This window comes from Onthophagus taurus, chromosome 3 (assembly GCF_036711975.1).
Source record: "Onthophagus taurus isolate NC chromosome 3, IU_Otau_3.0, whole genome shotgun sequence".
In the NCBI taxonomy this organism is placed as follows: Eukaryota; Metazoa; Arthropoda; class Insecta; order Coleoptera; family Scarabaeidae; genus Onthophagus; species Onthophagus taurus.
In genome coordinates this window covers 8817062-8881778 of record NC_091968.1, presented here as the reverse complement: position 1 = coordinate 8881778, position 64717 = coordinate 8817062, and the positions used below count along the sequence as shown (strand labels likewise).

Genomic DNA, 64717 nt, shown 5'->3' with positions numbered 1-64717 from the left:
GTTTAGGAAGCAGAAACAATAACAAATTTATTGTAAACATTCTGTCCACACCAAGAAAACTCATTTTAATCTCCCATCACCGTGTTGCCACAACAAGAAACTTTCCGTCTACGTAAGGTTAGTGTATTTTTCAGTATTTGAATATGATGTGGTGCGATGATGATTTGATTGAAAGTTCGTAAATGTTGGATTAGGCCGACTCTTTTAGAAAGAAATACACAGACTATAATAATATCATATATTATATCATGTGCCTTATGATGTAACGATCTTTGTATATCTCAATTAAATGTATAATATTTTCGGTAGACCACTGGAAAGACATATTTTCTGCAAACATGTTTCGGAAACAAGTTACAACGTGTCCACACTGCGGCCGAAACAAAAATGTTTACACATGTTTCTAAATTTCCTAATGATATTTATCGCTAAATACGGAAACAAGCAACTTGTAGGAACATTAGTTTTTGCAAACTTTGAGATACAAGTTCCAGGTATAAGCAACATAAACACAATGTTCTTTTGTGTTCTTTTCGGTGTGTACGTAGATTTAGTAACATCAAGTTTCCAACAAATCAATAAATAAAGTATTAAAAAAATTAAATAAAATTAAATTATGTTACAAAACGAAACACGTGTTGTTAATATCTTAATTGAGTAGTTTAATTGTTAAAAAAAATATGTCGTAGAAATTTTGCCATGAACAAAGTCTATTATTACGATTATACCAATTATACGCAACATAAGTTTTTTTTATGATATCGAAAAATGAGTAATGAGTATTGTGCTAACAAAATTTTATGTTTTGAGTTAAAGTTATGTGGGGTTTGGTATTTACCATTCCCCTTTCTGGACAAAATTGAAAAAGAACTTATCGCATACTACATGCGTAAAAGCATAAAAATTACTTCAAATTTGTTAACTGTTATCACCAATAAAACATTTAATTCAATAAGAGATGTTATATCCCATCTATTAATTGAAAGATTTTATCATTCAAAAGGATTCTTTATAAACGAGTCCTACGAATTTGTTTACAAGTTCTCTTTTAGATGGCGCTACCAGTAAACTCAATCGAGTTGTGTATAAATGAAGTTGAACTTCTATAAATAATATAATTCATAAAAAAACGAAGTTTATTTAAATAAAATAATTATTTTTGGTATTAATAATAACCTAATAATCAAGAAAAATTATCATTTTCTTTGTTTAACATCATCATCAAGAGATGACGCTACTAGAAAACTTAAATGAGATATGTATAAATGAAGTTGAATTTCTATAAATAATTTAATTCATATTAAAACCAAGTTTATTTAAATAAGATAATTCGTTTTAGTAATAATAATAACCTAATATCCAAAAATTATCCTTTTCTATGTTTAACATCATCATCAAGAGATGGCGCTACGAGAAAGTTTGAAGCAATTATATATAAATTAAGTTGAACTTCTATAAATAATTTAATTCACAACAAACTCTAACGAATATAATGCGAACTCTAACAATGGATGTTCTGCTTAGCCTATTTCCTTTGCATTTGTATATAGAGAAAGTGGCTATTTACAGATTTAAGCAATAAACTGTTCCGACATACCCTATCAATGGGCTGCGGAAGACATTATAAGCACAGATACTGTGCTATCAATGCGGCCAAATTTGGTGGTATCACTATCAGTAATTAATGTTCGATATCAGATTGTACTGCCTGAACGGCAGTCTTGGAGGAGAAAGGATTTTGAACAAAAAGTTATATGAAAGACCCCCTTAATTTTTGCTTTCGCATCAATTTAGAAACACCTGTGTATTCAACAAAAAGATAATAAAAAATAACACATTCTTAGGAATAAGAAAATATAACATATATAGGTATAATAACTATTACACATAATGGAACATTTAAAGATTAACCTTTCTGCACTTTTCTGCAGCAAAGTTCTTTATTTCATTATCACATTTCAAATCTTTGGCCAAATCACTATTTATTATTGCCATAATTGTTAAATAATTTAATGTTTCATTTGACATGGTTGTTCTATATTTATTTTCTATATAAGACATTCTAACAAAATTATCGCTCCGACTCGCAGCTCGTCATTGGTAACGTTAAAAAAAATTTTAAGGTTGTGTAAGAATTACGAAAAACATCGACCAGTTTCTTGTTAAACATCAATTTGAATATATCACTGCAAGACTTATACAATTGGTCTACAATTGCGACTTTAGTTGAGTTAATTCATTTAATAAATCTTCGTCAATATCATCGGAATAATAAGCGATGACATCTTGCGCATTTTCCAGGTCAATTTTCCCTCTATTTTTGTCTTGTATGTATGTAGTTTTACGTGGGGGTAAGTTTCTTCACAGCACTTAGGTCGATGATCGCATTGGCTGCTATGCCTATAGCAGTTAATTTGGCTTGAGCAATCGTGCAATACGATCCTAACGAAGTGGAAATGTGCAGCTAGGGATCGTGCGTGAAAATTTCCGCTCCGGAACCTCCAGCCTTCTTTGATCCATCAGTGTAGATGGTCAGCGTTTTGCCCGAGCTTGAGTTGCTCTGGGGTATCGTTTCAATACCAAAGTGTGGCTTGCCTAAGAAAGCAAGTGTAATGTAGTCTGTGCGCGCTTTAAGGAGGGGTTGTTTACGAACAGCTTCACTCCAGAGCTTGCTCCGGACTATTCCCATTTTAACAACCTGCTTATCATTTTCTGATCGCAATCGAAGCAACGCCATCAAGGCCACCTCCCTGATAAAAATATCTAGGGGCAGAACGTTCAACATAGTCTCCATCGCATTCGTAGGTGTAGATCCCATAGCGCCTGTGATTAGCAGACAGGCCAGTCGTTGCAATTGATGCAGCAATTTAGCTTTATATCCATGTTTTAGTGCTGAGCACCAAACTATGGCTCCGTGAGCTACCGTGGGTCTTATCACAGAAGTGTAGATTTAGTCCCTAAGTATTACCAATAGAATTCTTTTGAAAAAACTTTCTTATAATATTCCCAATGGTTTAATTAACTGGATTTCTTCGTATATATACGGTAGATTACAAGCCGTTGCCATTAATAATTATTGCTCAACATTCAGATATATTACTTCCCTTGTAGCCCAGAGCAGCCATCTGGGACCTATTTCTGCTTTACATCAACGACATTCATACCTGCTTTTACCACTCAAAATTTCTTCTGTATGCCGACGACAGCAAGATATTTGCTCGCTTGAAGACTGTACAAAGTTGCAAAGCGACTTGGACAGACTACAAGCATATTGTACAATTAATAATCTTTATATTAATTATGACAAGTGCAGCAAGATTACTTTCACACGTAAACGCTATCCTACCGCTTTTGATTACTTGCTTGGTTCTAACACACTCAAACAATCCGAATGCGTTAGCGATCTTGGCGTTCTTTTCGACTAGAAAACTTATTTTCTCCGCTCACATTGATTCTATTATTAACAAGGCCTCCCGGATGCTCGGCTTTTTATGTCGTACATGCCGACCCTTCACTGATCTATCCTGTATTCGTTCACTTCATTTCGCCTATGTGTCTTCAGTACTTAACTATGCATCTACAGTTTGGAACCCCCAATATCGCATTTACATTGATCGCTTGGAGTAAGTACAAAAGCGTTTTCTTAGGTACCTTGCACACAAATTTTTCTTATCTTACTGCGACTACGTCGAGCGATGCATAGTTTTCAGCATCCCGCAAGCTTTCCTCCAGGCGCAATATAAATGATTTTTCTCTACAAACTTGTTAACGTTATTGTTGACTGTTCCACGATACTCTCTGAGATACTGGCTTGACCAGTCTGCATCCTAAACACACTTAAATAAATAAATAAATAAATAGCCATTCGGCAGTGGGTCAGTACATTCGTTGTTTTTTTGGTTTTGCAACTAATGTGTGATGTCCAAGTTAGTCCTTTGTCCAAGATAACACCCAGATATTTCACCTCTGAAGCAAAGGTTAATGGATTATTACAGAAATTGGGTGGCGTTAAGTGTCCCAGTTTCTCCTGTTTAGTGAAGAGAAAATTGTCAGGTTCACCACTTAACAAGATAGCCACGTCATCGGCGTAACAAACTGTGAAGAGATATTTATTGTTTAACTTACGAATGAGATCATCAACGATTAAGCACCAGAGAAGCGATGAGAGTGACAGCTCTCTGTACTGTGTGACCTGTCGCCTTAGCCTGAACAACTCTGCTTGCTAGCATTGTTTTTATCCAGCCCGCGATGACCAATGGCACTCTTCGAGATTCCAGTACCAGGTTAATGCTACTAAAGGTGGTTTTGTCAAACGCTCCCTCTATGTCGAGGAAAGTTCCCACAATAGACTCTTTCGAATCAAGTGTTTGCTCGATGCGCCCCACTACCATGTGTAGGGCGCTATCCACAGATTTACCTTTAATATAAGCATGTTGGTGCAAGTGCAAAGGAAACGCTTTAAGTACATTTTCTCTAATGTAATGTTCACATAGTCTTTCAAGTGTCTTTAAAAGAAATGATGAGAGACCCACTCTACCAACTCATTCTGTACAACCTGGTTGGCTATCTGTCAGTCGTGGCTGGTACGAGAGTTGTTAAATTCCACGTGGTGTAGAAGCGTTGAAAAGAACCTGGAAAATGAACATCCATTAGTAAATGCAACGATTCTTGTGGATCCTTGGCAAAACTGCCATCAGACATTTTTGGAATATCACAACAGTGATTTAAGCCGCGAGATAGTATTTTGTTTAAGAGTGTGGCCTCAGCAGCACTTTTCACCTCTTCACAAAAACCTCCCAGGCTTGTCGTTTCTTCTATCGTAGTAAACGTTCGAACTGTGACTAGTGTGTTTTGAACAAAGTCCAGTCAGAATTCAGTCTAGTTTGTTTTGCTTTATTGAAAGCTTTTCTGCAAGTGACCCTCAGTGAATGTAGATCAGGAATCCACCCTTCCTCTCTCCTCCACAATTCTCTCAGGACATGCACTGTGGAAGGCTTGAGTTAGTGTGTCACCCACGAGGTTTGAATATTTCCAGGGAGGGCATCTGGAAAATCTCGCAATTGCTCATTTAGACAGCTTGCAAAAATGCTCAAGTCAGTCCGCTTTGGATCCCCGACCCTCTTTTTCAAGAGCATAATTGGTCCTAAATCAAAAGTGATCCATCTATGGTCAGACATAGACGCCTCCTGGCAGACACACCAGTTGCTAATCTTTTGAGATACGTTCGCTGATGACAAGGTCAAATCAATAATCGTCTGACACCTAACATTGACGAACGTAGGTTCATAGCGTTGGTTGGTTATTTCCAAGTCATTACTCGTAATAAATTCAAGCAAGGTCTTACCTCTAAAGTTTCCTTCGTCACATCCCCAGGCAATAGAATAAGCGTTGGTGTCGCAGCCTACAATGAGTAGATGAGAGATATTTTTGTCTTGCAAATCCATTACAAATTTAAACCTGTTACTAAATACTTTATAGGCATTATCTCTTTTATTTAACTCCATGATCAACTTGTCTAAAACTACAATTAGTGTTTCCCGATTAAATTTTTCAATTCCACGCAATAAGATCTTTTATGTATATCACTGTAGTCTTTTTCTACATCTGTATCCAATTTTTTCGCCACCTTTTTAATTCTCTTAATCTTTCATCTGATTGCTCCCATATGTGGCTAACGAATATTACTAATGAACTAATTAATTTCATACCTTCATTATGTATGGGTTTGCAACTTTTCGCCAATTGCATTAAATCTCTCTAAATAATTTCCGCCCAAAATATCGTTAAAATTGCGGTTTCTAGCTTTTTTAAATTATTATGTAATATTTTGAGCTTCTTTTCGAACATCGAGCTTTTCATTTGTATTCTCACTAAATCTTTTTAGTATTGCCATAACTATCTTTTAACACTCTGACATCACCATAATGGCAAGACCAGCTACAGTGATACAATAAAGTCTACATACAACCCGAAAATGATAATATTTCAGTTCCCGAAATGTAATTCAATGAAATTTGTTAACAAAATATGTAAGAAGTCCACATTATTTCCATATTTTACATAAAAACTATATAAGTTATTATTAATCAAGGGGAACACAAAACATAATCATATCTTTAACTCAAAAAAGTCTACATACAGTCCTAAAAAAAAGTCTATCAGTGTCCGTTATAGCTCAATGAAAAGTCTAGTGTTAGCCTAGTGTTAATCTAAATATAGTTCTAGGTCTAGTGTTAGTTCATGTTCATGATACTTTCTAGTGCTTTAGTGTTAGTTCTAGTTTTACACTGGCACTATCACTAAAACTAAATCAAGACCTAGAGCTAGAATAATTCTTGTTTAGCCGTCAATGAGAGACCTGCGGCTAAATCCGAATGTTTCTAGTTCTAGATCTAGTGTTAGTTCTAGTTTTGCACTATCACTAGAACTAACACAAGACCTAGAACTAGAATAATTCGGGTTTAGCCGTCTTGAGAGACGTGCGGCTAAATCCGAATGTTTCTAGTTCTAGATCTAGTGTTAGTTCTAGTTTTGCACTATCACTAGAACTAACTCAAGACCTAGAACTAGAATAATTCGGGTTTAGCAGTCTTGAGAGACGTGCGACTAAGCCCGAATGTTTCTAGTTCTAGGTCTATTGTTAGTTATAGAGACAGTTGTAAGTAGCGCTAGTTAGCATAAGATATCACTATGTTGAATATTTTTATTGAACTAAAACTAGAACTGACACTAGACCTAAACCCGAATCACTATAATGAATCACTACAACTAACACAAGATCTAGAACTAGAATAATTCGGGTTTAGCCGTCTTGAGAGACGTGCGGCTAAATCCGAATGTTTCTAGTTCTAGATCTAGTGTTAGTTCTAGTTTTGTACTATCACTAGAACTAACACAAGACCTAGAACAAGAATAATTCGGGTTTAGCCGTCTTGAGAGACGTGCGGCTAAATCCGAATGTTTCTAGTTCTAGATCTAGTGTTAGTTCTAGTTTTGTACTATCACTAGAACTAACACAAGACCTAGAACTAGAATAATTCGGGTTTAGCCGTCTTGAGAGACGTGCGGCTAAATCCGAATGTTTCTAGTTCTAGATCTAGTGTTAGTTCTAGTTTTGTACTATCACTAGAACTAACACAAGACCTAGAACAAGAATAATTCGGGTTTAGCCGTCTTGAGAGACGTGCAACTAAATCTACTGCTGTAGCCTTCACTTCGCAGCACAAGTCGAGCTGTTTGGACTTTGTATTAAAATAAAATAGACTTCTAATATCCTTCGTTTAAAAAATTCCTTGAATTAAATTTCAGGAGGTAAGAAATTATCATTTTCTGGGGTGTGTGTAAACATTATTGTATCACTGTAGCTTCGCTCAAACTTTTTCTTGAAAATTTAAGTTTTTCTTCATTATTTAAGAGTTCCAATCTATGGGAAGAAGCAGAAGAGGACGCATATACAGTGTGTTCATTAATTATCGTACCCGACGTCATTGTAGCATGTATGCAACCAATATCACAGTATTGGTATTGCGATACGCGATTTGCATCAATAGATGGCGCTAAACGCTTGAATCAAAATTTATTTATTTGTCGTTAGATGACACTATCCAATTCTATCTTTGTTAAATCAAAATTTCTTTTAATTCATGTATCTCATAATCAAAGAAAATTATTAATTTTAGTAAATTAAAAAAAAATTGTTCAAAATTTCTGAAAAAAAATTCCTAAAAACCCAATTCTTGACTTGCTTATTTTATGGATACTTCATAGGGTTCTTTATGGGTACTTTATTGGTACTTTATGGGATTTTTACCGTCCCAATAACACGAGAAAAGTCGTCTTCTTTCCTCTCTTTTATCGTCGTTTTCGTCCGCTCCTCTTCTTTCAACCTACACAACCAACGATTGTGGTTCTTTTGCGCTCTTAAATTCGAATAAAAACGTACACTCGTATTAAATTTATTATTCGTTTCGTAAAACCAGTTTTCCTCGAATAACATAGTAGAAGTGAATCCTAAAATGAGCACGAGGGCGTAAAATGCGTTGAAAAATCGTCGAGGAACTTTCGAGACCGTCAACTTGAGTTGATTTTTCGAACCAATTTTACTTGGAAGCTTCATAATAAACTGGTTAATTTATTATTTGATTCCTTTAAAAAATATATTTTTCGTTTACGGTTTAATATTTAATTAAATTGCGATTGAAATGAAAGTAGAGGGGAGTTTTAGTTTTATTTGAAATGAATGAAACATTTTTATGTCTTTGTCTTTTATATCTTTTCCAAGATCGAGGTGAATAATAATAAAAGTTTAAGTTTTATTAAGATCTTTTAACTTTATTATCTACTGTTTGTTTTCGAAAAATTACAACTTTAAATCTTCATTTAATCTCACTATCTTTAGTTTTATCTTTAATGCTGAAAGTTTTATAAAGATTAATAATTTATTTTTGATTTGGTCGTTTCAACTTTAAATAACCATGACTTATTGTAAATTAATTACCAAATTAAAAATCAATTGGAAACAATAAATAATGCTTTACAAAACGTGTTAAGACACAATTATCTCTATTGATTGTTATTAGATATCTATAAAGAATAGAAATCGATTATTACCTGCACAATTTTTAGGTTCTATTGTGTCTTGATTTAACTTTAATTACTTCTTACCCCGGTTAAAATCACAAACATTTTTACTTTTTAAATCTAAATCCAAGAATTTCATTTCTTAACTTACGTCTAATCAAAACTCAAATTTGCTTTTAAAATCACTCATTTTTCGAACATTAAACAAATTTAAATGTTATTAAACTACTTCCGAAAACTTCACAATTAAGTTAAACAAATTGTGCTAAAAAAAATAAATAAGTTGAAACATTATATTGATTTACAATAAATTCTACAGACATGGTTCACTAAACCACCACAAAATTTATTTTACGAACTCACCCCAATTTATAAATTTACGATTTCAAATTTTATTATTTTATCAATTTGTCGCTAATAAACAACACGTGTAAATTTATTTGTTTTTATTACTGCATCGTTAATTTAACACAAAATTAAAACTGCAACAGTTATTTTAAACACAAATTTAATTATAGATCACTCCTCAATAGTTCATTCATCACTTATTTTTTTAATAAAACCAGATAAATCGCTTTTGTTATCGTCGAAACGAGAACGCTTCGAGAACAAGAAAGTTGTTTTATTAAAGAAAAATTAGTTCGCTTTTAAATTATTTTTATCTGGAATACACAAGTTAATTAATTAAGATAAAACTCGGACTCGAATGGAACAAATGATATTAAACAATTAGTAACTATAATTAAGTGTTTGTTGTGTTATCGAGGTCTTTTTCCCCGGCTTAAGCAGATGCGTTGTGTTTGAATAAAATCTAGGAAAAGGTTATTGACTCATTAATCGAGTAAAATTCTTGCCAAAAGAATTTTATTGATTATATAACTTTATCGGATTCTTATCGATATTTGAGAAACTCCTTGAAATTCGAATTTTTTCGTTGAAAAGTAAACTTGGTGAAATAACAAAGATGATTCTTTGAAACGTCAGCGGATTCAACGTGCGAAACTTGATACGATAAGAAACATTTAATTCAATTTTGATTATGAAGTTCGCCCGCAATAGACAATTTACATTATTATTATTATTATTGCTGCCGGGCTGAGGAGAGCGGCCCCTCTCGTTACCGCGACCTATAAGATCTATTGTAACTTTAGCCCTCCAAAGGTTTAGGGCAAATGTAGGTCCTTAATGACCCTTAGTATTGTCCTGAGGTCTTGAACCTTTATGTCGGTAGGTGACAGGGGAGTTTTACCGAAGACGTTATGCGTTAGACGGCTTTTGGCGACGCAATTGCACAGTATATGTTCAGCAGTTTCTGACTCGTCGTTGCATAGTCGACAAGTTTGATCCTCAGCTTGTCTAATGTGGAAGAGGTGGTATTTTAGAGGCACATGGCCGGTCAGGTAGCCTGAGAGCGTTCTTAGATCCCCTTTGCTGAGGCATAAAACATCTTTGGTTTTGTTTTGCGACGGAATTATCATACTCTTCGCTTGTCTGTGACCTGGAAGTTCTTTCCAGCGTAAGGCTATCTTTGAAGCCTCCCAGTTGTTGATTGTTTGTTTTAGGTGGCTTTTTTGTAGTCCACATCCAGGTTGGGGTCCAATGAAGGGCGTGTTTGCTGCCTCTTTGGCCAGCTTGTCGGCCTTCTCATTGCCCTCAATGTTGCTGTGACCTGGAACCCACCATAGGGTAACATCATTGCCCCTAGCGAGTTCTTTCAGGTTGTTGGTACACTCTCTGATCAGTGCGGAGCCACACGTGTAGGCCTGAATTGCCTTTAAGGCGGCCCGACTGTCTGTGAAAATGTTTATGGATGCACCTTTTTGTCCTTTCTGTAGGTTCAAAGCGGTGCAGAAGTTTATAGCAAGAACTTCTGCTTGGAAAATTGTTAAGTCCGAGCTGAGGGGCAATTTGATGTGGCTATTTGGTCCACTGATGCCCATGCCTACTCCAGATCTTACTGTCTTTGAAGCATCGGTGTACCAGGCTAGGGCTCCTCTTTTTAGTTGAGGCCCTCCCTTCGCCCAATCATCCCTGCTACTAAATATGACTTTATACGGTTGATTATATTCCGTCGGTATGAGGTCCGTTTTAATTTCAATCAGGTGATTTAGACATGGGTCCTTGAGGATCTCGAGGTGTCCTCTGAGGTTACCCTGCATCAACTTGAGTGAAGAAACTGTTTTCAGTGATAAGGCACTTAAGGCTGCCTCCTTTTGTATATATATGTGGAGCGGTGTGAGACCGAGGGGCTTAGATAGGGCTTCCAAAGCAGCCGTCGGACAGGATCTCATTGCACCCGTTATGTTAAGACATGCTAACCGCTGGATTTGTGCCAGCTGTTGTTGAGCTGTCTTATGTTTTGTTTTTGGCCACCAAACCAATGAGGCGTCGGCGACCATGGGTCTGATTATTGCTACGTAAGCCCAATGAGCCATTCGTGGTTTGAGACCCCAGTTTCTTCCTAGGAGCCTGCGGCATATCTGGTTTGCCATGATGGCCTTTTTCCTCACCTTATCTAAGTGTGAGTTCCAGTTTAGTTTACTGTCAAGTATTACCCCTAGGTATTTAGTTTCTGTTTTGAGGTTAATAGTTCTGCTTTCAATGGATGCTTTTATTTGTAGCTTCCTTCTCCGAATGAAAGGGACTGTTTCGATTTTATTGGGATTGATGCTGAGCCCATTGCTTCTGCACGAAGTACTGGTGAGTAGTAGGGCTTTCTGCATTAGCTGAGTTATGATTGAATTATATTTACCTCGGATTGTGATTACCAGGTCATCAGCATACCCTTGTATCTTAAATCCGTTTTTAGTTAGGGTGTTCATCAAGTCATCAACTACCAGGCACCATAATAGAGGTGATAGCACTCCCCCTTGGGGAAATCCTCTTAGCGCCTTATAGTCAGCGACTCGCCTCCCAGACTGGCTGTGATCTGTCGACTTTTCAATATGGCTATACACCACTTGATTGTCGACGGATGTATGTCTTTTACGTTTAGAGCCTTCTCTATGGATTCATATGAGGTGTTATCAAACGCACCCTCTATATCTATGAAAGCACAAAGGGCTATCTCTTTGGTTGCAATTGCCTCCTCTAAGGTGCTAGTCAAAGCATGGAGAGCGGTAATTGTTGATTTTGCTTTCTGGTAAGCATGTTGGCTAGGGTGGAGTGGATTTGTGACAAGCACTCCATTCCTTAGGTATTGATCGATTACCTTTTCCATCCCTTTGAGGAGAAATGAAGTTAGGCTAATTGGTCTGTACGCCTTGGGGTCCGCGTTTGAACGCCTACCACCTTTAGGTATGAAGACCACCTTTACTTTCCTCCATAGAGTGGGTATATAGCTAAAGCTGTTGCTAGCTATATATAGGGATATTATAATTGGGAGAAGGTCTTCTAAGCCTTTTTGCAGAAAGATAGGCAGAATTCCGTCTCCTCCAGGCGATTTTAGGGGCTTGAAATTCGAGATAGCCCACCTTACTCTGTTGGGTGTCAAAATATTCCCAGCTGTGCTGCGAACCCTACCTGATGGACGGGTTATGTCCATTACTTCAGGGTCGGCATCTGCATGGGGGCAGACTTTTGAGGAAGGAAAGTGTGTACTCAGTAGGAGCTCCAACAATTCTTTAGCATCCTCTGTATATTTACCATCTTGTTTGCATAGGTGGCCTAGATCAGTGTTGTGATCTTTTGCCAAGATCTTATGCAGACGAGCAACTGTAGGCGTATTGTCTATGCCTTCACAGAAGCTGCGCCAGGTTTTTCTTTTGGCTTTGCGGATAGCCAAGTTATATTCCGTTAGGGCTTTTCTATAGAGATCCCATGTTTGCTCGAGTTTGGAATTCCTGACTTTATTATATAGTCTTCTAATCATCACTCGCTGGTTTTCAAGGTCCTTATTCCACCAAGGCACATTGGATTATGCTCTTTTGTGTTTTATTGGACAGCTTGATTCATACGCACTATGTATGAGATTGTTTAGTTGAAAAGAGGCTATTTCGAGATCCTCTCTGCTTTCAATCTTTGTTTTGATTTCATCAACCTCTTCGCTGATGTGTCTACAAAAAGAGCACCAATCAGTGAGTGAGGGGATTCTGAATTCTGTTTGTTTTGTCATGTCTGCTACAATGACAAAGCGAATATGCTTGTGATCCGCTAAAGTGATTTCACGTGAAACATGCCAGTTTGCGATTTGCGAACTGAGGCGAGGTGTGGCTAGGCTTATGTCTAGCACCTCTTGTCGACTCTTGGTAACAAAAGTCGGTTCGTTATCTCTGTTGAGGATACCTAAATTTGTACATTTACTCTTAAACCACCGAGATCGCTTGCGGGCGAGGCGCTACATCTTCCAAAACTGACGATTTTGTATTGATATATCAAATTTAGCGCCTCGCCCGCAAGCGACCTCGGCGATTTGAGGCGAAATCGTGCTTTGTATATCTTTGTAAAGATGCACAATCTATTATAAGAAGACATTTACTCTGAAACCGAAGAGGTCGCTTGCAGGCGAGGCGCTACATCTTCTAAAACTGACGATTTTGTATTGATATATCAAACCCAATGCATCGCTCACAAGCGATCTCGGTGATTTGAGGCGAAATCGTTCTTTATATATCTTTGTAAAGATACAAAGTCTATTATAAGAAGACATTTATTCTCAAACCGTCGAGGCCGCTTGCGGGCGAGGCGCTAAATCTTCCAAAACTGACGATTTTGTATTGATATATCAAATCTAGTACCTCGCTCGCAAGTAACTTCAAACCATGCGATAAAAACATCTTACGATTATCAATAATAAGACCTAAACCTTTAACCGAATTCGTTAGTTTTAACAGTACTCCAAGGATCTTAATATTAATATCATCCTTATTAACAAATAAACTACCCTTTTTAGTAAATAAAATACATTGAGTTTTGTCAGGGTTGACAAAAAGGGCATGTCTCTTAATTTCTATACATAAGTGATTTAAATCCTCCGTTACTTTATCACAAGCTTCAGATCGCTAACCAGGCAGGAAATCTAGAGACAGTTGGGAACCATCAGCATAAAGATGATAATAACAATACTCTAACTTTGAGGAATAAATTGATGGTATAGATTGTAAATAAAATAGGACCAAGGATAGATCCCTGCGGAGCACAAGCAACCAATTCAATAGAATCAGAATACTCTCACCCCACCTTAACCGCCTACGTTCTTTCAAACAGATAACTCTTAAACAAAGAAACAGCACACTCAGACACACCAACAAGTTTAAGAAAAGCCAGAAAAGGTCGTGATTCAAGATATCAAATGTTTTACTAAAGTCAAGCAACACAAGCACAGTAGATCTATCAGCATTAAGAGCTCTATATATATTATCAGTTAAGTCAAGAAGCGCTGAGGCATAGCTATACTGACTACTAAAACCAGATTGTTTATCAAGTACTTAGTATATTATAAGTATCTAAAGAGGATCTTAGTTGCTCCGCCATAATTTGCTCACTAGACACTTTAGAGAAAACCGGAAGGATGGTAATAGGTCCAAAATCTTTAAATTCTTTAACTGATTTCGTTTTAGAAATAGGAGTGACCAGACCACATTTCAATGCCTTAGGCTAAACCGACATTATCAGACAAAAGTTGAAAATATGAAAGAGAACATTCAAAATACGAGGACAATACAACCCAACCATATCTAGAAAAATATTATCCGAGCCAACACTAGTAGACTTCAACAAAAGCAGATACCGCTCAATAGAATCCACTTCCTTGAAGGTAAAAGGAGTACTGTCAGGATTTAATTGATTGGTATGATAGAAAGTCAGGCTTAATAACTACTTCAGCAACAGATTTAGAAAAAAAAGTTGACACTATCAGGGCCAGGTAAATCAATGATATAAGACCTAACAAAATTAAATTTTCTCAAAGTCTTCCACATCAAACTAGGACCTTCCAACATGCTCCGTTTAATAAAAGCTCTTTTCTCACGACGAATGGCACCCGTAACAAAATTACGTAACTGCTTATAATACTGAAAATGTGCAGGATTTCTCGTTCTCCTTTAACGCCTTAAAGCAGACTCTCGAAGAGATCATCTTCTTATGTTGGCAGTAATCCACGGCAAAGAGTTCCTCTTTCCAGTCCTAATAACGAGGGGTGCATGGACATCAAACAAGGAAATTATAACTTCATTAAAATAATTAACCTTGTCATCAATAGAAGAAAGGTCAAACACCGCCTCTCAGTTTATAATGTCTTAATCCCTGTTAAACTCGTCCATGACAATACCTCTCATAATGCGGAATCTTACAATCTTAAATACAACCCCCGCCCTTTGTAATGATAGCTCACAAAAAATCAACAGATTGTCAGAGAAGCCAAGATCAATTGTATCACAATTAACAACAAGCAGACTAGCAGACAAAAAGATCAAATCAAAAAGGGATACAGTAGTACCCGAGAACCTTGTGGGTAACTCAACTACCTCACGCAAGTCAAACATCTCAAATGTACTTCTAAGAGATACAGAAGATGGATCTTTGTAAAGATACAAAATCTATTACAGTGAAATTCTCCTAACTGGCATCACTAAGGGAGCGGAAGAAAACTTCGAGTTATGGAAAATTCGAGTTAGAGAAACACATTTGAAGCCTAGTCAAACGGTTGAGTTTACGAAAATTATTCGACTTAGAGGATAATTTGAGATATAGAAGTTCGAGTTAGGGGAATTTCACTGTATAAGAAGACATTTACCCCCAAACAGCCGAGGTCACTTGCGGGCGAGGCGCTATATTTTCCAAAATTTTCCATTATGTATTGATATATCAAATCCAGCGCATCGCCCGCAAGCAACCTGGGCTATTTAAGGCGAAATCGTTTGTTGTATATCGTAGTAAATATAAAAAGACTATTATAGGAAGACATTTACCCTCAAATCTCCGAGGTCATTTGCGGGCGAGGCGCTGGATTTGATTTATCTTTACAAAAACCTCAGTTTTGGAAGATTTAGTGCCTCGCCAGCAAGCGACCTCGGCGATTCAAAATCGTTCCTTGTATATCACAGTAAATATAAAAAGACTATTGTAGGAAGACATTTACCCTCAAACCGACAAGGTCGCTTGTGGGCGGGGCGATAAATCTTCCAAACCTGACGATTTTGTATTGATATATCAAATCCAGTACCTCACCCGTAAGCAACCTCGGCGATTTGAGCGATTTGACTTCACCGAGGGCGCTTGCGGGCGAGGCGCTACATTTTAGAAAACTGACCATTTTGTATTGATATATCAAATCCAGCGCATCGCCCGCAAGCAACCTAGGCTATTTGAGGCGAAATCGTTTGGTGTATATCGTAGTAAATATAAAAAGACTATTATAGGAAGACATTTACCCTCAAATCTCCGAGGTCACTTGCGGCCGAGGCGCTAAATCTTCCGAACCTGACGATTTTGTATTGATATATCAAATCCAGCACCTCGCCCGCAAGCAACCTCGGCGATTTGAGCGATTTGACTTCGCCGAGGTCGCTTGCGGGCGAGGCGCTGGATTTGATGTATCTTTACAAAAACGTCAGTTTTGGAAGATTTAGCGCCTCGCCCGCAAGCGACCTCGGCGATTTGAGGCGAAATCGTTCCTTGTATATCATAGTAAATATAAAAAGACTATTGCAGGAAGACATTTACCCTCTAACCGACGAGGTCGAATACGGGCGAGGAGCTAAATCTTTCAAAACTGACGATTTTGTATTGATATATCAAATCCAGCGCCTCGCCTGCGAGCGACCTCGGCGATTTGTGGCGAATATCTTTATATTGATACAAAGTCTATTAGTATAAGAAGACATTTACCCTCAAACCGCCGAGGTCGCTTGCGTGCGAGGCGCTGTATTTGATATTTCAATACAAAATCGTCAATTTTGTAGGATTTAGCACCTCGCCCGCAAGCGACCTCGGCGGTTTGAGGATAAATGTCTTCTTATAACAGACTTTGTGTGTTTACAAAGATATACAAGGAACGATTTCGCCTCAAATCGCCGAGGTTGCTTTCGGGCGAGATGCTAAGTTTCATGTCAATATAAAATCGTTAGTTTCCGAAGATTTTTTCGCCTCTCCCGCAAGCGACCTCGACGATGTTAGATAACATTGTGGAAGATGAAGTAAATGTACAGTACCTACTTGCATAAGAAACCGTTTAGTCCAACTCCTTAAAATTTTGTTACAAAAACCATCAATTTCAGCATTTTGGAGATTTTAACTTGATAAAAAAAAATGATATTATCCAGGTTAAATCTTATTATGAATTATGTATTTAGGATTCCTTATAAATAATTTTTATCATTAATAATTTTCCCCATCGGGTTTAATTTATGAGTTATGATGAATTTTTATGATGAAAGCAGTGCATCTTAATACTTTAAACGTTTCCTCTATACCTCAACAATGGTAATATCTAAAGCAACCAAAAATATGTAAACGTATATTTTTTTTTCTTACGTCGGAGAAAAGAATGTACTAGACAGAAATTTGTTTTAGACCAAACGATGAATTTTCAGCCGTATTTGTGGGAGCATATTTTTGCTTATTTTATCTATACGACGATGCATATTTTCAATATTTTATTTTGCAACAAGTTTCAATTTGATATAAAGTTACCGTAAACTTAAAGTTCTGTGAAGAAAAGTATGGTAACAATGGTAATTCCCTATTCGGTTATCGGCCGGTGGATCCCCATTCTACCGGATGACATACATATTTTCCGTAAAAAATTTAGAACGTTGGATGTTCTTCGCATGTTTAAGTATTATTTATTTAGATTTCAAGTGATTAGAAAAGAGTAAGTAGGAGTAAAAATTTATTTGAAACTGTAGTAGTAGTAATGTCGTCTATGTTAGGAAACTTATCCCAATAGGTACTTGCAAAGATGTTCAATTTGTAGAAGATGTAGCGCATTAATTTGCGCTGATATACCTCTGTATAAATCGCGCAACAAAAAATTGATATCGTTCCTAGAATTATACACAGAGTACAAAGTACCATCAGAAAATACTCTTCGTACAAAATATGTTAAGGAATTTTACAAAAATACCATAGACCTCATACAGAAATGCATCAACGGTTGCTTTTTGTGGATTTCAATCGACGAAATAATAGCTGTAACAGGAAGATATGTGGCAAATGTCATTATTGGTATTTTGGATCATGATGAGTTGATCGCTAAACAACAATTATTGCAAGGCTTTTCGATGATTTTATTAAGATTTTGGGTGAGACTTTCAACAGAGACATGATTGACAAGGAGTTGCAAGAAAATGGATACAACCCGTGTTAACCATTTAATTGGAAAGAATGCAGAAAAAGTAATAAACATAAATGGAGACGTTATTATCCCCTTGTTTGACCCACCCCACCTGATTAAAGGGATAAGAAACAATCTCCTAAACAAAAACTTGATGTGGGAGGAAAATCCGATAAAATATACCGCCCAGTAGGCGCATATTATATCTGCATATAAAATTGATGCTGCCAGTGGCCATCTGCGGGCATTGAAAAAAGTTACAGACCAACATGTTTTGCCAGATAAGCTGAAAAAAATGAAAATTTCATGTTGCACACAAGTTCTAAGCCATACAATGGTAGCCACAATTGCGATAATGGCACGTAATAGTAAGTATTAGGTAATCAAAGAAATATAGTTATTTAATTAATTACGTTAAATTCCCAGGTGAAATGAGTTTGGATGGGCGAAGAGTGATGGAGAAGAGTGTTGAAGAAACGGCCAATATCAAAAATTTTTTGATAATTTGATTCTTTAAATGGATCAAATACTTTTAATAAGGAAGGCAAGCCATTGAAAGCGGCAGTATCAGCAAAAACTGGACATGAGAAATTTTGGAGAAAATCTATAAGTTCACTGGAAAACATGTATTTTGTGGACAAAAATTCTGTAAAAGTAATTCCACCCACACTAAAAAATCAGGACTCCAATTTTTCTTGGCACGGCGATTCAACCAGGATGCACTCGAAATTTTTTTTGGGCATATTTGCCAGCACCGAGGTCGAAATATTAATCCAAACGCTAGACAATTTAGCGAATCATTTAGATCATTATTAGTGCGCAAGGTAGTAAATAATCATTCCTTGGGAGGGAATTGTGAAGCAGGTAGCGATGTAAATTTATTAACTTTAAAAACGTTTTTTACGAAAAATGAAGATATTAATCAGCCATTTGAGTCACTAAATTTACTTCAAAATACCATCAGTATAGACAAAATTCAACGAGGAATGGATATATCTATATTTGGATATGTGGCTGGCTATGTTGCCAAAAAAGCCACAGCTTAATTTAAGTGTCAGTTCTGTAAACTACATATTTTGGAAAACAATCCACAAAAAAATTATAAAGCAAACAAACTGATATTTCGCAAAAAATCATTTTTATCAACTTTAATAAAATGCTATGAAATTGCATTAAATATACTGCATAATCATTTCGTCAGAGGTACTAATATTTCAAAATTTATTATTAAAAGTATTTCAGATAATGTTACATTTTCTTTTCTGTGTGATCATCGCGAAAAAATAATTTACTATATTTTAAATATATTTATTAAATTATTAATTTACCACTTTTGTAAATGTGTAAACAAAGTACTTGCTAAAAAAGATTCTCGTTCATCAGACGGTATTATATTTGAAAATGCCATAAAAATAGCAAAAAAACAAGAAAATTCTAAGTTAATGTCTTTTATTTTCGTTAATTCCTGTTTTGAAATCAATCTCCTCGTCACAATAAGTGAGTTATTTAAATACATATTATTACGTATTTAAATAACTCGCTTATTGTGAAGTGGCGATTGAAATAATTACGTTAAAATTGAAAGTAAAATAAATTCTAATTCGAATATCGCGGGGTTTGTGTCACTAGTTTTAGTCCATTTCACTAGGTGGCGCTTTTGAGGAGGAGGCAGTTTATACCGACGTGATGACCTTCTATAATAAATATATTATATTATATTTTTTATGCGTCGACCTTTGATTATATATAATCAAAGGCGTCGACCAATGTGAAAATAGTATATTAAAAAACAAGTTTCGTAAGACACGCTTGAAATGCACGAATTCAAGTTGAGAAACGAGTGTTTTATGCTATTGTTTGTAATTTGCGTTTTTATCCTTTTTTTAACAAAAATAAAATAAATTTTGACAATGTAGGGAAATAGGTATGTAGCAGTTGGTAACACCGTAACACTTGAAAATAGAAGTTTGAATTGACAGTTAGAAATTGTTGGAAATTGTATTCACCTGAAAAAATGTTTCATGTACACCTCTCAAAATAAGAAAAATTGTCCTTAGTGTCCTCATCATTGTGGACCTTGTATTAGATGCTATGTACTCAAACGGGTGCTGTAATGAGACTCCTTACAGCATCCGATGCTGTAATGAGATTTTAGTAACATTTTATGGAACCAGTTCAAGTTGGTGACATTGGGTCATTAATTTTTCTAGTTGTAATGTGACAATGTTTGTCTATGGATGTTTAAACACGTTCTTAGCATCGAATACAAGGTCCACAATGATGAGGACATTGAACTCTGAGCAATTTCTCTTATTTTGGGAGGTGTACATGAAACATTTTTGTCAGGTGAATAAATTTTGTGTTTTGACAGTTTCTAATTGTCAATTCAAATTTCTATTTTCAAGTGTTACGGTGTTACCAACTGCTACATACCTATTTCCCTACATTGTCAAAATTTATTTTATTTTTGAGAAAAAAAAAGGATAAAAACGCGAATTACAAAAAATAGCATAAAAAATACGTTTCATAAGACTTAAAGCACTCATTCATTAAAAAACTCGTGGCTTCGCCACTCGTTTTTCAATTTGAATTCGTGCACTTCAAACGTGTCTTACGAAACTTGTTTTTTAATATACTATTTTGTAGTTCGCGACGGTAATGAAAGCTATAACAGTACTCAAACGGGTGCTGTAATGAGACTCCTTACAGCATCCGATGCTGTAATGAGATTTTAGTAACATTTTATGGAACCAGTTCAAGTTGGTGACATTGGGTCATTAATTTTTCTAGTTGTCAATGTGACAATTTTTGTCTATGGATGTTTAAACATGTTCTTAGCATCGAATACAAGGTCCACAATGATGAGGACATTGAACTCTGACCAATTTCTCTTATTTTGGGAGGTGTACATGAAACATTTTTGTCAGGTGAATACATTTTGTGTTTTGACAGTTTCTAATTGTCAATTCAAATTTCTATTTCCAAGTGTTACGGTGTTACCAACTGCTACATACCTATTTCCCTACATTGTCAAAATTTATTTTATTTTTGAGAAAAAAAAACGATAAAAACGCGAATTACAAAAAAAATCGGAAAAAACACGTTTCATAAGACTTAAAGCACCCATTCATTAAAAAACTCGTGGCTTCGCCACTCGTTTTTCAATTTGAATTCGTGCACTTCAAACGTGTCTTACGAAACTAGTTTTTTAATATACTATTTTGTAATTCGCGACGGTAATGAAAGCTATAACAGTACTCAAACGGGTGCTGTAATGAGACTCCTTACAGCATCCGATGCTGTAATGAGATTTTAGTAACATTTTATGGAACCAGTTCAAGTTGGTGACATTGGGTCATTAATTTTTCTAGTTGTCAATGTGACAATGTTTGTCTATGGATGTTTAAACACGTTCTTAGCATCGAATACAAGGTCCACAATGATGAGGACATTGAACTCTGAGCAAATTCTCTTATTTTGGGAGGTGTACATGAAACATTTTTGTCAGGTGGATACATTTTGTGTTTTGACAGTTTCTAATTGTCAATTCAAATTTCTATTTTCAAGTGTTACGGTGTTACCAACTGCTACATACCTATTTCCCTACATTGTCAAAATTTATTTTATTTTTGAGAAAAAAAAACGATAAAAACGCGAATTACAAAAAAAAACGTAACAAACACGTTTCATAAGACTTAAAGCACCCATTCATTAAAAAACTCGTGGCTTCGCCACTCGTTTTTCAATTTGAATTCGTGCACTTCAAACGTGTCTTACGAAACTAGTTTTTTAATATACTATTTTGTAATTCGCGACGGTAATGAAAGCTATAACAGTACTCAAACGGGTGCTGTAATGAGACTCCTTACAGCATCCGATGCTGTAATGAGATTTTAGTAACATTTTATGGAACCAGTTCAAGTTGGTGACATTGGGTCATTAATTTTTCTAGTTATAATGTGACAATGTTTGTCTATGGACGTTTAAACACGTTCTTAGCATCGAATACAAAGTCCACAATGGTGAGGACATTGAACACTGAGCAATTTCTCTTATTTTGGGAGGTGTACATGAAACATTTTTGTCAGGTGAATACATTTTGTGTTTTGACAGTTTCTAATTGTCAATTCAAATTGCTATTTTCAAGTGTTACGGTGTTACCAACTGCTACATACCTATTTCCCTACATTGTTAAAATTTATTTTATTTTTGAGAAAAAAAAAGGATAAAAACGCGAATTACAAAAAATAGCATAAAAAACACGTTTCATAAGACTTAAAGCACTCATTCATTAAAAAACTCGTGGCTTCGCCACTCGTTTTTCAATTTAAATTCGTGTACTTCAAACGTGTCTTCCGAAACTTGTTTTTTAATATACTATTTTGTAATTCGCGACGGTAATGAAAGCTATAACAGTACTCAAACGGGTGCTGTAATGAGACTCCTTACAGCATCCGATGCTGTAATGAGATTTTAGTAACATTTTATGGAACCAGTTCAAGTTGGTGACATTGGGTCATTAATTTTTCTAGTTGTCAATGTGACAATGTTTGTCTATGGATGTTTAAACACGTTCTTAGCATCGAATACAAGGTCCACAATGGTGAGGACATTGAACACTGAGCAATTTCTCTTATTTTGGGAGGTGTACATGAAACATTTTTGTCAGGTGAATAGATTTTGTGTTTTGACAGTTTCTAATTGTCAATTCAAATTTCTATTTTCAAGTGTTACGGTGTTACCAACTGCTACATACGTATTTCCTACTATTTTAAACGCGCCGTCAAGAGTAGCAATTTTTAACGAAATAGCGCCTTGTCTTGCTCTTCCTCCATAATTGGTAACTACTCACTTCAATCAAAATTCAAAGGACCTACTAAATGACAATACAATAAAATCAGACTTGATTTCCACTGCATCAAATTATGGCTTCCTTAGCACATCAATAAAAACATTGGAAACAGCAGGGTTTTTGCTTTCTACACAGGTTGAAGTAGTGACTTAATTAATGGCATAAACAGTAACGAAAAAAATGACTATTTTGAAAGAAATTTCGACATGTTTCAGTAAATGATCCACAGAAATAACCTCAGTGAAGCACTAGGATTGAAATTTACACCTATAATTTCAGTGGAAGTGGAACGAAGTTTCCTTTTTGATAATTTAAGTGAGATGTTTGTCATTTAAGCTAAATTTGTTTCTATTTTATTTTCTATACCATTCTTAGTCTTTCTTCTATTTGTCTTTTGTATTTTCTTGAATATTTTCTATTTCTTTTAGTTTTTATAAGTCGAACTAATAAATATTTCGTGTATAGAAATAGATATCATTTTTCATTTACTTTTTTTAACCTCACCTACAGATTTAAAAGAGATCCATATTTTAATATTTAATTCCCATTTTTTATATAGCATATTTTCATACTTAAACAGCATATTTTGATTTTTATAGAACATTTTTGGAGCATATTTTTAGTTGCCCTAATGATAGCTAACCTGGAACAGATTATGGATCATTATTTCCAATAAAAAACTCAATCCCAAAAAAGCATATTTTATTTAACTACATCAAACAAATCATTTTCGTTTCAGTAGGAATTTGGCTGATAATAACACAAAGTAGGGGAATTCAAGTAGGCGGTGCTTTCACCCCCACCAACATCGAAAAACAGCTGAAGAGCAACAGCTTACCGCGATTCAGACGATTCAGTTGCGCTCGAACGTTAGCGAGTTTCGGTTCTTATTCTTAAAAGCTCCGCAGAACTCGATCTCGTGCCCGACGTTAAACGCGATGTTGGTATTAATTTTATAACACCAAAAATAAACTTCGAAAAAAATGATCCGGTTATTATTTTTAATTAATTTACTAATCGTAATTGTGAGTGGCCGAGTGATTATTTCTCATAATGATTACGTCCCGAAAGGTTGTGAATGGGAAATGATGAAGATTTTCGAAGACGACTCATTAGAAGAGCCGGTTTTGACGTGTCAAATAAGAACTATAAGCGGCGTGGATTCATTAATGAACGATATGAGTCCGTTTCAAACGGATCTCGTTGAAAATTTAAAATTGGAGTGCAGTGACGTATTATTTTTTGAGAGTACTTTAGAATCGAAACGTGAAAAGCCGTTTTTGAGTCATTTGAAACGCCTGAAAGAATTGCGAATTGAATATTGCAAAATCCGAAACGTCCCCCCGGCTATTTTATCGTCGATGCATCATTTGCGAAGTTTGTCTTTGAGATCGCACAACTCCGATTGGTCCGTGATGACTTTGGAACTTCACAGAGAAAGTTTTTTGGGAATGAGTCAATTGAGGAGCTTGGATTTGGGGGATAATAATATTTGGACGACTCCTCAACATTTATTTTGTCCGTTATATAGTCTCGAACGTTTAAATTTAACTAAAAATAAACTTCAGGATATCATTTCCTTGGGGTTTAATGAAATCAATGAGATGACGCATTCGAGAAGTTGCGGAAATAGCTTGGATATTTTGGATTTATCTGATAACGACATTATTTCGATCCCGGATAATTCATTTACGAATTTGAAATCTTTGAGAACTTTGAGTTTGCAAGATAACGCGATTTCATCAATTGGAGATAGAGCTTTCTCAAATTTGAGAAATTTGCAAACGCTTAATATGTCGAGTAACTCAATTGTTGCGTTACCTCCGGAGCTTTTTCATTCCTCGCGAAGTTTGAATCATCTTTATCTCCAAAATAATTCGTTGAGTGTGTTGGCGCCGGGGATTTTGGAAGGTTTGGATCAACTGCAAGTTGTCGATTTGAGTCATAATGAGTTGTCGAGTAGATGGATTAACCGAGACGCTTTTAAAGGATTAGTTAGGTTAGTTGAGTTAAATCTTGGCTATAATAGTTTAAATAAAATCGATGGAAACGTTTTTAGAGATTTATTTAGTCTCCAAATTTTAAATTTGGAACGAAATCAAATCGAAACTATCGTTGAAGGAGCTTTTGGGCAATTAAGTAATTTGCACGCTTTGATTTTGTCGCATAATCGACTCCAAACGATTGAAAGTTTCCATTTAAATGGGATGTACGCTTTGAATCAATTAATATTAGATTTTAATTATATAAAAATCATTGATGATCAAAGTTTCGAGAACATAACGAATCTTCAAGATTTGGGATTAAACGGAAATCAACTCGATTCGGTTCCGGGTGGGATTAAAAAGTTGCGGTACTTGAAGTCATTGGATTTGGGGAAAAACTTGATAAGGACTGTAAACAACTCATCGTTTGAAGGTTTAGATCAAGTTTACGGATTAAGATTGGTCGATAACCGCATTTCGAACATCTCGAGGGACGCATTTTCAACTTTACCAGCGTTAAAAGTGTTAAATTTGGCGTCGAACAGAATTAAACATGTTGAACAGAGTGCGTTTTCGAGTAATTCCGGGTTAAAAGCCATTTTATTGGACAACAATCAACTCACGGATATTAGTGGTGTTTTTACAAACTTGGAAAGTTTAATTTGGTTAAACGTTTCGGCTAATAACTTGAACATTTTCGATTTCGGTCATCTTCCGTTGAATTTGCAAGGTTTGGATTTAAGAAATAATCAAATAACCGAACTTAACGATCGATTCGATGTGGTTAATTCGAGTAATATTAAGTTTTTCGATGTTAGTTTTAATTATTTAAGTGAAATTTATCAGCACTCGGTTCCTGCGAAAATCGAAGAGTTCTTTTTGAATAATAACAGAATTAAATCGATCGAACCTAATTCGTTTTTGAATAAACAAAATCTAAAAAAAGTTGTTTTAAGTTATAATGAAATCAAAAACTTGGATATTTCCTCGTTAAATTTGGGGGGTTTTAATGAAAATGATGATTTGCCCCAATTTTATTTAGGAAATAACCCGTTTTATTGCGATTGTAACATGGAGTGGTTGTTGAGGATCAATCATTTAAGCAGTAATTTAAGGCAATATCCCCAAATTTTAGATTTAGACTCTGTTAATTGTGATTTAGTTCATAGCAGGGGATCGCCTCCCCAAAAACTTTTAGATTTAAAACCTTCCCAATTTTTGTGCGAATACAAAACGCATTGTTTCGCTTTGTGTCATTGTTGCGATTTCGACGCTTGCGATTGTGAAATGACTTGCCCCGATAATTGCACGTGCTTCCACGATTTAACCTGGTCCTCAAACGTGGTTGATTGCAGCAACGCCGGGTACAGAAACGTCCCCGAAAAAATCCCAATGGACGCCACAGAAATTTACCTCGACGGAAACGATTTAGGAGAATTAGGGAGCCACGTTTTCATCGGAAAGAAAAAATTAGAAGTTTTATTCTTAAACAACAGCAACATCTTAAACATCCACAACCGAACTTTCAACGGAGTTAAATCGTTAAAAATCCTCCACATGGAGAACAACCATTTAGAAGAATTGAGAGGTTTCGAATTCGACCAATTACAAAAATTAAACGAATTATATTTAGATCATAACAAAATCTCTTTCGTTGGAAATCAAACTTTTAACGCAATGAAAGAATTGGGAGTTTTAAAACTCGACGATAACGAAATCGTTAACTTCAACAACCCCTTCGATAAATTAAAAGAAACCGAAACACAACCCAAAATTACTTTAGATGGAAATAAATGGAGTTGCGAATGCGAGAATTTACTCAAATTAGAATCGTGGTTAAAAGAAAACATAGAAACGAATCCCGATAAATTACTTTGTCAAAATCGAAAAGAAACCGTCGCCGAAATTTTGCGCAAATGTGATAATGAAATTAACGCCGTGGCGACTGTAATGCAAAAGAAAATTTTAACCAACAACATCTTATTGGGGGGAAATTACATTCCTTTATTAGCGGCGAGTTTGGTTACTTTAATAATTTTATTTTTAATTTTTTCGATTATATTCGCTTTCCGCCAAGATTTCAAACTTTGGATTCATACAAAATACGGTTTAAGAATTTTCAAAAAATCTACGGGGGAAATCGAAAACTTTGAAGAAAACGATCGCCTTTATGATTGCTACATGGTTTACAGCTACAAAGATGAAGATTTAGCTAACAGAATCATAGGTCCCGATTTAGAAGCTCACGGTTATACACTTTGCCTTCATTATCGCGACCTTCATCTCGTCGGAGGCGCTTCTTATCTTGTCGATGCGATGGTTGGAGCCTCTGACGCATCAAAAAGAGTCATCTTTGTCGTTTCACCCAGTTTATTATCCAACGAATGGCAAAGACCCGAATTTCGTGCAGCCCTCCAAACGGCGATAACAACTCGTTTCAGATATAAATTAATTTGTGTTTTATATGGTGAACCATTAGAACCCATGGATCCCGAATTACGAGCTTTATTAAGAGCTTGTTCGGTTACAAGATGGGGTGAGAGAAGGTTTTGGGAAAAATTGAGGTATTTTATGCCCGATTTAGTTAAGAATAATCGATTAATCAAGAACACCGTCGATTTGAGAAATAAAATAACCTCCCGATACACTTCGCCCCCCACTGGAATTCCAGAAAATTGGAAATACACTACAATAACATCAACCCCCACTCAAAGTACTTACGTTTCGGGGGAATCCTCTAGGAGTACTGAAGATGAAGGTGCATCTTCTACGAGTTCTTCGCAACATTCCGGGTGTTCAGAGGGAAATTCTCAATTAAATCATGGTTACATTTCAATTGATGGTAGACCAAGTGGTCATGTTTATTCGACGATTCCGGAATCGCAACAACAACCACAAGCGAAAACAAAAACTTATTTTGTTTAAAAAATCTCAATTTGGACTGAATGTAAAGGTGTAAAAGTCATGTTTTTTGAAAAGAAATAAAAGGCTGTTACTTAATTTTTTATACCACTTGTATAGATAAGAATCTTGTAAATAAGCGTGATGATTTTTCAAAATGTCAATTCGTATCAAATACGTAATTAACTTTAGAAAAAAAATACTTTATAATAAATTTTTTTCAATTTATTGAGTGTCAAAAAAATTTATAAAAAATTCGATTTTGCTTGAAAAAATGATAGTCACTAGGTTTTAAGTAAACGAAACTATGTACATAATTCGATCAATAAATTCCTATTTCTTCATTGAAATCGCACTTAATGAATAAATGATGATATGTAAATTGTGTTTATATTTATAATAGGTGATAAGGCGGAAATATTTAAGACTGTTGTTGAATATAATTATTGTAAATACGTGCTCGACTTTTTTCGATGATTACTTATCGGTGATTTAAAAATAAAATTTTCTTTTTACTAAAACGTAGTTTTATTTTTCATTATTTATCACAAAGGAAATAAAAGATAAAATACATTTGTGGTAAGTTATATTTAATTATCAACTTATTCATTTCTTTCTTAATTCTTATATACCCACCAAGTTCTCTTCACAAAATAGCTAATAAGTTATAGATATCGAGAAAAGTACGAAAATATGAAAATTTGATGAATTTCGTTATTTTACTAGTTGTTAATACTGGAGAAATGGAGCATATTTCAAAAAAATTTTTATAACAAAAGTTGTAGCAAATTTTATTCTTAATAATATTGTTCTATTTCACTTTTGTTGTCAAATACATAGATATTGAGAAAAGTATGAAAATTTAATAAATTTCGTTGTTTTATAAATTGTTAATTGCAACATCCGGGATCCAGAGCATATCACAAAAAACTTTTAGAGGAAAAGTTATATGTAGCAAATTTTATTCCTAATAATATTGCTCTTTGGCACTTTTGCTCTCAGGTGCATTGCTATCGAGAAAATTACAATTTGAAAATTTGATGAATTCGCTATTTTACTAGTTGTTAATGGTATAGTAACACTTAGGAAACGACGCATATTACAAAAATACTTTTAGAACAAAAGTTGTAGCAAATTTTATCCTTAACAATATTTTTCTCTTGCACTTTTGCTATCAGATGCATAGATATCGAGAAAAGTACGAAAATATAAAAATTTGATAAATGTCTTTATTTTACCAGTTAATGATAACACTTGGGAAACGGAGCATATTACAAATACACTTTTACAACATAAGTTGTAACAAATTTCATTCTTAACAATATTGCTCTCTTGCACTTTTGCTATCAGATGCATAGATATCGAGAAAAGTACGAAAATATGAAAATTTGATGATTTTCGTTGTTTTATAAATTGTTAATGGTATCACCCAGGATTCAAAGCATATCACAAAAAAGCTTTTAGAGTAAAAGTTATAGCAAATCTTATTGCTAACAATATTGCTCTCTTGTACTTTTACTACCAGGTGCACAGATATCGAGAAAAGTACAAAAATATGAAAATTTCATGAATTTCGTTGCTTTATAAATTGTTAATGGGAACACTCGGGATTCAGTGCATATCATAAAAAAACGTTTAGAGTAAAAGTTGTAACCAATTTTATTCCTAACAATATAGCTCTTTTGCACATTTGCTGTCAGGCGCATAGATTTCGAGAAAAATACGAAAATATAAAAATTTGATGAATTCCTTATTTTACCAGTTAATGGTAACACTTGGGAAACGGAGTATATTACAAATAAACTTTTATAACAAAAGTTGCAGCTAATTTCATTCTTAACAATATTGCTCTCTTGCACTTTTGCCATCAGATACATAGATATCGAGAAAAGTATCAAAATATGAAAATTTGATGATTTTCGTTGTTTTATAAAATGATAATGGTACCACCCAGGATTCAGAGCATATCACAAAAAAACTATTAAAGCAAAAGTTGTAGCAAATTTTATTCCTAACAATATTGCTCTCTTGTATTTTTGCTATCAGATGCATAGATATCGAAAAAAGTACAAAAATATAAAAATTTGTTGAATTTCGTTGTTTTATAAATTCTTAATGATAACATTCGGGATTCAGTGCATATCACAAAAAAAGTTTTAGAGCAAAAGTTATAGCAAATTTTATTTGTAACAATATTGCTCTTTTGCATATTTGCTATCAGATGCATAGATATCGAGCAAAGTACAAAAATATGAAAATTTGATGAATTTCGTTGTTTTATAAATTGGTAATGGTAACACTCGGGATTCAGTGCATATCACAAAAAAACGTTTAGAGTAAAAGTTGTAACAAATTTTATTCCTAACAATATTGTTCTTTTGCACTTTTACTATCACGCGCATAGATTTCGAGAAATATACGAAAATATAAAAATTTGATGAATGTCTTTATTTTACCAGTTAATGGTAACACTTGTGAAACGGAGCATATTACAAATAAACTTTTACAACAAAAGTTGCAACTAATTTCATTCTTAATAATATTGCTCTTTTGCATATTTGCTATCAGATGCATAGATATCGTGAAAACAACAAAAATATGAAAATTTGATGAATTTCGTTGTTTTATAAATTGTTAATGGTAACATTCCAGATTTAGTGCATATCACAAAAAACGTTTAGAGTAAAAGTTGTAACAAATTTTATTCCTAACAATATTGCTATTTTGCACTTTTACTGTCAGGCGCATAGATTTTGAGAAAAATACGAAAATATAAAAATTTGATGAATGTCTTTAGTTTACCAGTTAATGGTAACACTTGGGAAACGGAGCATATTACAAATAAACTTTTACAACAAAAGTTGTAGCAAACTTCGTTATTAACAATATTGCTCTCTTGCACTTTTGTTATCAGATGTATAGATATCGAGCAAAATTCGAAAATATAAAAATTTGATGAATGTCTTTATTTTACCAGTTAATGGTAACACTTGGAAAACGGAGCATATTACAAATAAACTTTTACAACAAAAGTTATAGCTAATTTCATTCTTAACGATATTGCTCTCTTGCACTTTTGCTATCAGATGCATAGATTTCGAGCAAAATACGAAAATATAAAAATTTGATGAACGTCTTTATTTTACCCGTTAATGGTAACACTTGGCGAGCGGAGCATATTACAAATAAACTTTTACAACAAAAGTTGTAGCAAACTTCGTTATTAACAATATTGCTCTCTTGCACTTTTGCTATCAGATGCATAGATATCGAGAAAAATACGAAAATATAAAAATGTGATGAATGTCTTTATTTTACCAGTTAATGGTAACACTTGGGAAACGGAGCATATTACAAATAAACTTTTACAACAAAAGTTGCAGCTAATTTCATTCTTAACAATATTGCTCTCTTGCACTTTTGCTATCAGATGCATATATTTCGAGCAAAATACGAACATATAAAAATTTGATGAATGTCTTTATTTTACCAGTTAATGGTAACATTTGGGAAACGAAGCATATTACAACTAAACTTTTACAACAAAAGATGTAGCAAATTTTATTCTTAACAATATCGCTCTCTTGCATTTTTGCTATCAGATGCATAGATATCGAGAAAAGTACAAATATATGAAAATTTGATAAATTTCGTTATTTTATAAATTGTCAATGGTAACATCCGGGATTCAGAGCATATCACAAGAAAGCTTATAGAGTAAAAGTTGTAGCAAATTTTATTCTTAACAATATTGCTCGCTTGCACTTTTGCTCCCAGGCGTATAAATATCAAGAAAAGTACGAAAATATGAAAATTTGATGATATTCGTTGTTTTATAAACTGCTAATGGTAACACCAGGGATTCAGAGCATATCACAAAAAAGCTTTTAGAGTAAAAGTTGTAACAAATTTTATTCCTAACAATATTGCTATTTTGTACTTTTACTGTCAGGCGCATAGATTTCGAGAAAAATACGAAAATATAAAAATTTGATAAGTGTCTTTATTTTACCAGTTAATGGTAACATTTGGGAAACGGAGCATATTACAAACAAACTTTTACAACAAAAGTTGCAGCTAATTTCATTCTTAACAATATTGCTCTCTTGCACTTTTGCTATCAGATGCATAGATTTCGAGCAAAATACGAAAATATAAAAATTTGATGAATGTCTTTATTTTATCAGTTAATGGTAACACTTGGGAAACGGAGCATATTACAAATAAACTTTTATAACAGAAGTTGTAGCAAATTTTATTCTTAACAATATTGCTCTCTTGCACTTTTGCTATCAGATGCATAGATATCGAGAAAAGTACGAAAATATGAAAATTTGATGATTTTCGTTGTTTTATAAATTGTTAATGGTAACACCCGGGATTCAGAGCATATCACAAAATAACGTTTAGAGGAAAAGTTGGAACAAATTTTATTCCTAACAATATTGCTCTTTTGCACTTTCTGTCAGGCGCATAAATTTCGAGAAAAAAACGAGAATATAAAAATTTTACACCCAAGAAAAACAAATTAACACCCCGGAAACGGAGCATATTAAAAAAAAACTTTTAAAGCAAATGTAGATAATTTTATTCTGAATAATATTGTTCTCTTTCACTTTTGCTCTCAGATGCGTCAATATCGAGAAAAATACGCAAATATGAAAATTTAATGAAACCGAGTATATTACAAAAAAAACTTTTTTAACAACAATTATTACAAATTTAATTCTTAACAAGTTTGTTCTCGTCCACTTTTGCTTTTAGATGCGTCAATATCAAGAAAAATACAAAAATTTGTTAAGTGTTATAGTATTAAATATTTCATTGAAAAAAAAGGAGAAATTATTAAATAAAAAATTTTTTAACTTTAAGCTATAAATTATTTTCAAGTATCCTTGAATTTAGTAAAAAAAATAACCCTCCACAAACCCCCTGCGGTTTGAGTTTTTAAGGTGGTCTAAACCTTAAAAACTAACCAACTCAGGTAGCAAATTGCGTTTTTCCTGGGAGTTTCTGACGCATTCTTCGACATTTTCGAAGAGACGCCAACATTTAGGGTGGTTTCTCAAACGTAACTCCCTCAATAGGGGTTAAATTCGTTCTACCCCCAGGAATTTGTCGGTTCCGTGTCTAATAAAAGGAAGTCCAAACCAACAAAACGTTCATGGTATAACGAACTTCACAAAACTTTAAAGTTATAATAGGAGACGAGTCTGTTTCTCCCTCTTCTCGTTCCCGGATATATTTAGATCTTAGAGTCATCATCATGAGGAGGTTTGTTTTTAAAGGGGAGAGTATTATTAGGTTTGGGTTAAATATTTTTGGTTAGGTGGCAATTAAAGTGTCTTCATGGAAATCGAAATAAAAGTCGTAAGAATTTTTAATTTCATCAAAAAAAAAAGGTTTTTTAATTGCGTATTTACAACTTTGATCAACAACAGTCTTAAATATTTTCGGCTTAAATCTATATAAATATAAATACATTTTTTTTTACATAAGTGATAATTATTTTATTTTTTTTAAGTGCGTTTAGGAATGAGTCGATTATGTACAATTTTTTTACTTAAAATCTAATGACTATCATTTCAAGCAAACGAAACCATAATTTATTTTATTTCCTTAAAATTAATTACGTATTTTTATACGAATTGACATTGGGAAAATGTATTTACAAGTACTTTATATAAGTCGTATAAAAAATTAAGTAATTAAGTAACAGCCTTCACATTTTTTTTTTCAGTTCATATTCAAAGATGATTTCCTCCTCTTTTTTTTAGTTATTAAGTGTTTGATTTAAACGAAATAAGTTCTTGTTTGAGTTTGTTGTGGTTGTTGCGATTCGGGGATTGTGGAATAAACGTGACCATTTGGTGCGGAAGATGGGAATTCTAATGAATATTGGGGGGGTCTCCCATCGATGGACATATAACTGTGGGAATTAATTTCGGAGCCGTAATGCTGAGAAGAATTTGTCGATGAAACACCTTCATCTTCAGTACTTCTCGAGGACTCGCCCGATACGTAAGTACTTTGAGTGGGGGTTATTGTGCTATATTTCCAACTTTCCGGAACGGCAGTTGGGGGTGAAGTGTATCTAGAAGAAATTTGATTTCTTAAATCAATACTATTTTTTTTAAACCTCCTATCGAGACGGTTATTTCTCGCAAAATCCGGCATAAAATATCGTAATTTTTCCCAAAATCTTCTCTCGCCCCATCTCGTTACTGAACACGCTCTTAATAATGCCCGTAATTCGGGATCCATGGGTTCTAACGGTTCACCATATAAAATACAAATTAATTTGTATCGAAAACGAGTTGTTATCGCTGTTTGGAGAGCTGCACGAAATTCGGGTCTTTGCCATTCGTTGGAAAGTAAACTTGGCGAAACGACGAAGATTACACGTTTTGAAGCGTCAGCGGCCCCAACCATCGCATCGACAAGATAAGAAGCACCTCCGACGAGATGAAGGTCGCGATAATGAAGGCAAAGTGTATAACCGTGAGCTTCTAAATCGGGGCCTATGATTCTGTTAGCTAACTCTTCATCTTTGTAGCTGTAAACCATGTAGCAATCATAAAGGCGATCGTTTTCTTCAAAGTTTTCGACCTCCCCCGAAGATTTTTTGAAAATTCTTAAGCCGTATTTCGAATGAATCCAAAGTTTAAAATCTTGGCGGAAAGCGAAAATAATTGAAAAGATTAGAAATAAAATTATTAAAGTAACCAAACTTGCCGCTAATAAAGGAATGTAATTTCCCCCCAATAAGATGTTGTTGGTTAAAATTTTCTTTTGCATAACAGTCGCCACAGCGTTAACATCATTATCGCATTTGTGCATAACTTCGGCGACCGTTTCCTTACGATTTTGGCAAAGATGTTTATCGGGATTCGTTTCGACGTTTTCTTTTAACCACGATTCTAATTTGAGTAAATTCTCGCATTCGCAACTCCATTTATTCCCATCCAAAGTGATTTTGGGTTTTGCTTCGGTTTCTTTTAATTTATCGAACGGGTTGTTGAAGTTAACGATTTCGTTATCGTCGAGTTTTAAAATTTCCAATTCTTTCATTGCGTTAAAAGTTTGATTTCCAACGAAAGAAATTTTGTTATGATCTAAATATAATTCGTTTAATTTTTGTAATTGGTCGAATTCGAAACCTCTCAATTCTTCTAAATGGTTGTTCTCCATGTGGAGGATTTTTAACGATTTAACTCCGTTGAAAGTTCGATTATGGATGTTTAAGATGTTGCTGTTGTTTAAGAATAAAACTTCTAATTTTTTCTTTCCGATGAAAACGTGGCTCCCTAATTCTCCTAAATCGTTTCCGTCGAGGTAAATTTCTGTGGCGTCCATTGGGATTTTTTCGGGGACGTTTCTGTACCCGGCGTTGCTGCAATCAACCACGTTTGAGGACCAAGTTAAATCGTGGAAGCACGTGCAATTATCGGGGCAAGTCATTTCACAATCGCAAGCGTCGAAATCGCAACAATGACACAAAGCGAAACAATGCGTTTTGTATTCGCACAAAAATTGGGAAGGTTTTAAATATAAAAGTTTTTGAGGAGGCGATCCCCTGCTATGAACTAAATCACAATTAACAGAGTCTAAATCTAAAATTTGGGGGTATTGCCTTAAATTACTGCTTAAATGATTGATCCTCAACAACCACTCCATGTTACAATCGCAATAAAACGGGTTATTTCCTAAATAAAATTGGGGCAAATCATCATTTTCATTAAAACCCCCCAAATTTAACGAGGAAATATCCAAGTTTTTGATTTCATTATAACTTAAAACAACTTTTTTTAGATTTTGTTTATTCAAAAACGAATTAGGTTCAATCGATTTAATTCTGTTATTATTCAAAAAGAACTCTTCGATTTTCGCAGGAACCGAGTGCTGATTAATTTCACTTAAATAATTAAAACTAACATCGAAAAACTTAATATTACTCGAATTAACCACATCGAATCGATCGTTAAGTTCGGTTATTTGATTATTTCTTAAATCCAAACCTTGCAAATTCAACGGAAGATGACCGAAATCGAAAATGTTCAAGTTATTAGCCGAAACGTTTAACCAAATTAAACTTTCCAAGTTTGTAAAAACACCACTAATATCCGTGAGTTGATTATTGTCCAATAAAATAGCTTTTAACCCCGAATTACTCGAAAACGCACTTTGTTCAACATGTTTAATTCTGTTCGACGCCAAATTTAAAACTTTTAGCGATGGCAAAGTTGAAAAAGCATCCCTCGAGATGTTCGAAATGTGGTTATCGACCAATCTTAATCCGTAAACTTGATCTAAACCTTCAAACGATGAGTTGTTTACACTTCTTATCAAGTTTTTCCCCAAATCCAATGACTTCAAGTACCGTAACTTTTTAATCCCATCCGGAACCGAATCGAGTTGATTTCCGTTTAATCCCAAATCTTGAAGATTCGTTATATTCTCGAAACTTTGATCATCAATGATTTTTATATAATTAAAATCTAATATTAATTGATTCAAAGCGTACATCCCATTTAAATGGAACGCTTCAATCGTTTGGAGTCGATTATGCGACAAAATCAAAGCGTGCAAATTACTTAATTGCCCAAAAGCTCCTTCAACGATAGTTTCGATTTGATTTCGTTCCAAATTTAAAATTTGGAGACTAAATAAATCTCTAAAAACGTTTCCATCGATTTTATTTAAACTATTATAGCCAAGATTTAACTCAACTAACCTAACTAATCCTTTAAAAGCGTCTCGGTTAATCCATCTACTCGACAACTCGTTATGACTCAAATCGACAACTTGCAGTTGATCCAAACCTTCCAAAATCCCCGGAGCCAACACACTCAACGAATTATTTTGGAGATAAAGATGATTCAAACTTCTCGAGGAATGAAAAAGCTCCGGAGGTAACGCAACTATTGAGTTACTCGACATATTTATCGTTTGCAAATTCTTCAAATTTGAGAAAGCTCTATCTCCAAGCGAAGAAATCGCGTTATTTTGTAAACTCAAAGTTCTCAAAGACTTCAAATTCGCAAAAGAATGATCAGGGATCGAAATAATATCGTTGTCAGATAAATCCAAAATATCCAAGCTATTTCCGCAACTTCTCGAATGCGTCATCTCATCGATTTCATTAAACCCCAAAGAGATGACATCTTGAAGTTTATTTTTGGTTAAATTTAAACGTTCGAGACTATATAACGGACAAAATAAATGTTGAGGAGTCGTCCAAATATTATTATCCCCCAAATCCAAACTCCTCAATTGACTCATTCCCAAAAAACTTTCTCTGTGAAGTTCCAAAGTCATCACGGACCAATCGGAGTTGTGCGATCTCAAAGACAAACTTCGCAAATGATGCATCGACGATAAAATAGCCGGTGGGACGTTTCGGATTTTGCAATATTCAATTCGCAACTCTTTCAGGCGTTTCAAATGACTCAAAAACGGCTTCTCACGTTTCGACTCTAAAGTACTCTCGAAGAAAAACACATCACTGCACTCCAGTTTTAAATTTTCAACGAGGTCCGCAAGTAACGGACTCATGTTCGCCATCAACGAATCAACGCCGTTTATAGTTCTTATTTGACATGTTAAAACCGGTTCGGTTTGCACTTCTAATGAACCGTCGGGTTTCCTTTCAGTTTCCCAATCGCATCCTTTCGGAACATATTCGTTGTGGGATATCACACGAGAACTCACAAAAATTAAATTTAAAATTAAAACGTTTATGGCTATCCAAATCATTTCGTTGCGATACATCTTTTTATTATTATTATTTATTTTTTTGAAAGTTTTAAATTGTTTTAGTTAAGGAAGTACTTTAACATCGCGATTTCTTTCATTTACAAGTTTTCTGTCAAACTCAACCGATTCGAGTGAAGATTCGTGCGCAACTGGAGATCGTGGATCGTGGCAAGCTGTTGCTCCTCCGTTCAACTGTTTTTGGCGGTGGGGTGGGGGAAAAAGCTCTCTCCCACTACGATTCCCCCTCTACTAATTACTATAATCTAATTCTAATACATGTGGGTTCGTGAATAGTCATTTTTCGATACGATTTTTAATGCTAAATTTTATATTTCCTGAAAGAAGAAATAAATAATGATAATATTTATGAATGAACTTGTGCTTCATCATTATTTAGCGTAACTAATGTAATTGAAACAGAAAAGAATCAGAAATTCAAATAAAAAACATATTTGAAATATAACATTAATCTAGCATTTTCCATTCACAATACTCTAAATAAATTATTATCTAATTACCACCTCAAGTTACAACATAAATAATGAAAGTGGTGTTTATTTGATCAATTGTTTTAATTGCGACTGCATTTACATAGGACAAACAGGCCGAAAGTTAGAATATAGAATAACAAAATATAAAAATAAAAGTAATTCTAACATCTATAAACACAGAAACGAAACAGGTCACAATGTAGAATATAGTAATGTTAAACATCTACACAAATGTAGCGAAGGTTTTAAATTAGACCTTTGAAATTAATAAATATAAAAAGAAAAAATATACCCTCCTTAACGATCAAATAGGTCTTAATTTTACACCCTTATTTAAATATTTAAAAGATTTTTGAAACGGCGAAATGTTAAATTTAATTTATCCTTTATTCTCAAATCCGTTTTTAAAAACACATTTCATAACTTGTATTATTGTTTATTTATTTATTTAGTCCTACAAGTTTCATGTTTCATGTCAAGTGTTGTCTTTTTCGAGAAAATAATTTTAAATTGTTAGTTACACGTAAATTTTATCTCTACTGACCAAACAGATGTTTCCAATTTTAAATTAGTTTTATTCTTGACCGTAAGTTTTTTAAAAAGAAAAAAGTGATATATTTTATACGATTCAAATTTTTTATTTTTTGTTTTAATTTTGATTATTCTCATTTATACATGATTTTTTGTAATTCAATTATTTTGTAGATTCGGCTGCTGATGACCTAATGTAGTGTCGAAACCGGTACCGAGGAAATTTAAAATAAACGCGAGAAACTGAAGTTTAAAAAACATTATTGTTTTATTGTATCTTATTTTTAAAACATGTAATGATTGTTTGCTTTTTGCTTTGCGAATCATAGGAACATAGATATTGTGGAAAAACTAATGAACCAATAATTGTGGTAGAACGAAATGTTGACAACGTTCTATAGAAATCGCAAAATATGACTTGCGCAGAAAATAGGCAAGGATAAAAATGGTTGAAAATTTAATATTCTATAATATCGCTCTCATTTGTTTTTGCTCTACAAGACTTAGAAATATAGATATACTGGGGAAAAGCAGTAAGCCAATTTTGGCAGAACGGAATGCTGACAACTTTAAATACAAATTGCAAAATATAACTCGTACAGAAAATATGCATTGATAAAAGTTATGATAAATTTAATATTCTATAATATCGCTCTCTTTTGTTTTTCCTCTACAAGGCTTAGGAACCTAGATATTGTGGAAAATATAGTATGCCGATTCTGACAGAACGGGATGTTGATGATGTCTCATAGAAGTTTAAAAATACGACTCATACAGAAAACATGTAATGATAAAAGTTATGGGAAATTTAATATTCTAAAATATTGCTTTCTTTTCTTTTTGCTCTACGAACCTTAGGAACATAGATATTGTGAAAAAACTAATAAACCAATCTTGGTAGAACGAAATGTTGACAACATTCTATAGAATTCACAAAATTTAACTGGTACAGACAATATGCAAGGATGAAAACTGTCGAAAACTTAATATTCTATAATATCGTTCTCATTTGTTGTTGTTCTACAAGGCTTAGAAATATAGATACTTGGGAAAAGACAGTAAGCCGATTTTTCCAGAAGGAAATGTTGACAACATTCCATAGAAATTGCAAAATATAACTCGTACAAAAAGCATGCAATAATAAAAGTTGTGGTAAATTTAATATTCTATAATATCGCTCTCTTTTGTTTTTGCTCTATAAGGCTTAGAAATCTAGATATGGTGGAAAAACTAATTAGCCGATTTTGGCAGAACGGGATGTTGATAGCGTCCTATAGAAGTTGGAAAATATGTCTCGTACAGAAAACATGTAATGATAAAAGTTATGGGAAATTTAATATACTAAAATATTGCTTTCTTTTGTTTTTGCTCTGCGAACCTTGGGAACATAGATATTGTGGAAAAACTAATAAACCAATCTTGGTAGAACGAAATGTTGACAACGTTCTATAGAAATCGCAAAATATAACTCGCTCAGAAAATATGCAAGGATAAAAATTGTTAAAAATTTAATATTCTATAATATCGTTCTCATTTGTTGTTGCTCTACCGGGTGTAACAGGATCATGGTACACCCCCCGTATCACAAGTAATTTTTTTTCAATTCCGGTTTCGCGAAGTGACACTTACTTTAGATTTTTAAATGGAACACGCTGTATATATAAAAATACCAAATTACGTGATTTATGTGCAAATAAAGTTCATCAAAATGACGTTAATTAGAATAACACGGAACTCTCATGTCACACTTAAATGAAAAATTAAACATTAAATTCTAAAAAATATTGACGTTTGAAATGTCACTTATGTGGTACCATTGGATTCAGAAAATTATTCAGATTTCAAAAATGTAATAATATACAGGGTGTTCCATTTAAAAATCTAAAGTTAGTGTCACTTCTGGCGAAACCAGAATTGAAAAAAAAAATAATTGTATGTCAAAAAGTGTCTCTTATCATGTGTATAGGATGGTCCAAATTTGAATCAATTATCTTCAAAACTAAAGGACATACGGGGGGTGTACCATGATCCTGTTATACCCGGTATAAGGCTTAAAAATATAGATACTGGGAAAAAGGCAGTAACCCGATTTTGGCAAAAGAGAATGTTGACAACATTCCATAGAAATTGCAAAATATTACTCGTAAAAAAAACATGCATTGATAAAAGTTGTGACAAATTTAATATTCTATAATATCGCTCTGTTTTGTTTTTGCTACATGACTTAGGAACCTAAATATTATGGAAAAAGTAGTACGGCGATTTTGGCAGAACGGGATGTTGATAACGTCCCAGAGAAGTTGGAAAATATGACTCGTACAGAAAACATTTAATGATAAAAGTTATGACAAATCTAATCATCTGTAATATTGCTTTCTTTTGTTTTTGCTTTGCGAACCTTCGTAATATAGAAAAAAAAAAACGAAACGTCGGAGAAAATTTCTAATTATGTCATGACATTTTACATAAAAAGTTGCCTTAGGAATGTTTTTTCAGATTCACGAAAAATAGAGAAGTTATAGGCAAAAAACGAACCAGTAATTTTTTTTTGCTTTTCGGCCATATTTTAAAAACTAAAATGGCTAGATCCAAAAAGTTAGTTGAAAAATGATGAGCTCTAAGATACGCAACTTTTCCCCCATTTAACCATTTCTGTGTCTCTTATGGTTTCTGAGATCCCAATGGTGTGGGTCAAATTTGAATTACCCTGTATAGGCAGAACGAAATGTTGACAACGTTCTATAGAAATTGCAAAATATAATTCGTACAAAAAACATGCATTGATAAAAGTTGTGGTAAATTTAATATTCTATAACATCGCTCTCTTTTGTTTTTGCTCTACAAAGCTTAGGAATCTAGATGTTGTGAAAAAAGTAGTATGGCGATTTTGGCAGAACAGGATGTTTATAACGTACCATAGAAGTTGGGCAATATAACTCATAGAGAAAACATGTAATAATGAAAGTTATGGCAAATTTAATTTTCTATAATATTGCTTTCATTTGTTTTTGCTCTGCGAACCTTAGGAACATAGATATTGTGGAAAAAGTAACATAATAAGCCATATAGGGAGATGGGGGTTTAGTCCAATTGGAAAAGGTAGATGCCAGGGTGTGTTCAAGACTGGACGTCGCGCCTTTATTTTACCTATATAAAGAAATAGAGACGCGACATCCACTCTGGAACAAACTACCGGATTGATTACTGATGTGATTACTCTATTTCTAAAACTCAAATGAAATGGTGTTGAATGTTTAAAAATTCTTCTTCTTGCTTATTTTTTAAATAATTTTTATGTCGAAAGAAGTCAATAACCTTTTAGATTCACATTAAACAATACAACTGTTTAATCATTGCATAGAGAATCCTTATTAACTCGATAACTACAACAATGAGAACTACAATTGTGTGTTAATTGTTTAACATCGTTGAACCCTATTAATTCTCTCTATATGTTTAATAATCTCTTTGGCAGTTTTGATAAATTTATGGATTAATGTTGAATCTAGTTATCAAAATAAATTAATTTTTTTGTTAATAATCGATCTTATTTTTAGTTTATTTTGAGCTACATAAATAGTGAAAAAGGTGGAAACTGGGTTATCGTTACAACTTTTATGTAAATGTGTCACGGCATTACACAATTAAAGGTGAAAAACTGTTTATTAATTACTCGTCTTTGAATCGTTTCCATTTTTATATAAAATTTTAACCTTAGAACTTGAAATTCATTAAAATTAAAGGGTATCTAAAACGTAATACAAAACTTTATTAGTTTTCTGCGTAAACTCATTGTCTACACTATGCATCTGTTTTCTGTTCGCCGCCGAGATCTATTTATAGCAAAAATTCCCAAGAATAAGAGGCGCTTCACATGATGCATATAGATGGAATGAAAGTTGTAGTTATTGTTTTCGTTTTAAATTGTTCTCGAAATAGGACGCATATAACGGATTTTTTTTGTAATTAAAGATCTAAAATTAACTTAATAAGACAAAATTAACATCGTGAATTAATGACCTTTGTTATGGCACTTCCAATTTTAATTCCAAATTAATCCAAATGTTAACCAATGTTTGGGATGGTAAATTTTTACACCCTTGTTGAGCTCTCACGTTCTCCTCTACTTTTTTTTAATCTAAAAAGTCATAAAAGTTCCATATAAGTGCTAAACGTTGTTTTTCATCGTAACCATAAAACCATACACAACGATAAATCATACATATACGGTAAAAAAGTAGGGGAACGATCTGAAAAGTTTTCCCTCGGGATGTCGAGAAAGTCGTTTTGGTGACAATTTCTGGAACAACTTATTTTAAGAAATACCCATATAAGAAAAACCCGCTCTTCAAGATAAACCTGGCGCCGCCGCAATTACATAAACAAAAACCCACCCACAACGGAAGTTAAAAAATCTTTAACTTTAACCGTATCTTTAACATAAGAAACATGCCGCTAGGTTTCGTTTTATGGCCAAAAAACCTCGAAAAACCTCGATATGTATGCGACACGCAAGTTCCGACTCGTCTCCGACAAAGTTAGTGACGGGGCAGACGCCAAAATCTTAACGTAAACGCGATAGTCGTACGTGTTTTGCCTTCGAACTGGCTCGTTCTAAACCCAAAAAGTCATTTCGGCGTCAAATTTCACTTTTTTAATTTTTTTGTTATTCCCGCATCCTTAAATTCAAAGAACCGCCAACTTCCGCTTGTTAATTTTCTTCAAGAAACAAGCCATAAAGATTAAATGTAAAATACGTGATCTGAAGCATAAAAATTAATCAAAAAAAAATGTTATAAAGAAATATAATTCTTGATACTCATTATAAGAAACTATAACAAGTGTAAATCCTCTAGAGAAATAGTTTTACTCAGCGCAACTACTAAAAGAGATGGAATGAAAAGAGAGTATAAAGAAAAGAACTGGACAGAGTGTTATTCGTAGCTAGTAAGTTCACGGTGTAACCGAGTTAGTCCCACTGCCGAAAACTATTCCGAAAGAAAGGACAAATTAGAAACGCTAAAGTTCACGCGGGTGGCGGCAATGCAATTGTCCACACCAAAACTGCTGCCGCTTTCCTAAATAAAGAAGAGGAAAAGAGAGGGGAAGGTCGGGAGTTTTTACAAAACGGGAGGAAGAAAGAAGAAAAGGGCAAAAGGGGGCTGCCGACATCATCGTAACTATAACCGAATCTAATTTCACCGTTGAGGAGATGCACACTCAACGTCCTGTGTTGTTCTCTTCTCTTGCAAAATTTCCGACTTTTACACACTATGTAGAGGGTCTAATTTTGAGGTGGATAATTCGGTGTGTTTTCTTTATTTGATTATTTTTTATTTTCGTAAAAGTTTTTTTTTACGTGTTAATACTGAAATTTTCTGTTAAACCCGAATGTTTCTATAGTGCAAATTAAAACTTTTTCATATCCATATCATACCAATTCCATTATCACTTATCTTGCTGAAAAGCTCACCGAAAGCTCGTAACCGACATTTTGTTTACATTTCCACCAAACCAAATCAAAAAAAGTTATGGGAAATTTAATATTCTAAAATATTGCTTTCTTTTGTTTTTGCTCTACAAGGCTTAGAAACCTAGATATTGTGGAAAAACTAGCATGCTGATTTTGGCAGAACGGGATGTTGATGACGTCCCATAGAAGTTGGAAAATATGACTCGTACAAAAAACATGTAATGATAAAAGTTATGGGAAATTTAATATTCTATAATATCGCTCTCTTTTGTTTTTGCTCTATAAGGCTTAGGAACCTAGATATTGTAGAAAAAGTAGTACGCCATTTTTGACGGAACGGGATGTTGATTACGTAACATAGAAGTTGCAAAATATGACAAGTACAGAAAACATGTAATGATAAAAGTTGTAGGAAATTTAATATTTTCAAATATTGCTTTCTTTTGTATTTGCTCTGCGAACCTTAGGAACATAGATATTGTAGAAAAACTAGTAAACCAATTTTAATAGAATGAAATGTTGACAACGTTCTATAGAAAACGCAAAATATAACTCACTCAGAAAATATGCAAGGATAAAAATTGTTGCAAATTTAATATTCTATAATATCGTTCTCATTGTTTTTGCTCTACAAGGCTTAGAAATATAGATACTGGGGAAAAAGCACTAAGACGATTTTGTCAGAACGGAATGTTGACAACATTCCATAGAAGTTGCAAAGTATAACTCGTACAAAAAACCTTGCATTAATAAAAGTTGTGACAAATTTAATATTTTATAATATTGCTCTCTTTAGCTCTTGCTCTACAAGGCTTAGGAACCTGGATATTGTGGAAAAAGTAATACGTCGATTTTGGCAGAACGAGGTGTTGATAACGACCTATAGAAACTGGAAACTATGACTCGTACAAAAAACTTGCATTGATAAAAGTTGTGGTAAATTTAATATTCTATAATATCGCTCTCTTTTGTTTTTGCTCTACAAGGCTTAGGAACCTAGATATTGTGGAAAAAGTAGTGCGGCGATTTTGGCAAAACGGGATGTTGATAACATCCCATAGAAGTTGGAAAATATGACTCGTACAGAAAACATTTAATGATAAAAGTTATGGCAAATCTAATCTTCTATAATATTGCTTTCTTTTGTTTTTGCTTTGCGAACCTTAGGAACCTATATATTGTTGAAAAAGTAGTAAGCCAATTTTGGTGGAACGGGATGTTGATAACGTCCCATAGAATTCGCAAAATATGATACGCCCAGAAAACATGTAATGATAAAAGTTGTGGAAAATTTATTATTCTAAAATATTGCTTTCTTTCGTTTTTGCTCTGTGAACCTTAGGAACATAGATATTATCGAAAAACTAATCAACTAACTTTAGTCAAACGAAATGTTGACAACGTTCTATAGAAATCGCAAAATATAACTCGCACAGAAAATATGCAAGGATAAAAATTGTTGAAAATTTAATATTCTATAATATCGTTCTAATTTGTTTTTGCTCTACAAGGCTTAGAAATGTAGATACTGGGGAAAAAGCAGTAAATCGATTTTATCAGAACGGAGTGTTGATAACATTCCATTCAACAAAAAACATGCATTAATAAAAGTTGTGACAAATTTAATATTCTATAATATCGCTCTCTTTTGTTCTTGCTGTCCAAGGCTTAGAAACCTAGATATTGTGGAAAAAGTAGTACGTCGATTTTGGCAGAACGAGGTGTTGATAACGTCCTGTAGAAGCTGGAAACTATGACTCGTACAAAAAACATGCATTGATAAAAGTTGTGACAAATTTAATATTCTATAATATCGCTCTCTTTTATTCTTGCTCTACAAGGCTTAGGAACTTAGATATTGTGGAAAAAGTAGTACGGCGATTTTGGCAAAACGGGATGTTGATAACATCCCATAGAAGTTGGACAATATGACTCGTACAGAAAACATTTAATGATAAAAGTTATGGCAAATTTAATCTTCTATGATATTGTTTTCGTTTGTTTCTACTCTGCGAATTTTAGGAACATTATTGTGGAAAAAGGAACAGAAATAAGCCATACCGCGAGATGGGGGTTTCGTCTAATCGGAAAAAGTCGATGCTGGTGTGTATTCCAGACTGGACGTCGCGCCGTTATTTTACCTAGATAAAGAAATAAAAGCGCGACGTCCACTCTGGAATAAACACACTACCGGATTGATAACGGATGTGAAAACGAGAGGAAGAAAGAAGAAAAGGGCAAAAGGGGGTTGCCGACATCATCGTAACTATAACCGAATCTAATTTCAAACGCAATTATTTGCATAGAAGGATGACAAATTTATTTTTTAAAAAATATCGCTGCTACAGATTTTGTTTGAGTTACTTCGTGTAACCGTCTTCAGGCACGACGTCAATTGTTAACATTTTATCACAAAGGGGCCAGGAATCATCATATAAACTGTATTGAGGTTGAGAACCATCGGTGTGGAAATTATCTTTTAGGTCTGAAACAGTTACCAAAAAAATTCGTTGAGAAAAATAAATCGTGTACGTAAAAACGTGCTCGTAAACATTTCTTTCTTTCTTATTTAAAGAATTTATAGGTTTGAAATTTGAATCGTTATCAACTTAAAATTTAATTCTAGAAATGAAATTAATATTAACGAGCTGCTTCTCTCCGAGTGATCTCGATGCAGTCTTTGACGATGCAAATTTCAAACCTATAAATTCTTTAACTAAAAAAGAAAGAAATTTTTTCTGCATTGAACGTACACGTTTTTTTTTCTCAAGGATTTTTTTTGGTAACTGTTTTATTATTAGACCTAAAAGACAATTTCCACACCGATGCTTCTCAACCTCAATACAGTTTATATGATGATTCCTGGCCCCATTGCGATGAAATGTTACCAATTGACGTCGTGTCTGAAGACGGTTACACGAAGTAATTGAAATAGAATCTGTGGCACTGATATTTAAAAAAAAAATTTGTCAGCGTTCTACGCAAATAATTGCGTTTTATTATTATTTGCTCTACAAGGCTTAGGAAGCTAGATATTGTGGATAAAGTAGTACGGCGGTTTTGGCAGAACGGAATGTTGATAACGACTCATAAAAGTTGGAAAATATGACTCGTAGAGAACATTTAATGATAAAAGTTGTGGCAAATCTAATCTAGTATAGTAATAATATTGCTTCCTTTTTTTTTGCTCTGTGAACCTTAGGAACATAGATATTGTGGAAAACCTAGTAGACCTATATCGGCAGAACAAAATGTTGACAACGTTCTATAGATATTGCAAAATATAACTCGCACAGAAAATATACAAGGATAAAAATGGTTGAAAATTTAATATTCTATAAGTCGTTCGCATTTGTTTTTGGCCTACAAGGCTTAGGAGCCTAGATATTGCGGTAAAAGTAGTAAGCTTGTTTTTTTTCGGAACGGGATGTTGATAACGTCCCATAGAAGATGGAAAATATGACTCGTAGAGAAAACATGTAATAATAAAAGTTATGGCAAATTTAATCTTCTATGATATTGTTTTGGTTTGTTTTTGCTCTGCGAATCTTAGGAACATTATTGTGGAAAAAGGAACAGAAATCAGTCATACAGGGAGATGGGGGTTTCGTCTAATCGGAAAAAGTCGATGCTGGTGTGTATTCCAGACTGGACGTCGCGCCGTTATTTTACCTAGATAAAGAAATAGAGTCGCGACATCCACTCTGGAATAAACAAACTACCGGATTGATAACGGATGTGAACACGAGAGGAAGAAAGAAGAAAAGGGTGAAAAGGGGCTGCCGACATCATCGTAACTATAACCGGATCTAATTTCATCGTTCACACAACGCACTCTCAACGTCCGTTGTTGTATTCCTCCCTTCCAAAATTTTCGACTTTTACACACTGTGTAGAGGATCTAATTTTGATGTGGATAATTTTTTTTATTTGATTATTTTTTATTTTCGTAAAAGTTTTTTTTACATGTTAATATTGAAATTTTCTGTTAAACCCGAATTAAAACTTTTTCATATCCATATCATACCAATTCCATTATCACTTATCTTGCTGAAAAGCTCACCGAAAGCTCGTAACCGACATTTTGTTTACATTTCCACCAAACCAAATCCTCAAACTATCACACACGTTTCGCACACTTTTTGTAACCCGTTTCGTATACAACGAACAAAACGCTTAATGGACACTTCTAAAACGAGAATGCAGTGGCGTAACATTACTCGCGGTGGTTAATGTGGCATTATTCTTTCCGCTATTGATGTAGGAGACACATCAACAATTCTCTTTTAAACGTTTTGTGTTAAATAGGATTTCAACACATGTGTGTAAGTGGTACAAGTAAGGCACTTGAAGTATTGGACAAAGAGACAGAGAAGGAGAGATGATCGTATTACGTCAAGAGAGTGTTAGAGGTGAAAACGGATACTTTGATAACGGACGTTTAAGGGTTGGGGGTGGTAGGACGTAGGGGAAAACTGGAGGCGGGAAACTGTTCTCCGGTGGAGTCATGTTAATGCGACGGCATTGTATTTCGGCACGGACGCCACTCTGCTTGAAAACAAAGTCGATATTCGCTTTATATTAGGTATAAACCGCGTCTACTCTCTTTTCGAAACGACCTTTTTGGCCGGATCGAAACTCTTAAAACAGTAATTAATTAAACCTCTCTTTTTGAGTTTGGAGTTTGCTAACTTTTAAGTGTTTGTTTGATTTAACGAAAGCTGAAACATAATTTGAGGCGTAAAGAAACATATTTTATTTAAATAAAATTAAACGTGTGATATTTATTATGGTATTGTGGTTTTTCTCACTGCGGTTTTCTTTCGCGATATGATTTCATTATTAATAAACAAATTTTTTCATGTCTGCATTTCTAAAATATCTTTCTAGACAATAAAAAATATAAATTTAAAGATAACATCTAAAAGAAATCCTTTAAACTAATAACTACACGACACAATAACCACCTAAAATTGGTAGCAATTTGTCAAAAACGTCAAACGATACTTTTCAATGGACTCCATCTCCGTTTCTTATCCCATTTCATCTTCTTTCCTAAACAATTACATTTTTATCTCCGTCCGATCACATAAAAAAATTATAAACCCTCAACAACTTCTCCATTACAACATTTACAACAGTTTCTCGTGCTACTTCGGTCTTCTTAGAGCATTCAGATTTATTTCTACCACTCTAGATACAATTCGAATTGATCTTATCTAAAAAAAAAGGTTTTGAGTTCTCTTCGTTTTCATTGTTAAATGAATTCGTGTTCGTTTTAGTTACATCTGTCTCAATAATTCGGCTATCGTTTACGGGTTTTATTCGGGGGGTACCTTATTGTGATGACAAGCTATTGCAGGGAAACTTCAAACAGTTCCAATTCACCCTTCTATATGAATCAAATCCAAATTTAATAAGCGATTGTAATCTAAGTGTAGTTAATTTCAACCCTCCTTAACCCTCTTTGCTTATTTTTTTTTGTGGTAATATAATACGGCTTGATTATTTTTTTATCTTTATTTATTTTTTTAATAAAATATATAGTAACAAGTAATTTTATATATTGTGGTTAGTAATTGATTTGGTAGGATAAATTGGATCCGACGACAAATTATTAATTAATCGCTTAGTTATTAGTAGTTATTAAATTTAACCGCTAATTTAAGGTTAACTATCGTTTTAAATGATTCCAATCGGGAAGTTATTAACTAACTGTGAAGAAAATTATTATTTTAATGGTTTGGGTGAATCCAACAAAATATTCTTCTAATTGTAAGTAACATTTATTTAATAACACATCAGTTGGGAAACTCAACATTTGATAAATATTTTGATTCGTTAACATTTGGCGTTCAATTCAAATACAAAGGACATCTTTTAACAGGGATTTTTAGAACCCAGAATTGATTAAGAGATCCAATCAAGAAGCTATTTTAATACTCCTAGTAAAAGAAATCAATAGAGGAGATAATAGAAAAGGCTGGAGATTTTTCCAAATAAGCCAGAGCCGCATTTCAAGCAGAGATAGAGTAACTTACTGTTGATGCGTCGAAATCTGGGTCTTGCTTATAATAAATTTAAATAGCAGACCTAAAATGGGAAAATCTAACAATAAGAAAACTTAGCCTCCTAAACATTAGCATAGCCAAAGTAGATCTAGAGCAGAAGCAAGGAGTTCGTCCGCATTCTGGAAGCGTAAAAGAATGCTGGAAGGCTCAAGTAGTGCTTCATCTTTCAATATTTATAAGTCACAGGTAAAACGTCTAAAAAGCTCGATGAAACCCTTAAAAAAATGTAACGCGATACCTTATCTACAGATTTTGGCAGAAAAGGATGTGGATAATATCCCATAGAAGTCGGAAAATATAACTGACACAGAAAATTTGCAATGACAAAACTTGTGGTAAATTTAATTTTCTATAATATCACTCTCTTTTGTTTTTGCTCTGTAAACCTTAGGAATATAAATATTGTGGAAAAACTATGCCGACTTTGGCAGAACGGGATGTTGATAACGTCCCATAGAAGTCTGAAAATATGATTCGAATAGAAAACATGTAATGCTAAAAGTTATGGAAAATTTAATCTTCTATAATATTGGTTTCTTTGGTTTTGCTCTGCGAACCTCACGAACATAGATATTGTGGAAAAAGTGATAAGTCAATTTTGGCAGAACGGGATGTTGACAACATCCCATAGAAGTCGGAAAATATGACTCGTATAGAAAACATGTAATGATAAAAGTTATAGGAAATTTAATATTTTAAAATATTGCTTTCTTTCGTTTTTGCTCTGAGAACCTTAGGAAGATAGATATTATGGAAAAACTAATAAACCAATTTAGGTAGAAAGAAATGTTGACAACGTTCTATAGAAATCGCAAAATATAACTCGAACAGAAAATATGCAAGAATAAAAATTATTGAAAATTTAATATTCTATAATATCGCTCTTATTTGTTTTTGCTCTACAAGACTTAGAAATATAGATACTGGTGAAAAGCAGTAAGCCGATTTTGGCAGAACGAAATGTTGACAACATTCCATGGAAATTGTAAAATATAACTCGTACAGAAAATATGCATTGATAAAAGTTGTGGCAAATTTAATATTCTATAATACTGCTCTCTTTTGTTTTTGCTCTGCGAACCTAAGGAACATAGATATTGTGGAAAAAATAGTAAGTCGTTTTTGGCAGAATGGGATGTTGATAACGTCCCATAGAAGTCGGAAAATATGACTCGTACATAAAACATGTAATGACAAAAGTTATGGAAAATTTAATATTCTATAATATTACTTTCATTTGTTTCTGCGCTGGGAACCTTAGGGACATAGATATTGTGGAAAAACTAATAAACCAATTTTGGTAGAACGAAATGTTGACAACGTTCTATAGAAATCGCAAAATGTAACTCATTCAAAAAATATGCATCGATAAAAGTTGTGGTAAATTTAATATTCTATAATATCGCTCTATTTTGTTTTTGCTCTACAAGGCTTAGGAACCTAGGTATTGTGAAAAAAGTAGTACGCCGATTTTGCAGAAGGGATGTTGATAACGTTCCATAGAAGTCTGAAAATAAGATTCGAATAGAAAACATGTAATTCAAAAAGTTATAGAAAATTTAATCTTCTATGATATTGCTTTCTTTTATTTTTGCTCTGCGTATTGTGGAAAAAGTAGTAAGTCGATTTTGGCAGAACGGGATGTTCACATCGTCCCATAGAAGTCGGAAAATATGACTCGTATAAAAAACATGTAATGATAAAAGTTATGGGAATTTATATTCTAAAATATTGCTTTCTTTTGTTTTTGCTCTGCGAACCTTAGAAACATAGATATTGTGGGAAAACTAATAAACCAATTTCTGTAGAACGAAATGTTGACTACGTTCCATAGAAATCGGAAAATATAACTCACACGGAGAATATGTAATAATAAAAGTTATGGCAAATTTAATCTTCTATAATATTGCTTTCTTTTTCCTTTTGCTCTGCGAACCTTAGGAACTTAGATATTGTAGAAAAAGTAGTAAACCAATTTTGGCAGAACGAAACGATATTTACATGCCATAGAAATCGAAAAATATAACTCGCACAGCAAACATGTATTAATAAAAGTTATAGCAAATTTAATCTTCTTTAACATCGCTCTCTTTTGTTTTTGCTCTGCAAGGCTTAGGAATATAGATATTGTCCAAAAAGTAGTATGTCGATGTTGACAGAACATGACGTTATCGACATTCCACAGAAATCAGAAAATGTAATTTGCACAGAAAACATATATTAATAAAAGTTATAGCAAAATTGATCTTCTTTAAGTTCACTGTTATGTTTTTGCTCTGCGATCCTTAGGAATATAGATATTGTAGAAAAAGTGATAAACCAATTTTAGCAGAACGAAATGTTGCCATCGTCCCATAGAAGTCGAAAATATGACTCGTACAGAAAACATGCAATGATAAAAGTTGTGGTAAATTTAATATTCTATAACATCGCTCTCATTTGTTTTTGCTCTACAACGCTTAGAAATATAGATAATGGGGAAAAGCAGTAAGCCGATTTTGGCAGAACGGAATGTTGACAACATTTCATAGAAATTGCAAAGTATAACTCGTACAGAGAATATGCATTGATAAAAGTTGTGGTAAATTTACCACAACAATAGGTAAACAATAGGTAAGTTTCCACAATATCTATGATCAAGATATTGTGGAAAAAAATAGTAAGCCTATATTGCTAGAACGAAATTTTGACAACGTTCCATAAAAATCGGAAAATATAACTCCCCCAGAAAACATGTAAGGATTAAAGTTGTAGCAAATTTAATATTCTATAATATCCTCCTGTTGTATTTTTGCTCTGCGTGACTTACGAATATAGATACTGTGGAAGAACTAGTAAGCCGATTTAGGCAGAAGGTTGTATCAATCCACCTTACTCAATCAGCGTGAAAATGCTGAACTCACTTTGCAGCAGGAATTAGCACACAATCAAGTCACTTCAAGAAACATTTGCAGGCTTTTGGATATCGTCACTTACTCTTGTATTATGAGGCACAAGACTGAAAAGATTTTATTATCACATGCATACTTTTTATCTCATCTTGCAAATTAGTGTCATCTCAATGTTGTCAGTAATAAAGGATTGGGGCACACCCGTCAAATAAGCTAACTCAAAGAAAATCTCCTCGCAATAATTTGGATTCTAATTAATATCAAATTTGCAAAATGGATACAACCAAAGATTATTCTTTGATGTTTACAAGACATTTGACAGATTCTGATAAATGCAGAGACCTTATACACTAATCATACAAAAACCTCATTCAAGCAATTTGGATAGTTGGGTTAATTATGATTTTTCTTGTATTTCAAATAAAATAAATCATTTCATAACTCACAAAGATAATCTCAATATAATTTCCCTAATCTTCCTTTTTGTGCTTAATTTGCATGTAGATATGTAATCACTTGTAGGATTTCCCCTAATCTATTGATTTACTCCACTTGATTTTGCACAATAATTGGTCCATTAACACCAGATTACCTTGATATGGCTATAGTTTTGTTCAATATGTAGTTAATTAACGGTTATAAACCGTATCTTAAGTTTATTAACACGCAAAAATTAGATTCTAAAAAGAATGTTGTAAAGAATCCATTGTTCTCGGTTAAATGTTAACCAAAAGTCGGTTTTTGGAAGTGGAGGAAGTTCCGGGAAGAAATCGAACCTGACCTGGTGTTAAATCACTCTTTACCTCAAAACCCCCAAAAGAAAATTAACTCTTTTGAACCGTCAAGGTTGTTATAAATTAAGAGATAACAAAAAAAATTTTTTTTCGTGTATTGATGGTTGTAAACCGTTTTCCAGCAAAACGAACCCTTTCCTTTATTTTCCTACTTCCCAAAGCTTTTTTAACCTTACTATAACTCGAAACGAACCTCATCCCGAACTGAACGACTAAACGTACATACGTAGATACGTTTCGAGTGACAAATTGGGCCCATTACGAATGTTCGCCTCTCTTCACACACACAGAGAGAAAGAGACCACCCGACCCAAAACGTTAATAAACTTGCAGGCAACGGGCACATGTGTGGATAAGCGATGGATGTTCCTGAACGCCTGTTTTAACACTCTCAATGTGTGAATTTAGATGGTTTTTAGATTTTTTTCTCTCTCATATTTTTTTAGTTGTACTTTTTTTGTGCCCTTCCTGCCCGTTAATTTGTAGTAAAACTTTTTTTGTTAGTTCGTTTCGTTTAGTACATCAAATTAATGTGAATCAGTAAAGTTCGAAATCAACTTTTTAACGATTCTCATTTTTCGCACAACTTTTAAATGGATGTCGTATTTTATTGTTGCTTTCTCCGAATTTTTAAGATCCAAAATGAATGAATTTCTTTTGATAGTGATAAATGTTTTTCGGCGCTAAAAAAAGTTGGAAAAATTTCTTCATTGTCGATGTCGCGGGGCGCTTTTAATTCGGGGGACAGCAACCGAGATGACCGGGAACGTTTCGCTTTTGTGTTGCGGCGTGGACCACTATAAAGTAAACATTTTGTTGCCCATAAACGGCCCCCCATATTTATGTTTAAGTTAAATTTGAAACGGCAGGAGGTCGCCAGACAAATTCGTACCCGTAAAAATATTCGTTCGTTTTTCATTTTTATCTTAAGAAGCTTCCAAAAAAATTTTTACAGTTTAACAAAAAAAAATTAAATAAAAACCATTTATCTTAGTGATTGTCAAATAAAGTGCCAAATGTTTGAAAGAAATCTCGGAAAATAAGAAAGTTAAATAAGAAAGTTAAACAACAAAGTTATAAAACCACACCACACCAGGTTGAAGAATGAATAAGGGTTTCTTATCCTTCTAGGAATGAATCTTTTGTAAACCGATCGAAAACATAAACCAGTAGCGGTCATTTGTCATTACTCACTCGGTCGTATTGAGTTTAAAATGTCTTTTGGCTTAGTTTATGACCGTTTTATTTAAAAGAACCGAAACAAATTTCTTAACAACCACGAAGTGTAACTGAAAAGTCACTCAAACATGTTTCAATTTATTTTAAATTTCTTAAAAATTAGCAGAGTTAACGTTTCACTCATAATTAAACTTTTATAGCAATTCAATTCCTACTCTAATCTGCTATATCTGCCTAAGACGACAGGTATGATAACTGCATATTGACTAAGTCCAAATATTCTTCACCGACTATGATAAATCAAGAATAACAGAGCCTCATCTGTCACTATCTATAAGACTAAAGTTTACAGGTAAAGTTGCTAAAAAGCTCTAGTCTCTAATGTACAGATTTTGGCCAAAAATGATGTTGACTATATCCCAGAGAAGTCGGAAAATATGATTTGTAAAGGAAACATGTAATGATAAAAGTTATGGCAAAGTTAATTTTCTATAATTTCGTTTTCTCTGGTTTTTGCTCTGCGAACCTTAGGAACTTAGATAATATCCAAAAACTAGTAAATCAATTTTGGCAGAACAAGTTGTTGACAATGTCCCATAGAAATCGAAAAATATGAATCGTGCAGAAAACATGTAATGATAAAAGTTATGGCAAATTTAATCTTCTATAATTTCGCTATCTTTTGTTTTTGCTCTGCGAGGCTTAGGAACATAGATATTGTCGAAAAATTAGTAAACCGAATTTGGCAGAACGAAACGTTAATAACATAACACAGAAATTGGAAAGTATAACTCGGACAGCAAACATGTAGTAACAGAAGTTACAGCAAATTTAATCTTCTTTAACATAGCTCTCTTTTGTTTTTGCTCTGCAAGGCTTAGGAACATAGATATGATCTAAAAAGAAGTATGTCGATGTTGGCAGAACATGATGTTATCGACATTTCACAGAAATCGGAGCATATAACTCGCATGGCAAACATGTATTAATAAAAGTTGTGCAAATTTAATCTTCTTTAACATCGCTGCCTTTTTTGTTTTTACACTGCGAAGCTTACAAACATAGATATTGTCCAAAAACTAGTAAACCAATGTTGGTAGAACGAGATGTTGACAATGTCCCATAGCAACCGAAAAATATGACTCGTACAGAAAACATGTAATGATAAAAGTTATGGTAAATTTAATCTTCTATAATTTCGCTTTCTTTGGTTTTTGCTCTGCGAACCTTAGGAACATAGATGTTGCCGAAAAACTAGTAAACCAATTTTTACAGAACGAGATATTGACAACGACCCATAAAAGTCGAAAAATATGACTCGTACAGAAAACATGTAATGATAAAAGTTATGGAAAATTTAATCTTCTAATATTTTTTTCCTTTGTTTTTGCTCTGAGAGGCTCAGGAACATAGATATTGTAGAAAAGTAGTAAGTCAATTTTTTCAGAACGAAACGTTAATAACATGACACAGAAATCGGAAAATATAACTGGCACAGCAAACATTTATTAATAAAAGCTATAGCAAATTTAATCTTCTTTAACATAGCTCTCTTTTGTTTTTGCTTTGCAAGACTTAGGAACATAGATATTGTCTAAAAAGTAGTATGTCGATGTTGGCAGAACATGATGTTATCGACATTCCACAGAAATCGGAGAATATAACTCGCACGGCAAACATGTATTAATAAAAGTTGTAGCAAATTTAATCTTCTTTAACATCGCTGTCTTTTGTTTTTACACTGCGAGGCTTACAAAGATATATATTGTCCAAAAACTAGTAAACCAATAATGTCCCATAAAAATCGATAAATATGACGCGTACAGAAAACATGTAATGATAAAAGTTATGGCAAATTTAATCTTCTACAATTTCGCTTTCTCTGGTTTTTGCTGTGCGAACCTTAGGAACATAGATATTGTAGAAAAACTAGTAAACTATTGAACTAAAATTAGAACTAACACTAGAAACTAGACACTAGAAACTTTCGGGTTTTGCCGTGCTTACGATTCTGTCTTTGGGGTCCTTCTTGGGTTTCCTGTAGGTGGCTGGGACCAGTAGGTTCATCATTTTGTCGTCATATTCTTTCTGGTCCATAACAACGGTGGCATTCCCCTTGTCTGCTGGTAACACGACGATTTCTGACTTTTCTTTAATAGACCGGAGTGCCTTCTTTTTACCACCAAGTCAAGTTGGATTTCGGTGGTTTTGCTGACTTCAATACAGCCGCTTCCACCTCGCAGATGATTTCCTCTTTCGGGACCTTCCTCGGGGTGATTGCTTTTGTTAGTGGGACACTCGATCTGTTGATGACGATTGTTTCTACTGGTAAACTATTACTTCTCTTCTTTTGTATCCGGCGTTCCAGGAATTCAAACGTCTTGATGTGCGTGTCACGGGTCTTCTGGAATTCATGATCGGCCTTCTCCATTGTTAGTCTGTCCACTTTATCCCAGTCTTCTCCGGACATAATATTGGAAAGTGAGAGGTGGAGTCGTAGTAACCTCTCATTTATTTTCTGTAGATCATTGAAGGTCTTGTGGATTCTTTCTCGTAGTAGTGCTTGTTCTGTCCTAATCAAGACTCTACGTGCTGCAGCAGAGTTGATGGTGTTCAGGGTTGTGCTGTTTCGACATTGCCACGTCAAGAAATCAATTATCGACGTGTCGACAATGTTATGTCGACAAAAATGTTTGTCGACATTTTATCGACACATCGATTTTTCTGCCACTCACCACCAGGGTTGCTTGGTCGACATTTTTGTTGACACTTGACCTCGACATACTTACTCGACACGTCGACAATGTCAAATGTCGACAACGTCAACAATTCTTTTTTTTAGTGCGTGGTGAGTGGCAGAAAAATCGATGTGTCGATAAAATGTCGACAAACATGTTTGTCGACCTGACATTGTCGACACGTCGATAATTGATTTCTGGACGTGGTAATGTCGACACAGCACAACCCTGCTCACCACGCACTGATCGCACTATATATCAAATGAATATAACCTCAAAAATCGAATTGTTGACGTTGTCGATATTTGACATTGTCGACGTGTCGAGGTCAAGTGTCAACAAAAATGTCGACGCGTCGACAAGCAACCCTGGTGGTGCTTCACCTTCAAGAAGGTTGGCATTACTTTCTTCTCTCTGCATCTTCGTAGAAAGGCCAAACTGCTTGCATTGTCTAATTCGTGAGTTATCCAAATCTTTGACTTGTAACTAACGCTAGAAACTTACGGGTTTTGCCGTGCGTTTTTTAAGAAAAGGTTTGATGTTTCGGATACCATGTTGCAACCTCCTTCAGAAACCGGTTCGAAGTGACGAAATCGAAAATCGGGTACCATATATAAGTCGGAAACTGATTAATAAATAATTAATTAACGTTAATTAGAAGCTAATTATTAACTAATTGCGCCGCGGCCGGTGTGAGGTGGGAGGAGGTCTTTGTGTTCACATCAGGAAGATGGTCCAATTTTTGCTAAGCTCCCAGCCATCTTCTCTGTTGACGTTATTTCTATGTCGGTGGATTTCTATGGCTTCTCTTGTCAGTCTTTGGTAATATCTGTTGTCCCTAGCCAGTACCTTCGTTAGTTTGAAGTCTATTCGGTGTCTCTTTGCATGACACACAAATCGGAAAATATAACGCGAACAGCAAACATGTAGTAAAAAAAGTTATAGCAAATTTAACCTTCTTTAACATAGCTCTCTTTTGTTTTTGCTCTGCAAGGCTTAAGAACATTGATATTGTGGAAAAGCTGGTAAAGCAGTTTTTGGAGAACATGATGTGATATTGTCTAAAAAGCAGTATGTCGATGTTGACAGAACATGATATCGACATTCCACAGAAATCGGAAAATATAACTCGCACGGCAAACATGTATTAATAAAAGTAAATAGCAAATTTAATCTTCTTTAACATCGTTGTCTTTTGTTTTTACACTGCGAGGCTTATAAACATAGATATTGTCCAAAAACTAGTATACCAATTTTGGCAGAACAAGATGTTGACAATGTCCCATAGAAATCGGAAGATATGACTCATACAGAAAACATGTAATTATAAAAGTTATGGCAAATTTAATCTTCTATAATAATGTTTTCTTTTGTTTTTGCTCTGCGAACCTTTACATAGATATTGTCGAAAAAGTATTAAGCCGATTTTGGCAGACGAAACGTTAATAACATGACACAGAAGTCGGAAAATATAACTCGTACAGAAAACATGTATTAATAAAGGTTATAGTAAATATAAACTTCTTCAACATCGCTCTCTTTTGCTTTTGGTCTGCGAGGCTTAGGAACATAGATAGTGTCCAAAAAGTAGTATGTCGATGTTGACAGAACAAGATTTTATCGACGTTCTACAGAAATCGGAAAATATAACTTGCACAGCAAACATGTATTAATAAAATTTATAGCAAATTTAATCTTCTTCAACATCGCTCTCTTTTGTTTTTGCTCTGCCAGGCTTAGGAACATTGATATTGTGAAAAAGCTGGTAAAGCAGTTTTGGGAGAACATGATGTGACAACGTCCGATAGAAGTCGGAAAATACCATTCGAATACAGGCTGAGGAAGAAGAAGTAGAAGATATCTGCCTATTGAGGCACATAATGAGTTCTATGTGTCTTGAATCTGATTTCAATCGAAATGTGTAGACTGTAAGTGATCCATCTTTGGTTCTAACCTATTAATTCATTGTGTAGCATATGACTACGCACATTTAATGGATGTTCTAATTAATGATGTAGTGTATGTATGTATCTTTTATCAGTATGTCAAGGTGACGATATCATTTTGACATATTACATTTGACATATTATTTGTTGAAACTTAACTGCTCCTCCAATACTGATTGGAGAAGAAGCAAATTTTTCTTAACTCTTTTTGAAGCACCAAAAACTATATGCAATTCGAAATGCAGATGTGGAATCTTGATAAAGTGGGAAGAGCAACATTTCCAACTACATATATCGCTTTCTTTCACATCATTATGGATTAATCACTGTAGGATTCCTTTTTTGCCTTCCTTTTCCGTTTGACTCCAACCCCCATAGGTAATACTATCGCGTCACAACTACCAAGTAAATTAAAACGACTAAATTAAAATAATATAAAAAGAATGAAAACAGCAATTCTTTAGTTGCATTCTAAAAAACATTTTATTTTAACACATATTGTGAATTTAATGGATTTCTTTACCACATCAACGGCGTACGAAAGGAAGAGAAGTGTATATAAACCAGCCACATAATCCGATCTAAATCGTCCCAACTCTTGAAAAACACGCAGGATTTTATAATACAGAGGGATGTAGAGGTAGAAGGGTCGTATTCTGACCAGCAGATACTCTCTCTCTGGCTTGGCAGATAAAAGAACGAATGACAAGCACCGGCGGCATCAAATGAGCGGATTACCCTCTTAAATACCCCCACTTCTTCCCATTCTAAAATGCTAATTTTATCCGACCAAATCCGAAGGGGAAAAGGTTGTTCAAACAACGAAAGGGTTGCCGTTTTGAACTAGTTCTATTTTCCACCCTTTTAAACTTGTTCCGATTTTTTTAATTTAATTTTGTCGGGCGACATCTGTTCGTGTTGTAATTAATAACAAAGAAAAATTAGAAGTTAATGTTGAAATTATCTTTAGGTTAGGTAATTATTATTCACTTCTCGTTAGAATGTTTACTCTCGATTATGGTTAACGGTTACTTGCTTGCTTTCGCTTGATGGCCTCTTTATAACCTAAACTTGATCGCGGAGTCTGGTGGATTTATGAAAATATATGCTAATGCGGTGTTCCTACATCGGTTAGTTGCAGGATGGGTAAAGGGTAATGGGGAGGAAGCAGTGCATTCAGAAACGGCAGCTGACTAATCACCTAAATTTCGAAACGTTTATTGTTGCTGAATTCATCGTTATGGAAATGTAAAAAATTAAAATCGTCTCGAAATTGTTTTAATTCAAAAATTAATTGAAACTATAAAATCAATTTTCCCATAACCATTTCAGCCTGCGAAGATAATTAGATAAAATATAGGTTTATTATTATTACCTGAGGTTAAACCACGTAATATAATACTACTAAGATAAGATTCTCATTAATCAATTTCGTTTCGTTTAAGAAAATTACGAACGCTGTTGGTAAACTTTGAAAAAGAAAGGGAACAAGAAGAACGATAATTACAACCAAATTAGCTCCGGACAGGATATTCCGGAGCACGTTTGCTCTGATTAACCGAAATCATCGACGTTTATTAAAATTAGCCCGGCGCTGATTTAGTGAATCACGAGAATCTAAATGCGAATCTTGCGTGCCCTCAGCTTCGCCTCCTTCAACCTAGTACACAGAAAAGTATTTCTGCTCCTTCTCATTTCAATAACGGCTCCACGGAGACGTTAATAGTTAAAGGGATTCAGCGTACATTTTCTTTCCGAATTAAAATTCGTTTTTCATCAAAAATCAAATAAATAATTTAATTTAATGTAATTTTTAGTTTATCGATAAAATAATATTGGAAGAGATATCTCCGGTGGTCCATCACAAAAACCCTACTCCTACTTCTTCTCGTTTTCTCTTTGTTGTTGTAATTTTACCCGTAGACGTATTAATGATAGAGATTAACCGACCATTACCACGTCGTCAGGTCGAACCAACCGACCAACGTGGTCGTTGGCGAAAACCGACCACCGCCAACAAGCTCTTCTCTTCTTCGCATGCAGAAATATGCTATTATGGTAATCGGTGCTTTGCATAACAGTTCCTACTTAAGATTTCTATCGGGACGGACTCCAGCCTTTGATTTTATGGGTTTTGCTCTTTCTCGGCGTACTTACCGGCTGGCTGCCCGTACCAATCGGTAATTAGGATAATTAGATGAAATTGAGCTCTGTCCCTCTATCTCAATTTCAAATTACAAGGAAAATGGAATCGTTTTCTTTGTTGTTGATGAGGATGATGATGTCATCTGACCCACGCAATCGTTTTGCAGTTTCTTTACCATGTTGAGATAAATGCTTTGTAATTATTAGGAATCTAAACTGTGGTTTAGTTGATTGTTGGAGATTTTTTTTCTTTTATTAAACAAATCTGTATAGATGTAATTATTGGACCATTGTATTAAATTTGTTTTCTTGTTAAATCATTCAGTAATGTTTTGTATTATTGTCATTGATATCATTCTGTTGATTCTAACGATGTCAAGGACTTTACTCACTCGATCGTATTGAGTTTAAAATGTCTTCTGTCTTGGTTTATGGCCGTTTTATTTAAAAGAACCGAAACAAATTTCTTAACAACCACAAAGTGTAATTGAAAATTCACTCAAACATGTTTCAATTTATTATGAGTTAATGCTGCGAAAGGAGTATGATAGCTGCATATTGACTAAGTCCAAATATTCCTCATTGACTGTGATAAATGAAGAATAATGGAGAGTCTCATCTATCAATAATAAGAGTTAAGGGTAAAGTTTCTAAAAAGCTCTAGTTTCTAATCTACAGATTTTTGCAGAAAATGATGTTGACAATATCCCAGAGAAGTCGGAAAATATGATACGTAAAGAAAACATGTATTAATAAAAGTTATAGCTAATTTAATCATCTTTAACATCGCTTTCTTTTGTTTTTATTCTCCGAGGCTTAGGAACATAGATATTGTCCAAAAACTAGTAAACCAATTTTGACAGAACGAAATGTTAACAACATGACATAGAAATCGGAAAATATAACTCGCACACAAAACATGTATTAATAAAAGATATAGCAAATTTAATCTTCTTCAACATCGCTCTCTTTTGTTTTTGGTATGCGAGGCTTAGGAACATAGATATTGACCAAAAAGTAGTATGTCGATGTTGACAGAACAAGATGATATCGACATTCCATAAAAGTCGGAAAATATAACTCGCACAGCAAATACGTATTAATAAAAGTTGTAGCAATTAGGAACAGTGATATTGTGGAAAAACTGGTAAGGCAATTTTGGCAGAACATGATGTGACTATGTCCCATAGAAATCGGAAAATACCATTCGAATACAGGCTGAGGAAGAAGAAGTAAAAGATATCTGACTATTGAGACTGTTTTCTTGTTAAATCATTAAGTAATATCTTGTATTATTGTCATAGACTAATGTCTATGACAATTCTGTTGATTCTACCTATTTCAAAGACAATGGAAGATATTAAAGTAGGCCAGGACAGTGTTGAGAGATGTTAGAAGTGATATTGAAAGTTGCTAGAGACAATCTCTTAGGTCTAGGATGATTGGCGGATATCACGGACGATGTAGAAAGTGATCAAGAATTATGTTCATCAAGAAATGATGAAATAGTATCAGGAGACATCAGAAATTATGCTTAGTTAAATTATTTCCGATGCAGAAGCGAAATATCACGGATATTTGAAAATAGACGATATTTATTGTTAAAATCGTGAATAAGTCAAAAACTAAACCTGACAGAAACAAGTGGCATTGACAAAAATGGTTTAAAATTAACCCAAGAAAACAAGTCCATAATCATCTCAATTCTGGCTATTAATATTTACTAGGTAGAGATCAAAAATCCACAAAATCTCAAATTGTGGCGTAGTTTTTCATTGAAATCGTATCTCAAAAACTAAACATGATAGCGCAAAGCAGCACAGATTTAAATATTTTGAAATGAACCCACTAAATCATTTCCTTAATCAATTCCATATAATTCTATTATATAATTCCTAGCTATCACTATTTTCTAAGTAGAAATCAAAAAGCACCAAAATCTCAAAATGGGCAATGTTTGTCGTTGATATCGTGTGTAACTCAAAAGCTAAACTTTATAAAGGAAAGTGGCATGATTGAAAATAGTTTAGAATAAACCCAATAAATCATTTTCATAATGACTTCAATCCTAGCTATCACTATTTTCTAAGAAGAAAGCAAAAATCGTCAAAACCTCAAAATGGGTGATGCTTTTCACTGAATTCGTGAGTATCTCAAAAACTAAATGTGATAGAGGAAAGCAGTACACATGAAAATTGTTTAGAATGAAGCCAATTAATCATATCCATAATGACTTTAATCCTAGCTATCACTATTTCCTAAGTGGAAAGCAGAAATCTTCAAAACCTCAAAATGGGTAGTTTTACATTGGATTCGTGAGTATCTCAAAAACTAAACGCGATAGAGGAGAGCAGTATAGATTAAAATGTTTTAGAATTAATCTACTAAATCATTTACATAATCATTTCTATCCTAGCTATCTCTATTTATGAACTAGAAAGCCAAAAACCTCAACATCTTAAAATGGGCAATGATTGTTGTTGATATCGTGTGTAAGTCAAAAACATAACTTGATAAAGGAAAGTGGTATAAATGAAAATAGTTTAGAATGAACCCAATAAATCATTTCCATAATGACTTCAATCCTAGCTATCACTATTTTCTACGTAGAATGCAAAAACCTTCAAAACCTCAAAATGGGTAATGTTTTTAATTGCATTCGTGAGTATTTCAAAAACTAAATGCGATAGAGGAAAGTAGTACAGATAAAAATAGTTTAGAATGAACCCAATAAATCATTTCCATGATAACTTCAATCCCAGCTGTCACTATTTTCTAGGTGGAAAGCAAAAATTGTCAAAACCTCAAAATGAGTAATGTTTTTCATTGGGTTCGTATCTTAAAAACTAAACGCGATAGAGGAAAACAGTACAGATGAAAATAGTTTAGAATGAATTTACTATATCATTTCCATAATCATTTCTATCCTAGCTATCCCTATTTATGAGCTAGAAAGCCAAAAATCTCAACATGTTAAAATGAGCAAAGTTTGTCGTTGATATCGTGTGCAACTCAAAAAGTAAACTTGATAAAGGAAAGTGACATGAATGAAAATAGTATAGAATAAACCCAATATGTCATTTCCATGTTGACTTCAATCCTAGCTATCA

At 34.0% G+C, this 64717-nt stretch overlaps 2 protein-coding genes across 2 annotated transcripts; one reads left to right on the top strand and one right to left on the bottom strand.

Moving 5' to 3' along the window:
- The first annotated feature begins 23574 nt into the window (after positions 1–23574).
- On the top strand, positions 23575–28113 carry LOC111419483 (toll-like receptor 6). The gene has a single exon (XM_023052295.2). The coding sequence runs from the start codon at positions 23690–23692 to the stop codon at positions 27614–27616; it is 3927 nt and encodes a 1308-aa protein (XP_022908063.2). The 5' UTR covers positions 23575–23689; the 3' UTR covers positions 27617–28113.
- Positions 28114–32967: 4854 nt separating this feature from the next.
- LOC111419484 (toll-like receptor 6) lies at positions 32968–37500 on the bottom strand. Its single transcript, XM_023052296.2, has one exon. The coding sequence runs from the start codon at positions 37361–37363 to the stop codon at positions 33386–33388; it is 3978 nt and encodes a 1325-aa protein (XP_022908064.2). The 5' UTR covers positions 37364–37500; the 3' UTR covers positions 32968–33385.
- Positions 37501–64717: the final 27217 nt, after the last annotated feature.

Excerpts from the sequence above, each read along its gene's own strand:
- LOC111419483 (XM_023052295.2), top strand. The coding sequence starts at position 23,690 with ATGATCCGGTTATTATTTTTAATTAATTTACTAATCGTAATTGTGAGT.
- LOC111419484 (XM_023052296.2), bottom strand. The coding sequence starts at position 37,363 with ATGTATCGCAACGAAATGATTTGGATAGCCATAAACGTTTTAATTTTA.